Source organism: Wolffia australiana, chromosome 14 (assembly GCF_029677425.1).
Source record: "Wolffia australiana isolate 7733 chromosome 14, ASM2967742v1".
NCBI classification, from domain to species: domain Eukaryota; kingdom Viridiplantae; phylum Streptophyta; class Magnoliopsida; order Alismatales; family Araceae; genus Wolffia; species Wolffia australiana.
In genome coordinates, this window is record NC_135848.1 from 6,307,041 (window position 1) to 6,378,028 (window position 70,988).

General features: G+C 43.6%; 4 protein-coding genes across 9 annotated transcripts; 1 reads left to right on the plus strand and 3 right to left on the minus strand.

Annotated features, from left to right (window-relative positions):
- Positions 1-23,690: 23,690 nt before the first annotated feature.
- Positions 23,691-26,240, minus strand: LOC144711697 (uncharacterized). 2 transcript variants are annotated; one of them, XM_078585702.1, is made up of 6 exons: positions 25,794-26,240; positions 25,648-25,725; positions 25,479-25,560; positions 25,106-25,233; positions 24,200-24,415; positions 23,691-23,975 (listed from the first exon to the last, which is right to left on the minus strand). In XM_078585702.1, the coding sequence occupies exons 1-5, from the start codon at positions 26,043-26,045 to the stop codon at positions 24,200-24,202; spliced, it is 756 nt and encodes a 251-aa protein (XP_078441828.1). In that variant the 5' UTR covers positions 26,046-26,240; the 3' UTR covers positions 23,691-23,975. The 2 variants fall into 2 exon arrangements, with proteins under 2 accessions (XP_078441828.1, XP_078441827.1); XM_078585701.1 differs by lacking the exon at positions 23,691-23,975 and having other exon boundaries at positions 24,106-24,415.
- Positions 26,225-30,025, minus strand: ING1 (RING/FYVE/PHD zinc finger superfamily protein). Of its 4 annotated transcripts, none has more exons than XM_078585707.1 (8): positions 29,930-30,025; positions 29,617-29,736; positions 29,430-29,501; positions 29,139-29,326; positions 28,201-28,261; positions 27,728-27,818; positions 27,510-27,633; positions 26,225-26,477 (listed from the first exon to the last, which is right to left on the minus strand). In XM_078585707.1, exons 2-8 carry the CDS (start codon positions 29,666-29,668, stop codon positions 26,373-26,375), a joined length of 693 nt encoding a protein of 230 aa, XP_078441833.1. In that variant the 5' UTR covers positions 29,669-29,736; positions 29,930-30,025; the 3' UTR covers positions 26,225-26,372. The 4 variants fall into 4 exon arrangements, with proteins under 4 accessions (XP_078441833.1, XP_078441831.1, XP_078441832.1 ...); XM_078585705.1 differs by having other exon boundaries at positions 29,590-29,736; XM_078585706.1 differs by having other exon boundaries at positions 29,842-29,981.
- Positions 30,026-30,164: 139 nt separating this feature from the next.
- LOC144711696 (coiled-coil protein) lies at positions 30,165-33,499 on the plus strand. Of its 2 annotated transcripts, none has more exons than XM_078585699.1 (4): positions 30,165-30,305; positions 30,710-30,996; positions 31,092-31,271; positions 32,794-33,499. In XM_078585699.1, the coding sequence occupies exons 2-4, from the start codon at positions 30,751-30,753 to the stop codon at positions 33,316-33,318; spliced, it is 951 nt and encodes a 316-aa protein (XP_078441825.1). In that variant the 5' UTR covers positions 30,165-30,305; positions 30,710-30,750; the 3' UTR covers positions 33,319-33,499. The 2 variants fall into 2 exon arrangements, with proteins under 2 accessions (XP_078441825.1, XP_078441826.1); XM_078585700.1 differs by having other exon boundaries at positions 32,800-33,499.
- Positions 33,500-40,299: 6,800 nt separating this feature from the next.
- On the minus strand, positions 40,300-41,524 carry LOC144712316 (uncharacterized). The gene has a single exon (XM_078586553.1). The coding sequence runs from the start codon at positions 41,427-41,429 to the stop codon at positions 40,614-40,616; it is 816 nt and encodes a 271-aa protein (XP_078442679.1). The 5' UTR covers positions 41,430-41,524; the 3' UTR covers positions 40,300-40,613.
- Positions 41,525-70,988: the final 29,464 nt, after the last annotated feature.

Sequence of the window (70,988 nt, forward strand, 5' to 3'; positions counted from 1 at the left end):
CTCGACCTATCGATTGGGTTAAATGAATCTAACGTTAATTAATCTATATGATGATATAGTTAATTAATTTGGAAGACCAATAAAGGTTATTGGGCCACTAGAGTCGTTAACTAGACTGATACATGAGCCTAGAGGGTCACACACAAATGGTCCTTTGGATGTCAGAAGATATGCTTAAGTTTTGGGTGTTTTTATAAAAAATATCCACTTAGTATAAATAGGAGAAAGCCCTAAATGAAATTCACCCAGGCCAGAATTGTTTAGGGGCCTTCCCCTTCTTCTTCACTCTTCCCACACCCCCTTGATAACATGCAAATATGAGCTATTAAAGCATTAATTTCATCATATTTGAGGGCTTTTAACACTGAAGAACATTAATCTTAAATGCATGTTATTATGATTTTAGGTTAAAATAAGAGTTGTCTTAATTCACAATTAAAGCAATACTTTTGATAAATAATTAGGTCAAGTAACACATTTTCAATGTTTTTAAAGTGAACATTATATGAAATGAAAAATGTTCTTTTTTTACCGATAATAAAAAGAAATTAGTAATAAAACATGCTTGAGAAATCAATAGAGCATATGCATGCATTAATGAATTTGTTTTACACGTTATTTCATTTATTTTCCTTAAATTAAATTATTTTTTCTATGAAACTGGTCCTTATTGGGCCAGTTTAATTTCTAATTGACTGATAAGTACGCAAAAAATACACGAAGAGGCGCACGGGCCAATGAGAAGCAAGCTAGGAGCGCCGGTGCATTACATGCACGTACGCAACAACGTACATGGCGTGCACCTTGCGCGGGCCAATCAGAAGCCAGCTACGGGCACCGGTGCATGACATGCACGTATGCCACATCGTATATGGCATGCACCTTGCGTGGACCAATCAGAAGCAATTTAACTGGCTGCATGAGATGCAGCGAGTTAAACCTATGTGTGGCATGCGTGGACCAATCATGTTTCAGATCTAAAGGCGCACCGTGAGGTCCACGCATGTAAAGCATGTGTATGCATCTCCACACGAACGATGCTCGATGCTCCAAAGCACTGCATGGACCTATCATGGTGCTCCACTTCACCTGCATACAAAGTAAAGAAGATGAGTTACTAACATAATCGGAACAATTTGTTCTTCTGATTTTTCGATGATAAATTTGGGGGAAGATGAAATTAGAAGCCATTCTTGATTGTGAAGCGAGAGGAGAGATTGCCTAGCTCCCTCTCTGACTCAAGAGCACCCTGGAGAAAATTGGAGCCCCTTTTGGATCGTAATTCTGTCGATCCGATCCCGACGATTGCTCGTTGTTCGTTGTGCGGAATCCTTCCAAGTTGACTCCAAATCCACTCCCAGTATTCCTAGGCTTAGTTAGTATTCAATTTACAGTCATTTAGTTTTTTTTAATTGAGTCAATATCATAGATTAGACTTCAAATTTTCTCCTGAGGTTCTGATTTTAATTCCTTTAATTTTCGAATTTCTTGGGTTAATCAATCGTCTTAGGCTCATTAATGAATAATTAAGCATCTTTACATGAGTTAAAACCCTTATCAACACAAATTAAGACCACAAGGACCTTAAATAGAAAATCTTAAAGATTTGCTACGTAAGGTATTTACCGACATTTTCTTGATTAATTCAAATTTAAAAATATAAAAGAATATTAAGTTCTGATTAATTAATGACCAAGTAACACTTTGTGATAACCAAACAAGCATAAATCAGCAGAATGTAATCATTATATAAATAACCATACCAATTCATTCATAAATTGAAAAAACTTTATTCAATCCAACTAAGTTTTTTTTAATGAAATAACATTCTGGGTCGATTGTCTACTTCTTATGTAGACTTCATTTTTTTTCTAAAAAAAATACAAGTTAGTGATTAGAAGTTTTTAAATTTGCAAAAGTTTGAAAAAATCCACTCGACATATAATCAAATCAAGTTAGGCGTTTGCCCTGGCCGCCATCTCCTCAGAGCACTCTCCTCGAGAAGAGAACCCACACCTCTCCGCCTCTTCCATGGCGAGCGAGCTCAAGAGAACCCCCGCAGCCATGACGCCCTCATCGTCCACCCACGAGAAGAAGAAGCAGCGCAGAGCCTTCTCCCTTGTCTCCCAGCCCCCCCCCCCACACACCGGCCGGATCCCCCGACAAGAAGAAGAAGAAAAACAAGAAGACCCACAACGCGTGGGGCTCGGAGAACGCCTCGGCTTGCAAGCGGGGGAGGCGCGAGGGGGGTGCTTTCGAAGCGGGTCCGTGGAAGAAACCGACTTTCGATCGGGTCTGGTCAGAAGAGAACGAGATAAAGCTGCTGCGAGCTCTCCTCCGCCTCCGGAAAGAGGCCCGGGTCGACCCGGCTTGCTCCGTCGATCAGGTAGCCAGGCTCCTCCGCCTTTACCTGAACCTGCCCTTCAACCGGAACCAGGTGTGCGATAAGATCCGCAGGCTGAAGCGCTGGTGGGAGTCGGTCGGCGAGCATATGAAGAACACCCGCGTCGAGCTCTCCGACCTCCATGATACGGCCGTGTTCGAGCTGGCCCAGCAGATCTGGAAAAGCCCCCAAGCCTCCCCCGTCGGATTGGAACCTCCGAGGCATCTCCGAAAGGTTGTTGAACAACTGGAGGTTGAAAACGCCGATTCGGGGCCGAAAGGGTTCGTCTGGAAGGGATTCAAGCGGCTTCATCCTTTGCTGGCGCAGGAGCTTGATCAGAAGTGGAAGGCCCACTTGCTCCACGGGATTCAGTACTCCGTCCAGGAGAAGGCGCTCAAGGTCGAGATTCTGCGAGCCTGCGTGGAATCTCTCGGCAGCGGCGGACTCTGAGAAGTCCAGCTGAAGCTCTGAATGGGTTTTTGTCTTTTTTGGGCGTCGGAAGTGGGGTAATTTTTTGTGTAGTTAGCATAGCAGCCTGTCGTGTGGAAGGCAGACCCACCAGAACAGGAGCTTCCAGCCACTGACTGACTGACTGACTGACTGACTGACTGACTGACTGACTGACTAACTGACTGACCTTCCTCCCTTTTGAACTGCTCAGAGCTTCTTCTTCCCTTTTGGCGCTCAAACGGGAAGGGTATACTACTCTCCCTCTTCTTGTATTGTTTTTCGTCTGATGAAGAAACTATTTTGGTGCGCTGTCCTTGGGTTGTCTGAGCTTTGCAAATCGGTTCGTCTGTTTTCTCCCTAAAGTAATGTCTAATGATGTCTTGTGGGGTTCCGCGAACAAGTAGGAAATATGTTTAGTAGCATCGAACAAATGAATAGAGCCTTGGAACTGTTTGAAGATCTCCGTGAGCCCTTCTTCACTAGGTTCAATTCTTTTATGAGCCTTCCTGGAAGTCTTGTCTATGAGTGAAGCATATCAAGTTGCCGTCTTCCCAGCCAGTAACCTTTGTGTCTCCTTAGCTCTCTTTGTCATTGTTTACGTTGCCGTAGTAGTTGCATCATCTCCTTCTTCCTCTGAAAATAGGCCCTCTTTGTCATTGTATAGGAAGTACAAATGATTTCTTACCTATGAAGAGGCAGCATATGGATCTGTAGTATGCCTATCATTCGTTAGAAACAAAATGGATTCTACGCTCTCAACATTTTGAGACATAGATGCATGTGATGATATCTCGCCTTTCTCATATGCTTGATATCTGTGTTTGGAAAGAGGTAGCTCGGTAGCTGATCTTTCTCTTGGCAGTTTCCAACTTAATCTTGCCCATATGCTTACTAATCTGGAGTTTTATCCACCATCAACATAGAGAAGTTCTGATTCTGTACATCTGGCATCGTCCTCAAGACTTGTTGTATAGAATTTCCACCAGAATCAAACTGATTCCAACCTACAAAGATATGTCGGCTTAAGAGGTTGAGGCCGTGCTGGACAATGAGCATGTTGAGGCAACTTCGTACATTGAAACTGTTGTTGGGATACACAAGAGGACTCAAGCATGCATTCATGTTCTTCCAAGAGAGATTGGGACTAATCCATGGATAATCATTTAGAACCTTTGCATGATATAATTCATAATAAGAGGGTAATGTGAAATGATTTACCAACTTATCCAGTTTGTTCATCTCTTTTATTATCATTTGTAAGCAACACATAGTTGGCTGCGCTCCATGTGAAGGAGGTGATCAAATATCAAAATTAAGCCTTGAATAGCCTTCATTAACCTCATCTTCAACTCAGATTATTCTGAGTTCTGAACCTAGGGAAGTCATGCGGTGCCGTCCAAAAATTCACACATTTCTGTGATTTTTTTGGTCGCACCAAAACCTTCGTGCAATCTTCGCTGTGAATTTGTGCAGAAATTTGCATAATTTGCACAAATGATTGCGAGAGAGAGGGGGAGGGAGAGAGAGAAAAGCCAGCCAGAGAGAAAAATGGTGAAGAAAGAGAGAGGGAGACAGGACTGAGCTACGTATTTGAGAGGCAGGGAAGAGTGAGCAGGAGAGAGAAGAACGATAGAAAGAGAGGGAGAGAGAGGAGTGACAGAGGGCGAGAAAGAGGAAGAGAGAGACGGGTGACAGAGAGTGAGAGGGAGAGAGAAGAGCGATAGAGAGAGATAGAGGGAGAGAGCGGGGACAACGAGGGTGAGAGAGGTAGAGAGAAGATCGATAGAGAGAGAGAGAAAAAGGGCGAGAGAGGAGTGAGCGGGAGTGAGAGCAGAGCGAGAGAGAGAGCGAGAAAGGGGGAGAGAGAAGCGAGCGAAAGTGAGAGAAGAGTGCGAGAGGGAGAGAGAAGCGAGCGAAAGTGAGAGAAGAGTCCGAGAGGGAGAGAGAAGATCGATAGAGAGAGAGGGAGTGTGAGAGAGAAAGAGAAAGGAGAGAGTGGGAGAGAGAGAGAAAGGAGAGAGGAAGAGAGAAAGAGAAGAGCGAGCGGGAGAGAGAGAAAGGAGAGAGAGGGAGAGAGAGAAGAGTGTGAGAGAGAGAGGGAGAGAGAGAAGAGTGTGAGAGAGAAAGGAGAGAGAGGGAGAGAGAGAAGAGTGTGAGAGAGAGAGAGGGAGAGAGAGAAGAGTGTGAGAGAGAAAGGAGAGAGAGGGAGAGAGAGAAGGGGGGGAGAGAGAGAGAGGGAGAGAGAGAAGAGTGTGAGAGAGAAAGGAGAGAGAGGGAGAGAGAGAAGAGTGTGAGAGAGAAAGGAGAGAGAGGGAGAGAGAGGAGAGAGTGAGAGGGGAGGGAGAGGGAGAGAGGGGAGAGAGAGAGAGAGAAAGGAGAGAGAGGGAGAGAGAGAAGAGGGAGAGAGAGAAAGGGGAGAGAGGGAGGGAGAGAAGAGTGTGAGAGAGAGAGAGCGAGAGAGGGAAGAGAGAGAGAGAGAAGAGAGAGGGAGAGAGAGAAGAGTGTGAGAGAGAAAGGAGAGAGAGGGAGAGAGAGAAGAGTGTGAGAGAGAAAAGTGTGAGAGGAAAAGGGGAGAGAGGGAGAGAGAGAAGAGTGTGAGAGAGAAAGGAGAGAGAGGGAGAGAGAGAAAAGTGTGAGAGAGAAAGGAGAGAGAGGGAGGGAGAGAAGAGTGTGAGAGAGAGAGAGAAGAGAGAGAGAGAGAGAGAAAGAAGAGAGGGAGAGAGAGAAGAGTGTGAGAGAGAAAGAGAAGAGCGATAGAGAGAGAGAAAGGAGAGAGAGGGAGAGAGAGAAGAGTGTGAGAGAGAAAGAGCAGAGCGAGAGAGAGAGAGAAAGGAGAGAGAGGGAGAGAGAGAAGAGTGTGAGAGAGAAAGAGAAGAGCGATAGAGAGAGAAAGAAGAGAGAGGGAGAGAGAGAAGAGTGTGAGAGAGAAAGAGAAGAGCGATAGAGAGAGGGAGAGAGAAAGAGAAGAGCGATAGAGAGAGAAAGAAGAGTGTGAGAGAGAAAGAGAAGAGCGATAGAGAGAGAAAGAAGAGTGTGAGAGAGAAAGAGAAGAGCGATAGAGAAAGAGAAAGGAGAGAGAGAGAAGAGTGTGAGAGAGAAAGAGAAGAGCGATAGAGAAAGAGAAAGGAGAGAGAGAGAAGAGTGTGAGAGAGAAAGAGAAGAGCGATAGAGAGAAAGAAGAGTGTGAGAGAGAAAGAGAAGACCAATAGAGAGAGAGAGAAGTCGTCATGATCTAAGTTCTCTTTGATGAAGTGATGATCCAGCTCTATGTGCTTGGTGCGATCACATTACTTTTGGTCATGAGCAATATCGATGGCAGATTTTTTTATCACAAAAAAGATGAACAAGCTGGTCACTAGTTAACTTTATTTCCGCAAGTAGACTACAGAGCCACAACCCTTTGCAAATGCTCTAAGCTAGAGCCCAAAATTTGGCCTCAGCACTAGGAGAAACCATATCTTGCTGCACCAGGTGATGAGATTATTGTCAAGGAAACAACAATACCCGTTGGCCAGCTAATGATCAATGCGAGAATCACCATAATCTGCATCTATATAATATCTAGAGGTTGTCCAATTTGTCTTTTGAATACCAGACCAAGACCAACGGTGCCCTTGAGGTAACCCATAACACAATTAGCCGATTGCATGTGACACAAACATGGGGCATGCATAAATTAACTCAAAATACTGATGGCATAAGCAATATATGGATAAGTAGGAGTAAGATATAGGATTTTGTGGACAAGTCACTGGTACCACCTGTAATCAATAGAGTATGTATGGCATGCTAGAAAGAGGCAATGGTTTGCCTGAATGAGATAGGGAACCCATTGTGTATCTTCTTTTCCCAGCTCCTTGAGAAGATCAATAATATACCTGTTTTGACAGTGAATTATACCGGAAGTAGAGTAGGCCATCTCAATGCCTAAAAAGTACAGAAGTAGTCAAAGAGGTTTAATATGGAACTTGCTGGCAAGATGTCGAGTTAATTGAGTCGCCATATGAGAGTCACTCCCTGTAGTGATAATAATGTCATCAACATAAGCAAGAGGAAGAGTCACTCCCCCTAAAGGAAAATGATGAAAGTAACCATTAAGGGCTGTGAACTGTGTAAAGTGACCAAAACAAGCACAAGAAAACGTCTTCAAAAAATAGAATGTCTGCTTCAAATGGCACACCAAAGGAGGGGTCAATTAGGGAGCAATGTAGCCATGGGGAAAATACATATGGATTCCCTCATTAAGGTCACCATGAAGAAATATGTTCTTAACATCAAATTGTTCAAGAGACCAGTCATGGTGAGCCACAAGAGCAAGAAGGAGACGAACAATTTTCATCTTAGCAATGGGGGTAAAGGTATTACGATTTTTAAAAATTGCCGAGGACAGTCTTTAGCCAGAAGATGAGCCTTCTACCATTCAAGAGAGACATTGGACTTATACTTTTGACTGTGTCGATCCAATAGTAGCCAACCGCACACTGAACAGGTAGGGTTGGAGAACAGATGATAGCACTTGCCCTTTTTGCGAGAGAATTATCCCACAAAGACACAATGGATCGCTTTAGCATAAGATTTATCATAATGAGGCTGATAGGCAAACATGCTAGGAAACAGAAGGGTAGAAATGATTCAGGGTTACCAAGAGAGTAAGATGAACACAGACTCAAGAGGAAAGACAATTAATAAAATGAACTGCTGATAACACCCTAATTTCGGCCTTTATTTCAAGAAATTTAGCACACTTTCATGCATTTATTGAGATTAAAAAGGGATGTTGTCATATAATTACATGAAAATAATATTTTCAAGTGATTTCTGATTTTTCCCTAATTTTCTGTTAATATTATGAATTTTAAGGGATTTATTTCAGCTCGAAATTATTATTTTTAAATGAAAATTTCAGGTTTAAATTTTAATTTTTTATGTCAACTAATGTGGGAATGAATTTCTGATTTTCCTAGAATTCTCTCAAATTTTATTGGAATTTTGAGGATTTATTCAAGGAAGAAATGAATTTTAACTAGGAAAAGGATATATTTATATGGAAAATATGAGTTTTTAAGCAATTTCAAATGTAAAAGGAGTTTTTCTTAAAGTTTCATTGCAATTATGCCCTTAAAACAGCTCTCGGTTGTGGTTATAAGCAATTAAAATAGTTACAGGGTTTTATTGCAATTAATCAGAAATTTTTAATGGTTTTTGTGAGGAGGAGGAGGAGAGAGAAAGCAAAAAGGATATGTACACATAGTTTTTGAGCGGCGTCCATTTGCACACGTCCATTTTATAAGGGACTTTATTAATAAATTTCAGGCCAATCTCTCTCCAGGAGGTAAGCTCACCTCCCGTGCTGTGCATGCAAAGTGCATGCATGGGAGGTGACGTGGCGATCTGCGAGTGGTTACCGCTGTAAATAGAACGCACCTAAGGTGCATTGCAAATTATACCGCGTTTATTTTTCTCACCTTTTCTCTTTGTTTTTATTTTTCGCCAAGGGGTACGTGGCGCTCAGAGATCAAACCCAAAAATGAAAATTCAAAATGCGCACGCCAATGAGAGCACGACACATCATGGCGTGTTAAAAAATAAATGAATAAATAAATGAATTTAAATCCAATGGTTAAAATTGGTTTAAAATTCATTTATTAATAGCTTTTGATCCCGAAGTCTGATTGAGATGATTTGTTTATGGATTTGCTCGCCTTGATCCCCTCTTTCTATCTGTATAGTTAGATCATTCAGATCAGGCCTACATTCATGGATAAAAATCAATTACTAATTAGGGGTAAAATGGTAATTTTTACCATTTAACCTAAGCATAAAAGCTGAATTTTGAGAGGAGGGGGTCATTCTTGATGGTGCTCTATCACAGCTGCAAGACAGAGAGGAGCTACAGCTTGGATCAACCTATTTGGTACATTTTCCTTCTTTGTATTTGAATTGTTGGTGTATTTTGGATGATGTTAGTTTAATTTCTTGATTCTTCTTCTTGATTCTGGTCTTAACTTCTAAATTGCTTGTCTTGAGCGGCATGTACAAGCCTTACTAGGATTGAGAGGAGAAATTAAGAGATTTACCTAGCTATTCCAAGTGCACTTAAAAAAAACTATAAAAAAACTTCAATTTCTAGGACATTAAATTTCCGATTTTATTATCCAATAGAGTAGTTATTTTTTAATTATCAAGCCTACAGAAACAACCACAAAAAATCAAAATTTTCTCCTCTCAACCTCTCTAATTGAACCCTTTTACCCTTTTCTTTGGATCAAAGAAGCCAATTAAGAGCCCCATATTCGTCTATTCCTCTCATCTCTCCTACCTCCCTTTCTAAATTTCTCATTTAATTAGGGTGATTTGATCTTCATTTAAGATCAAATTAACTTTAATTAGTGTCACATTATTCAATTACATCATCAATTGAATAAACTTACAAGCTTCCCTTGGACGATACCTTTTAGTTATCACTACACATCTTAAGTAGGGTTTTATAAATTTTATTGTATAAGCTAAAATTTACAACGACAATGGATTAAATTTAGTAAAATTGACCCCCATTTTTGGCTCATCAACTGCAATTTGGGCAGCCTCACTCATAGAAAAGCTTTGGCATATTCATGTCAAGGTGGATGCTCTTGGCATTTGCAAAGATATGGCAGAATTGTGATTCAGTGACACCATTCTAAGTGTAGGCACAAAGTGTTTCATGAACAAGGCCACGAGAGTCATAGGAGGAAAGGGAAGAATTAATGTAATCTGTAATATCTGTGTTGAAGCATTGAAAGACCATCCCAAACTAATTTTGAATGAGAGCATAAAATTGATGGAAATATTTATATGTAGCAAGCCAATCACACATTCTATATCGTGTTCCACATTCATTAATAGAACATATTCATTATAGTGCACGTGTGACTTTAATAATGAAGTCCATGAATATATGATCGGACTTGGTAAATTTTGATGAGTGCGTAATACAAAGATGACTTGTCTTTAAGCATGTTTTCTAATTATTCCTACATGAAGGATACTCGAGAAGGACATCAAAGTATTGGAGTTCTCCGATGAATTTCAAATGCATTAGTACTAACTCAGATGCACAATTAGGGTTTGAGAGTTGACCATACCCTAAGTCATCCTAGGAGTATCAATGGGATGAGGGACTATACATACATGATAATCGATGATAAGCAGGTTCCATGTGTTAGTCGATACACAATGTGTTGTATCTTCTAGAGCATGAGGTGTAGCTTGGCACCCTAGGGGTTGGAGATACAACCTATTGATTAGATTAAATCAATCTGACATTAATTAATCTATATGATGATATAGTTAATTAATTTGGAAGGCCAATAAAGGTTATTGGGCAACTAGATTCCTTAACAAGACCGATACATGGGCCTAGAGGGTCACACAAAAATGGCCGTTTGGACGTTAGAAGATATACTTAAGTTTGGGGGTTTTTTTTAAAAATACCCACTTAGTATAAATAGGGGAAGATCTTGAAAAAAATTCAACCAAGACATAACTGTGTTAGAGCTTGAAGTTAAATGAAGACTCCACATATGATCAAAGTACTTAACGAAAATTTAGAAATGCTCCACAAATGTTCTTTCAGAACTGATGTAACACGTTATCCCCGGGATCACATGGTTCCAGTTACAAAACATGAGGTAAGAATTTATGAGTAAAAATGGTATGGATGCGTATTAGAAGATACATCTTGACAAACGAATACGGCAACTGTCAAGCTCCTCAGTCATAGGTGTTTGGATAATTTCACGGGTCGTTGGAGTTTAATTCTGACAAGTTTTCCCCGGCAGAAAGAACAAATAGCAGGAGACGGCACTGAAGGAGGCAATAATACTGACGGAGAAAAGGGGATTGGATAGAACCTAGTGTAGGAGATGGCGACCAAAGATCAATAACAATGATTGGTAAGGAACACGAGCACAGACGATTCACGTGATCCGCGAGGAGATGTGTTATGCAGACTCTAGTTGGTGCTTGGCGATGGAGCGGCCGAGGTGGCGCATGGAGCACGCAACAAGGGTGGCTTACGATGGTGCGCACGACGGCGTGCGGTGCACGTGCCATTTGGGCAGCGCGCGTGACTGCGTGCGGCGCACGAAGCTGCAATGTGCGCACGGGGAGTGATGTGCTCCACTGCGCACAATGCTCATGAACGTGCGCGCGACTACGTCAAGGTGCGCGGCAGTGCGCGGGCGCACGAGTGCGGATCATGCCCAGGGTGAGCAGGGCGCGCGGTGGAGTGACAGTATACGCAGCAACCGAGGAATGGCTGCTGCGGCAGTAAGCAGCTATGGTGGCGGCAACGTTGGTGATGTTGGAGGCGGCGGTGATGCCTTCAAGAATGTCAACAGGAATGCGGTTCTTGAAGATTCTTTATGGCAACCGTTCAAGAAATCAGATTCTTCATAGACTCCAAGAACCCAATACACAGAGAGATGGGGTGTCGTCGATGGTGGTTCTTCCACGGAGTGATCTCGATGTGGTGAAGCTGGGGCATGCAGCGAAGGATCCCCGATCTCAATTTGTTGTAGATCTACAACAGCTACTACTCGCTCTCTAAGAAGGGAACACAAATTCTAAGAACAAATATACTTTTTCAAATTTTAAATGACAACCTGAGCCGTCCTTGGACATACAATCCCTTTATATAGGGGAGGGAGGATGCCTAAGTGGGCTAACAAAGGGGAAAACCGTCGCAAGACGAGAATCCCTTTAACGTACAATGAAAAGGAAAATTAACGAAAACACCGTATAAGGCCCAAAACACGGTGGCCCAATTTCAAAAATATCCAGAAAATCAAAATACAAAAAATAAAATGCTATACTTACTAAGATCAGCTACGCTGAGTATTTGAAGTCGGGGTCGCGAACATCTGCTCGAGCTGCTCGGCATGGTTGTCGTCTTGTGTCAGGGTTGGCGCGATGGTCCCCCATCAAGAACCTTAATGTTTATGAGGTTCCGAAGGTTATCCACAAAGTGGATAAGTTGGACTACAAAGAACCATTCGGATCATGACAGTTGGTGTTTTCTTTGTTCTGATTGATGTTTTCTGATAAATTTCATGTTATTATGAAAAAATGATTAGGGCTACGTGCCTTCTTGGCAGGTTGTGATGTTATGCAATGTTACAAAGTAAAGGACGTTCTTATGTTTAGGATCACGTGGATACTTCTAGAGGCTGCGCACATGAGAATCTCCATGATAACACCCTAAATTCGATCTTTATTTCAAGAAATTAGCACAATTTTATGCATTTAAAGAGTTTAAAATAGGGTTGTTATCATACATTATATGTTAAATAATTTTCCCAAGTGAATCCTGCTTTTTTCCTAATTTTATTTAATTTTATGGATTTTATGGAATTTATTTAAGCTTGAAATAATTATTTTTAAATGAAAATAGCAGGTTTAAAACTTAATTTTGATGTGAATTAATGTGGGGGCAAATTACTGAATTTTCTTGAATTTTATGTAATTTTATTGGAATTTTTTGAATTTTTTTGGAATTTATTCGAGGAAGAAATGAATTTTTAACTAGGAAAAGGGTATTTATATGGAAAATATGAGTTTTTAAGCAATTTCTAAAGTAAAAGGTGTTTTTCTTAATGTTTTGTTGCAATTATGCCCTTAAACAGCTCTCGGTTGTGGTTGGAAACAATTAAAATAGTTACAAGGTGTTAGTGTAATAAATAGGATTTTTTTAATGCTTTTTATGAGAAATGGAGGAGAGAGAAAGAGAAAATGGCATATACATAAATACTTTTCAGGAGGTGTCCTTTTGCATGAGCACATTTAATGAGGGACTTTTCTGCAAACTTCCACGCAATTCTCTCTCGGGGAGGTAAGTTTACCTCCTGTGCATTGCATGCACAGCGCATGCACAGTTGATGACATGGCGACTGGCGATTGGGGCGCGTCCGAAGAAGCGTACACATACGTGGAAAGCGCTTTGTATAATGTGGTTTTTAATGCTTTTTTCTTTATTTTTATTCCAGGACATGGGGTACGTGGCTTGTCGAGAGTGAACCCGCCATTTGAAGTTCAAAATGCATCAGCCAATCAGATAACGACACGACATTGCGTGTAAAAGAAAATTCAAATTAAATAAATGAAAATTGATCCAACGGCTATGATTGGTCAATTTTCATTTATTAATAACTTTTGATTCTGAAGTCCGATTGAGGTGATTTTTTATGGATTTCCTCTTCTTAGCCTCCTCTTTCTATCTGTATGGTTGGATCGTTCAGATCAATCCTACATAGATGGATAAAAATTAATTACTTTATAGGGGTAAAATGGTAATTTGACCATTTAACCTAAGTATAAAAGCCGAATTTCGAGAGGAGGAGGTCATTGTGGATGGTGCTCTATCACAGCTGAAAGACAGAGAGGAGCTCCAGCTTGGATCAACCTATTTGGTACCTTTTTTCTTCTTTGTATTTGAACTTTTAGTGTATTTTGGATGATGTTTTAGTTAAATTACTTCTTCGTTCTTCTTGATCTTGGTCCGAACTTCTAAATTGCTAGGCTTGAGTGAAATGTATATGCCCTTACTGAGATTGAGAGGAGAGATTGAGAGATTTACCTAGCTATTCCAAGTGCACATTAAAAAAACTATTAAAAAACTTCAATTTCTAGGAGATTAAATTTCCCCTTTTATTATCTAATAGTGTAGTTACTTTTGAATTACCAATCTTCAAAAATCAACCAAACCAAATCAAAATTTTCCCCTCAACCTCTCTAATTGACCCCTTTGACCCATCTATTGGGACCAAAGAAGCCAATCTAGAGCCCCTAATTTCTGCTATTCCTCTCATCTCTTCTATCCCCTTTTCTAACTTCCTTGTCTAATTAGGTTGATTTGATCTTCATTGAATATCAAATTAACTCTAATTAGGGTCAAATTACTCGAACAGATCATCAAATTGGATTCCTTGCTAGCTTCCCTTGGACGATACCTTTACTAATCATTATACATCTTAAGGTTTTATAAATTTTATTGTATAAGCTAAAATCAACAACGACAAGGGGTTAAAAAAATTTGTAAAATTCACCCAGTTTTTGGCTTATCACTCCACATGACTCATTCGAGGATCGAAGGAATCGGGGATGTGATCCATGCAGAGGCAATTTTTTTCATGTTTTATTGATGTCGTTACAATTCTGTTAAAGTCTTTCGTTGTGGATCGTTTTCAGTTCTTCATTAAAATCCAGGCCTCTAGAATGGAAAAATTAATACGTATCATCTCCACAAGGAAAAATAATTAATGATTTAATATTCTTGAAATACAGATTGACGAGCTCAAGTGAGATACAGATTACGTGATAGTGAGATATGAAATAATGTGAGGCAAGGAGGTGATAATTATATATAATACTCTGATAATTTGTATAGATCATAGTAGATATGATATAGTGATATGAGTGATATAATAAGAATGAGCAAGATTGAGGATGAAGTAACAATAATGAGATAAGAAGATAAATGGATAGATAGGCAGTATGTGATCATATAACTTTTACGTAAGTGGGATGACAGTAAGATGATGAAAATAGGATGATATGAAAAGTGTAAGATGGGATAGAAATGTGTAAGCATGAGATGTGATAGTAAGTTGCTATGATAATATGAATACGAGCTAACAATGATGGTGAAAATAAACGATCTAACTGTAGATGAATACGTTCTGCTAGTATCATGGTGATTTTTGAGTTTAGGTTAAGCTCCCCCTTTTCCTTGTTGCCTCTCATCAAACATATAGGACACCAGGAATAAGCTTGATGGATCTGAGAAACTCACGCTCTTTAATCAGCCCAAAAATCTAGGAAGCAAGATTAAGGATTACTTGGAAAGATATACATGCTTCAAATTACAAGTCTGAGATGTGTGTGGAAAGAAGGAGGAAAGGCAAAGCTACCCTAATAATTTCAGCTCAATCAACCGTCTGGATTGTCATATATCAATCCTTGAAATTGGAGAAATTATGGGGGTTCATTTGATTAAATCTTATATCTCCTCATCAGCCACAATGTCACTTAATCTTTTTTCTTTGGCAGTTGAAGATCCCCAAATTAGTGATTGGCATGTTTTTTTATTGTCTCACATGAGGGAAAAATTTGAGAGTGACTTATGTCCTGCGAGAAAAAGGAAAAAAATGAAGGTAAAGTAATATAATTATTACTTTTGACGTGGTGATAGGTTGCCACGTGCCAAGTTAATGCATTTCATTCTTCAATAATAACATCCAGATGTGTATGACTGATGAGATAAAAAATTTTAGACAATCATTGGAATAATGAAGTGACGAATTGCAGTGCCACATCGACTCATCTTTTCACTTTGTACTAGTCATGTAACACATTGCAAGCACGCCACCTTTTTGTACTTTTCAACTTCTAAGAACACATAAAATGATGTTTTTTCCTCAGACTCTGCCAACACATTTATTGCAATTTTGATCATTTTTTTACGTTGGTCCACATAACCCTACGTATTAATAAAACAAAAGGCTTCAAATAACCATTGGTCATTATGGTATCATAGTTTGAGAGGCCATAATGGCATATTTTTCAATGATAAGCTGTGCAAATTATTTCCAAAAACTGTGTTTGATCACCATTCAATTAAATCACATATGAATGCATAGCAGGATGGGTTTTATACCAAAAAAATATTAATAATGTTGATTTAAATAAAGTGTAAGACAAAAAATTTATTGAATGTAGTTTCTGACTTAGAAAACTAATATTGTCTTCAATATAATGTAAATAAAAATCATAAAAAATATTTTTCAACTCAATATTTTTTTTTGTAAAGAATATGATATTGGAAAATTCCTTAAAATGACAATAGATCCACAAAAATTTAAATATTCTTTTAGAATTATATTTAATCATTTTACGTTTAATAACAAGTATTCATACCTACTTTAATGCATAGCTTATGAAAAACTTTATGGTATTAACCTAACAATCCCTTTCATATCAATGGAAAAGTCTGAAGTGATGTCAGAAAATACTTGTACTATCGTACGCTGGTCATTTCACTTGGGTGATTTTTCTCATATGTTTGGCGTGACAAATTTTATATTGGTATCTAAAATCCCTGAGAAGTGTAAATTTCTTAACTGTTCGGGATTTTTGGCTTAAACATGTAATCAGTATCCACATGGATGAATTATTATCTATATGTTACAATCTCGTCACCATTATGGTGTAATGCTCTTCATTGTAATGAATCAGTTTGAAAAAAAAACCCTATGCAGATTATCTTGGGTTCTAATGCAATAGATCAGTGCCTTCAAAACATTTTTCATTTGAATGAAAGACAATAATTATTCCAAATCGATGATAAATCAAATCAAAGTTTTGGTGCCGTATCGAAAAATCTTTCTACCCTCTACCTGCTCCCTTTAAAACTGTTCTAAAGCCGTCTCCAACCTCTAGAAGTATCCATGTGATTAAGGTGCTCTTGGATCTTCACTTCTTCTCCTACTCTTCTCGAAGCTCGTATAGACCTTCTCGCCATGAAGACACTCGTCTTGGTTGATAGGAGAAAATGAGAAGGAAGAAAGGGGGACCCTAGCTCTGGCTGGCATGAGTTCCTAAAATAGGTGGCCCTTCCATATTTATAATTTACATAATTTTTTTTCACAAAAAAATTAAGTATATCCACCAATGCCCATATAATCTTATGTGTGCGATCCTCTAGGCCCATGTATCATTCTAATTAATAACTTTAATGACCCAATAAAAATTATTTTCCAGCCTTATTAATTTACTATATGAGCAAATAAATTAATTTAGGATTTATTGAACCCAAATAAAAGGTTAAGTTTCCAATCCTTGGGGTGAAAAGCTACACTTAATGCTCTAGAAGAAACATATTATGAAATGGACTCTCTCATGGAATACTTACGCTCATCAATTACCACATATGTATAATCCTTTGCCTGGGAGAGACTCCCAAACAATTTAGTGAATGTTTAATCGTCAAACTCTAATTTATCATTCACGTAGTATTGATACCTAATTGGAATCAATGGATAATGCCTTCCCCAATGTCCTCAATTTTACCATGGCCAACAATTTAACTACATTCTCTTCCTTGAGTCAATCTCCTTGACATATTCGATTTGATGCATGCAATTTAACACTTTCAAGGGTATATGATGGCGATATGATGTAATTAACATACCTGTTTCATGATATATAATGAATAAATTCTATTTCATGCATCAATTCACATATTATATTAACTTTCCTATTTTTATCAATTGCATAGATATTAAGATCATTTTACTGCGGGTCAAAAGAATAAAATCACAGAGGAGGCTAATTCTATGCTTCACATTTACCCAGCCCAAAGTTTGTGTCGGAACAAACTTTTTCTTAAAGCCTATGTTATAATATTGATCGTTGATCTTCTATAAGAAGATTGAATGGTCAAGTTAAATTTCTGTTTTTTTAAATATCTCTTTCTCTTTATTTTAGGTGATGACTCATCGACGGGCAGTGATGCAGATGAATGAAGAAGGGCCAACTGGAGATAAAAGCTAACTGGACCCTGATTAGGACGCAGACCACTGAAACTTAAGAGAAACCACCGCAGATTGAACCCTCCAAGACATGCATCCAACAGCCCAAGGGCAAGCATGTCTTCTTTTACCCCTCGCCGTCGTCTCTATCGCCGGTGACCAATTCTGGCAACAAGAAGGCGAATCTCCACTCAGTCATCATCAAAAAAAATGGGGAGTGATCCCATATCAACTCGGGGTGTCTTTGGAGCATTTTCGTCCTATAAAGCCTTATTTTCTTGCCCAGAACATCATCTTTCTCACCAAATTTGAATCTTGCTATTGAAATATAAAACATGGGAATATTTGCCTTTTTATTTTCATTTTTCTCTGGGTTTTTTCGGTCAGGGGTGGTGACAGGGTCGTGACCTGAAGGGAGATTTGTGAGAGAGTGATAGAAGAAGAGGGAGTGACGTGACAAACCTGGAAGACAGCGCCACCAATTGGTTGAGGTCTGAAGTCAACGAGGACCACTCCACACAGCGGCAAGTTCTGGTAAGTCACGAATCACATTCATATAATTATTACACAAATCTAAAACAAAGGAACATATAAAAAAATAGTTACTAAAAATCATGTAAAAATATTTTGGTCTTTTAGGCATTTCCTGAAACAATTGGTCTGTGTGTTTTCCCAAACGAATTTTAATAGAATTTTGTTATTATTTCAAATCCAATTAAAATCTCAAAATACCTAAAAACTACAGAAAATTACATGTTTTATTCTGTTTATTTCCTTGTTATTAAAACACGAAACACATTTGTGTTCTGAATCAAAAATCAGAATATAATTTCCCTCTTTCAGTCTGTCATTTCATCGAACACTTCATATCTATTTCATTTTCAAAAGTTTATTCAGAATTATCTACTATAAATCGACTTCTAAAAATTTAATAAAAATTACATTAATTCTCTAATCTACATATACCCTTATAATAAAATTTTGAGCTACGAATTAAATCAGTTTATAAAATTATCTCAATAAAAAGTTATAAGTTCACACTTTATACTGTTCATTTCTACAAACACCTAGCAGTGTTTCATATCATCTTCAATTGCAATGTTGATTTTATTATCATGGAAATTCTTATCCCTGTCTTCTAACTCATTAGTTAATTCTATTTCTATGAGTCAATCCCTAAGGACACAACATTACTCTCTGCTATACATCTTTCAGTAAGAATAAAAATTCAAAAATATGATTTGATATAAGAAAAATTCATAACAATGACACTAGTTTACCCATTTTTGCTCTATCACTCCTCTTATACTAAGGGAAAATGATCTCATCTTGACCACTCAATCATCATTATGTACTTCTTGCTACAGTAAAGCAAATACTGATTTAAATCCCATGATTAAAGACTCATTAGCTGTAGTCAAAATGTAGTTGTTCATCCACGAGATGTCCATATTAAAGCCATGACATGAATTAACCTGATTGACGTCTTTGAATAATACCATTCAGGCACCCCTACACATCAATTCAATGAGCTCTCTCCCTCTCTCTCTAAAGAGTACCCATAGTTTGTCTTTAGCGTCGACACTAACGGCCACAAGAATAGCCATAGGTATCATATAAGTTGGATCAAATAGTGATATTTTATCCGTATAATTTGATGTCCATCTAGGTTATACATCGAATACGAATATTCATAATATATATTTAAGACTAATAATCACTATATTATGATCTCATCATAATTTATTGGGTCCTTTCATATACCAAGGGACTTCATTGTAAACATCACACATGAATAATAATGAATAAACACTTATTCAATGAAATAAAAAAAACATTATAGTGCGATTGGTTTGACAGCCACATAATATCCATCATAATAAACTCTACTCAACAGAGTGAAAAATAATGATCTAAAAGAGCATGTAAATATTAACAACTAGCTTAATTTTGAGGATAAATGTAGAACCACAAGAGCAAGGAACAAGCAAATGAATAGTCAACATAAAAAATTATAGGAAAATGGCCCAGTCATTGTAATTTCCAATATAGTGAGAGAATGATAATGCACATTAAAAAGTGTGAACAATAGAAGCAGTTTTAAAAAAAGAATCTCTGAATCATACATGTCGCTCGACAGAAAATTGAATTTTTTTAGGAATATATACTTAAATTAGGAACTTCACAAAAAACATGATAGTTATAGAGAAAAGCATCACAACTAGATTTTATTTTGACGTCATATTGTCATACTGATACGAAAACATGGAAATAAGCATGTATGAGCCACATACAATAAATCAGGATATTGAATCAATTTTGTGTGACAAACCTCTTCTATTGGCCGCTTGCAGCTCGCTTCATGCTGATAACATGATAACTTAATGGATATTTAGATACATTTTAAATGATTATGGTATTATTAATTCATAATTTATCATGTTATTTTTAGAATCAACTAAATATTTATGCATAAACTATAAATTATAATTTTTGCACATTATGGTTATTTTATACTAAACTCCTTGACTTCTTTGAAGTCAAGCAGTTTTAGTACCGATGAGTATTCTATAGTTTCACATGTGCAGAAATTCACAGGAATAAGAAGATACAATTCTTCAAGAGTTGGAGAATTTTTGAGAGTTAAGTGATTCTCAAAATGGGGCTTGATAGGAGAAAAAGGGTGATGGGGCCTTCAAATGAGAAATCAGAGGAAGATGGCTACTACCTGACCTGTCCATTGGGCTCTCAAAAGCCTTCCAAAGAAAGAAGTTGAAGATTGGAAAATCTCAACCCATGGAGAAAAAAAGGCAAAAAGGGCAAGAAAAGAAAATAGAAAATACCCAAAGGGGTATTTTAGTAATTCTTCCCATTTATAAATACTCTTTCTCCCTCGTTTTCCCTCATTCTGGATGCGCTCTAGCAAGTGGCTGGCCAGCAGGACAAGGCATATTTGAGGATCAAGGTTGTTCAACTTGCTTAATGTAAGTTTGTTGAAGTTTCCATTCAATCTCATCTCTTGTTTGCATTCAAAAACGCCTGATCCTGGTGAAATATAAGGATCCAAACTTGAGAGGAAGCATTGAGGGCTCACCAGTCTTGTACTGAGGTTTTAGGAACTTAGGTTTCCATTTTCACATCATCATCTATCCGTTTACCCTTAAAATCCATCATTTTCTCACTCTAAACATTCAATTTTCCCTTCTTTCTCTCTCTATAATTTTTTCGTTCTCTACATAGATCTTCACACATATCCCTAGTTCATCCTCTCGAAATTTCATAAAAAGTATCATTCATTTTCACCTTCAAATTCCATCTCAAACTTCTTCTACATTCTCTCTTCATTTTCTCTCTCTATCTCTTCATTTCAGTCCTTTTCTCTCTCTAAAACCATTTATTTCTCTCTCTAAAATCCATTCCAGTCTCTCTCTAGATCATCCTTTACTCTTCCTTTAAAAATTCAAAAAAAACTCGTGTTTGAATTCCATCATTTCGAGCAAAAAAAGTGGAGTGGAGGACAGTCAAATTGACAAAGTCCTAACCATATTGGGTCAAGCCCATTAGGGCTTAGCCCATTTGGCTAAGTCTTGACTTAGCCTAATTGGGCTGAACCTTAGTGGGCTTACCCACTAAGTGTTGGGTTCTTGAGGCCTTGAGATGGATGAACAATACAAAACCGATGCGCATTGGAAGACTTTTGCGAATCGAAGGGCATCAACGAAAAACCATTAAAACGAAGTACCTTTGCACAAATCACATTCGTGATTTCTTTGATCCTGGAGCGAGACGAGTCGAGCTGCTCAAGTGTGCAGCCTCTAGACGTATCCACGCGTTTCTCGACGCATCGGATCTCCTCCTTCTCGTTGACGAGCCCCATTCTTTCTCCGTCGGCGTCGTTACGTCGTCCCGATCACATCAGGGATGGAGAGGGGTTGTGGGGAGAGTGGAGAAGAAGGGGAAAGGCCCCTGAACAATTCTGGCCTGGGTGAATTTTGTTCAGGACCTTCCCCTATTTGTACTAAGTGGATATTTTTCATAAAAACCCCCAAAACTTAAGTATATCTTCCAACGTCCAAAAGACCATTTGCGTGTGACCCTCTAGGCCCATGTATCAGTCTAGTTAACGACTCCAGCGGCCCAATAACCTTTATTGGCCTTCCAAATTAATCAACTATATCATCATATAGATTAATTAACGTCGGATCGATTTAACCCAATGGATAGGTCGAGTCTCCGACACGTGAGGTGCCAAGCTACACCTCGTGTCCTAGAAGATACAAAGGAGTGTGTATCGACTCACTCATGGAACCTGTTCCTCATCGGTTACCGTGTATGTATAATCCCTCATCAACTTGATGCTCCCTGGACGACTTAGGGTATGGTCAACTGTCAAACCCTAATCGGTCATCCGAGTTAGTACTAATGCATTCGGAAATCATCGGAGAACTCTTCTCCGATATTTCACTGCCTTGGCCAAGGACTTCATTGCATCGTCTTCCTTGAGCTTTCACCTCTTATACCGAGGGTGGATGATCCCATCTTGACCACTCAATCGCCTTCGTGTACTTCTTGATGCACCCGAACTAAGACCGTTTAGAATCCCATGACTAGAGACTCGTTGGCCATAGCCAAAGTACAACCGTCCGTCCACAAGACGTCTTTGGTGTCTCAGGTCTAAGGACCACTTACACAACCGTGACATGAATCAACCTGATTGACAGTTCGGTATAATACCATTCAGGGATTCGTACGGATCAATTTAGTGAACTCTTTCCACTAAAGAGCACCCACTGTATATCCTTAGTGTCGCCACACTAATGGCTACGGAACCGGCCATACTCATCATAGGAGTGAGGCTAGATAGTGTTATTCTATATGGATACTTCGATGTCCTTCTCGCGTATCCTTCGAATAAGAATGTTTAGAACACATGCTTAAAGACTAGGTCCGATCATGTATTCATGGACTTCATTATACGCATCACACGTGCACTATAATGAATATATTCTATTAATGAATATGGAACGAGATGTGGAATGTGTGATTGGCTTGTCGGCCACATTTATTTCCATCACTAAGGCCAGCCCTAATGGGCCACACAACAACCACCGGCTCATCTGGTCCGTCGTCGCCGCCGCCGCCGCCGCCGCCATTGTTGATAGCCGGAAAAGGTCTTTTTCTTATTTTATATATTTAAAAATTCCAAAAAAATCAAAAAAATCCATGAAATTAAGTATAATCAATATTTAATATCTTTAACGTCTACAAAAATTCCAAAAAAATATTTAACTCTCATTTTTAATATTTCTAGTATTTTGGTGTTCATTAAATTCAAAAAATTTCAAAAAAATATTTATTTCCTATTTCTAGTGTAAATTAAAATTTTAAAAATTATTTAAAAATATTTTTAGTATTTTTCTTTGTAATTCTGATTTTATTTAGATCATAGGAATTTATATAAATTGACTAAATATCCATAAAAATCTTAGAAATTATATATCTCACTTTTAAACTCACTTCCTTCATTCCAAGCTTGAAAAAAGTTCTGAAATTAAATTTTTACATCTATGTGGATCGACCCATTACTTGCCCTATATTAATTATAGAGTATTTAAGTGGAAATTTTTCATAAAAATTGTTGGTTAAGTCTAAATCAAAACAATGACATAAAACCCCTAAATTTGGACTTATCACACGAGTCTCACAATTGTCTCACACTACTTTCCCCTTGCCTCATGTTCTCAGCTCGACTCAAACTGCTCGTCACTTGCCGTGCACTGCTCACCATTTGTTTGCCTTGCGCTGCTGCTGTGGCCTATCACCTCACCCTGCCAGCACATTCTAGCTGCTCTCCTCTGTTCGCCGTCCCCTCGCCTCACGCCAGTGGAATCATTGTTCATTGCCTTATGCCTCTCGCCACATGCTCATTGTTCACGGCTCACTCCACTCATCTCATGCCGCTGGTTGCTGCTGCCATCACCCATTTCCTATCACATTACTGCCACTCCATTTGCATGTTGCCTCACTGCTGCTACCTTTGCCCATCACCTCACCACAGTCGCCATCACTCTGTGGATCTAATCTATAGTTAGGGGCAATAAATACCAAGAGCTTCGAAGATCGTAAAGTCACACATAGCCCATCATTTTTTCTCATATACTCTGCACCTAAAAACACTATTTTTAACCTAACCCTAGGTTTTTTCCCAAATATAACCAGCCCTATCTTTTTACTAATCGAATTCATTTCTTAATATATTTTGAGATCAGATATTTGTTTCAGATATCGGATATAGAAACATTAAAATTATCTAAATAAATGAAGCAACGACAAATAAAGGATCCACCAACAGATAGCCCACATAAATTTCCCCCACCCCTTATCAATACTCGACATCAGGTACCAACAACAGATTCCCAGATACCAAACAAAGTGTGAACAAAACCCTTATCGATATTGACATCAGCTATTCTATTTCGGATCAGATACCTGAACGGTGGCACCCTACCCCACACCACTGTACTTTCGTTGACCCATGTAGAGACCCAGGCCAACCCAAGCCCACATCTTATAACCTAAAAGCAAAGAGATAGATTAAAACTTGTTAGAATTTGCTGTATCTTCAGTATAACTGTGATTAAATCTCCTAACTGCTCTATTGCTCTGTTTCTACCGTCATGGGGGAGATAGAAAGCATCGGTCAGAGAAGGGAAACTGATCAAATCTTATACTCGGTGTGGTAACATACATGAGCCAGTCTAAATTTTTTACACCAAAGAGAGGTTTTGGAGAGACAGACTCATTTGTCGCCAGAGTGAGAGAGCTTGGAGAGGAGTAATAGGCCACAGGAGGAGATGAGGATGGACGCGCTGAGGCAGAGAAGATCGGCGGGGGTGGCGATGGCCACCTTCTGGATCTTGTCAAAAAGGCCCACCAGCAGCGCCATCACGATGACATGCCCAAGCTTCGTCTTCAGGCTGTTGACCGACTTTATCTCCAGCCATTTCGGCCTCTCCTGTGTCCAGTTTCAACCCCACTTAGATCAGATCGTCTCGATTAAAACACAATTATAAGTAGATTTATCTTGAATCCATAGTTTTTGAATCTCCAAAAATGTTATTCGGTATCAGGGCCCAAAAGAAGTAATAGCAAGGGCACTACTTTTCATCTTTAAGCAGGATGTTGTACTTCTAGAATCAGAAAAAGAGGCACCTTAACCACCTTTCAGGAGGGGGATGAAATATTGCTACAGTTGGGACTTGGGATTCAAGAATTTGAGCACAATCATAAATAATTTACCAAGGACTTTTACTTTTTCAAGTTGTAACGAAAGATATGTTTCAAATACTTACTGGGAGGACTCAATTGAATGTGTGGGAACAAAAGAACAGGATTAGCAGGTTTCAGATACCAATAGTTTATTACCTCAGAAAATAAAACAAAAAATCTGCAACAGGTTATTAGCCGAAGATTAGGAGGCAACAGTCTCTATTAATTATGAGGCTTGATCTTGTTGGACGACTAACATTCAACATAATCATAAATAATTTTCTAGGACTTTGTTTCAAGGATTAGAAAGTTTAACACTCTGGGATCAAAAAATGTAGAGACCGCATATCTTGAGGCATTGACGCAAGTTGATTTTTTCTACAGAAGTCTACGCTTAAAGAAAACAACAAAGGATGATCGGCGAGAATTCACTTGCCTGAAGGGTGAAAAGCCCCAGCAGATTCGATCTCTTCGAGGAAATGTTTGCCATGTCGAGGTTACTGATGAATAGCTCGTAGATCCCCATGCCAAAAACCAGCATCACCGTCCCTATCAGGTATATATCTTCGAGTTCCAAGAAAAACCATCGTCAAGATCACGCTCTGTCCGGTACTTGGTTTTTTTTCTTTCAGAGAAGATACTAATAACACTAAAAATCACGGGTCTTCACTGGACTGGAGAAATTGTATAATTTTTTTGCCGACAATGATTAGAGAAAATTCGCGGTTATCCCCATGACTAAACTTTGATCAGAGTTGCTCTTCATCAAAATCATCATCATGGGAAGAGAGTTAGGGGATGATGCTCACCGATGGCCTCAATGATGGCGGACATGGCCTTGGGCCTTGAGGTCGGGTACTCCAGGAAGGCGGTGACGATGAACACACAACCCTGCGACCATGTCGGCGAGAAACTTCAGAGAAGAAGCGGAAAACTTTCATTTAATTCTCAAGATCAGACCCCAAAGAGCAAGCCCACCTTGAAGAAGCAGAGCACGGATCCCACCAAGGCGCCGGTGACACCGAGCAGCGCGAAGAACCGGCAGCAGTAAACAGCCTGGAGATGATCGATTCGCCATGAAATTTCAAACCCACGAGAAGATTAAAGAGAGGGAAAGAGTAGACCTTCTCGATGAGGGCTTCTGCGCAATAAATATCCAGGTCGGGAGCAGGCTCGCCGGCGACGGCGTCGGAGGCGGAGGCCCCCGGCGGCGAAGAAGAAGCCGGAGAAGAGCAGAAGGCGACGGCGGGCGAAGAGTAGATCCGGGCATCGCCAAACTTCAGCGTTCTCGCCGGCGGCCATCGCCGGTGCTCCGCCGCGAAGATTCTCCGCCTCGCTCCGACGAGCGACGATCGGAGCACGCCAACTGTGCTCATGGCTTGTAGCTCGCCTTCTAGATCACCCCGGTGAGCTGCAACTGCGCCATTTTCAAGCTCTGGTCTTCTCCTCCACACAGTACCTGATGAGGAACTCAAAAAAAAAAAGGACTACCCAGAGAGAAAGAGAGACCGTGGGGGGGTCCCATGACTCTTGCTCCCCCTGAAACGCGTGTATATGGCGCAAAAGACAAAATTGATGAAGACCCAGAAAAGAAAGATGGAATCTTGGGGGGTTAGTTTTGAGCAAACATCTCGGGCAAACGATACCCATTGGGCGGCCATGATATAGTCTACCAGTTCTAGCGTCACAAAAGGCCGGTATGGTCAGCGGCGGCGCCGCTTGAGAGCGGAGCATTCGGGGCAGAACCACTTCCCCTTGGGCTGCTCCTTCAGGCCAACGCAGCCAAAGTGGAACCACTCGATCTTGCACTGATGAGAAGACAGAAAAATTCAGCCAAGATAAGAGTTCTCTAGAGGAAACAAGAGTCCCAAGTCGGAGATGGAAAGAAAGAGGCAAAGAGTGAAGAGGGAGGGAGAGAAAGAAGGTAAGGGCCCGCAGAAGCGGAGAAAGGAATCCAGAGAAACACGAATGCCCCCTACGAGTTGAACCGCAAGAGAGATAAATGGCGGTCTAGAGGCAAATAAACAAGGAAAGAGGAAGGAATCGCCATGGAGGAGGAAGTGGGAGAAACATGAGCACCCACAAAGAGTGGGACAGAAATGGAGAACGGGAGACAGAACATCGACAAACAGAGGAAGAAAAAGGAATGACCCCTGAGAAAGGAGAGGAGAAGAAACAAGAACTACCAACGACTGGGGATTGGAGGAAGAGGACACTAAGTAGAGTGTGAAAAAAAGACCTCCATTGAGAGAATTACAGAAATACAGAGAGAGAGAGAGAGAGAGAGAGAGAGAGAGAGAGAAGAAAGTCCACCAAAGGGAGAGAGAGGATGGGCAGTTAAAAAGAACGACTATAAGGGATCGCTCGCATACAAGGAGAAGCAGAGAAGGAGACGAAGGTAGAGCGGCAGAGACAGACGGTGAAAAAGAGAAATGTCCAAATACGTAGAAAAAGAAGGCGAATCAACTGTGATTGCCCACTAACGCCTTCGACTAAGGGAGACAGGGGATAAAGAGACAAACAGGAGAGATAAACGAATGACCTGTTGAGGGGGGGGGCAGGTGGAGGGAGACACACACGAATACCAAGCAGGAGACAAAAACAGAGACAACTAGTCATGAACGCCCAGTTAATGTGGGATACAAAGAGAAGATTAAAAGTCAATATAATAATAAGTTTTCAAAGAGAGTGGCCACTGAGATTGGAGACAAAGAGGAAGAGAAAAAACAGGAATTCTCAATGATGGGTTGGTTTGGGGAGAGAAGAAGGGGCAAGCGAGTGCAAGAAGAAGAAGAGGTAAAAATAAAGAAGAAGGAAAAGAAAGGTGGTGAGGGACTTACGCTGGGGTTGTCACAGGCAACCATCTGGCCGTAGCTAACTTGATTGCAGATACAGTAGGTGGGCTCGTTGGGGTCAACGGGGATCTCCAGATCAATGCAGGGAGGCTCCACAGCGGGGGCAGACCTAAGAAGAACAGAGTAGACCAGAGCATCAATGGCTTCTGGGCAATGGCTTCTGAGAAGGGAATTGGGTTAAGTGATGGAAGAAGAGACAACACTTTTTCCTCCCTGCCTTGCCGCTGCCACTCCCTCGTCCTGATCGCAGGCGGCTGTCCATGGCAGCGCCCTCCGGAGTCCTTGCCATCTCCTCTGCGCCAAAGCCACCATTGTAAGCAATTGTGAAAGTCAACGGGGAGACAGAGAAGAACAGAGAGAGAGAGCACAAGCGAGAAAGGATGCAGACGAGAGAGAGAGAGAGAGAGAGAATAGGATAGAATGGAGAGGCAGAGAGAAAGGATGAAGGAAAGACAGTGAGAGAGCACCAAAGGAAGAACATCAACACAATAAGAGTAAAGGTTCTCAGAACTGGATGAAGCTAAGTTGATAAAACTAGGAAACAAGATGGGAAAAGGGGCGAAGAGAATAGGATGAGAGAGGATAGTAGGAAGTCAGAGGGAGAGAGAGGGGGGGAAGGGAGGAATGGAGACTGCCACAAAGAACAGATAGAGAGAAAGAGAGAGAGAGAGAGGACCTTGTTTAACTTCCTCTAGTTTCCTCAAATATTGATCAAGCTGCTGGATTTGCGTATCCACCTGGGTGAAAAAAAATTAACAAAATAGACGCAACGTTTTTCAGGACGAAATGATGAATAGCTGCAAGCTGATTTCAGCAAGAAAGTTGATTACGAGAAATCGGAAAAACAGAGCTGTTCTCATTTTCAGGGTGAATAAAGAACAGCTGCAAGCCGATTTCAGACAGAAAGTTGATTACGAGAAATCAGAAAAACAGAGCTGTTCGCATTTTCAGGATGAAATAAACAACAGGTTCAAGCCGATTTCAGATAGAAAGCTGATTATGAGAAATCAGGAAAACAGAGCTGTTCTCAGTTTCAGGATGAAATAAACGACAGGTTCAAGCCGATTTCAGCACGAAAGTTGATTATGAGAAATCAGCAAGAAAGCTGATCATGAGAAATCAGGAAAGCAGAGCTGTTCTCATTTTCAGGATGAAATAAACAACAGCTGCAACCCGATTTCAGCACGAAAGTTGATTATGAGAAATCAGCAAGAAAGCCGATTGTGAGAAATCAGGAAAACAGAGCCGTTCTCATTTTCAGGATGAAATAGAGAACAGCTGCAACCCGATTTCAGCAAGAAAGCTGATTATGAGAAATCAGCAAGAAAGTTGATTATGAGAAATCAGAAAAACAGAGCTGTTCTCAGTTTCAGGATGAAATAAACAACAGGTTCAAGCCGATTTCAGATAGAAAGCTGATTATGAGAAATCAGGAAAACAGAGCTGTTCTCAGTTTCAGGATGAAATAAACAACAGGTTCAAGCCGATTTCATCAAGAAAGCCGATTATGAGAAATCAGAAAAACAGAGCTGTCCTCTGCAGGACGGCGCCTGACAAGATATTCAAGGAAGAAATTAAGCAGAAAGAATCGTTCACGATTTTCTCAACAGCTACCATTTCGTAAGCTTGACCCGCTAACGCGACTTTCTCTTCGGCGATTCTGACGCAATGTTTCTGTTCGTCAAGAGCCTCATCAGAGAATCTGAGAGCCGTCTTCGAAGTCGAAGTTGCTGATGCAGCAAGACCACGCCTAATTTCCTCAATCTCTTCCTCGCATCTCTTGTCGTTCTGCTGCTGCAGCGCTACAGAAAAGTTAAGAAGATGAAATCTTCTACAGCAAGAGCGCGCCAGCGATAATCCGAAATTGAAGCCTTTTTTTTCAAGAAAACATGGATCAATCGATACCTTGTAGACTTCGATCTAGTTCGCGCATCGTTGCATAGGTGTGGCGAAGCATCGACGGCAACGACTCCAGATCTGGTGATAAAAAACGTTTTGATCGATCCAGAGACGGAGGAAATTGGATACACGAGTTTGAAAATCGAAGAAAAGATTCATAACGGACCAGCTTCGAGCTGAGAAGTTAACAGACCGCAGAGAGGAAGAGGTGGGAAACTCGGACTTCCCTCGGAATCTTTGTCCATGGATTTTCGGCATGTAACTCCGTCCGATCGCCGAGGAGTTCTTCGCAGATTGGCCGTGCGAATACTTCCTGAAATCTCCGAATCAAACGGCACACGAAATGCAAGATCAAGCTTGAGAAAAATAATAAATCGACGAAACAAGAAATTTTCGCCGGCCGCGCGAGCTCCCTCACCGCGCTAGGGTTTTTCTCGCAGACTGTAAGACGAGAAATCATCCAAGGAGAAGCAGGAAATCGAGAAATAGAAGAGGCAGATTCTTAAAATGTAAATTAATCTCCAAGAACTAAGGAGATCCTTCCTGGGAAGAAAATCCTTCGCTGTTCACGTCCTTCTCCGACGTCGCGGGCTCGACGAAAACCCTGAAGATAACAATATCTCATTAAATACCGAATGATCTATCAATCTTCCTCGGAATTAGTTCTATAGATCGACAGATCTCTCTTTTCTCTCTCTCATCGTTTCTTAGGCTAAGAACGCAGGAAACGCCCACACGCGTCGCGGCGACGTGTCGCGGTAGCCCCGCCGACGGCGATGAAGACGGATAAGAAGAGTGCTCATCCCGTCTACTGCAAGATGGGGAGAGCGAGATCCGAAGGAAATTGCGAGATCCGTAGATGATCCGTCCACCAAGGAGCGGGTAATCTTCTTCTTTCTCCCCGAAACTTACATGATGGATGTTGATTTTTGCAGATCTGTCTTTCTTTCTCCACAAGGTATTGATTCCATGTTCCAAGAACTGGGAAGAACTCATCAGATTAGGTTACTTACCGCAGTTTTTCTTCCTAATTTCGCATGGAATGTGGAGAGAAATCTTTCAGAAACACTTGAAATCATGGTTTAAATCCACCTGAGCTTGATTCATCTGGTAATCTCTTGAACAGACGTGAGATTACAAACCATTAGACAAACTTTGCAAATTTTGAAACTAATCTACAAAGATTACTGCTGATGACGGGAAACAACGACAAATCTGAGATCTCATCCGATTTGCTTCGAACCTGAAAAACGATCATTGTTGATCTAACATTCGGTGTATTACAGGCCACTGACTCCGATTTTGATGCTGCCAAGATAATCTAAACATGATTGGGCTGCTTCTCGAATTAGTTACAAATTCAGTCATTCTGGTCATCAGATCTTTCCTGTTCTTCAAGCTTCTTTGCGCGGCCGGCGTGCAAGTTCTCAATTCCGCCATTTCAACATGGTGGATTTTGATGAAATCTTTGGCCATTGCGCCGATCGATCTGTGCCGGAGTATCATAAGATGGGCATATAACATTTCATCATTTCCTCTCAGGATCATGACGGCATTACGCAGGGAAAAATTGGTTTGTTCGTGCCACTTCTCTTAAATCCATACCTTTTTACTGCTTAATATGATCGATTGATTGGTTTTTTTTCCGGTTCTTTGATGTTTATTCAGATGGAGATGAACTTGCATAGGTTGGAAACTCAGCTGGGAAATTTGACCTCGGAAAATAAACAACTTGTGTATTGTTTGGATGCTTCATTCGATGAATGCCGGGCCATTGAGTCAGTTCTTGCCAAAATGGAGCAGGAGCAAGACAAAGCTTTAGAGAAAATTGACCTTCTTGAGAACGAGGTAATATATATCTCTCTCTCACTAATTGACCATCTATCTCTCTACGAAACGATACTGTATCTCTCTTCTGCCATTCAATGTTTCTCTCTCTCACACTAATCCCCACTTATCTGTTTATTTACTCTCTCTCTCTCATTAAACCCCATTCCTCTCTCACTAATCCCTGCGACTCTCTATACATAGATCTCTCTCGATCTATGCATTTATCTTTTATCCATCTTATTTACCATTCTATGTCTCTACTACTTATCACTGTCTCTCTTTCTATCTCACTGATCCCTATCCTTTCATCTCTCTATTCATAGATCTCTCTATCTATTTATCTCATCCTTCATTCATTGTCTCTCTACATATCACTGTCTCTCTCTTTCGATCCACCAATCCCTACTCTTTTATCTCTCTATGTATAGATCACTCTCTATCTATCTATCTTCTTATCTAATCTTATTCACCACTCTAAATCTCTCTACCTAATACAGTCATCTCACTATCTATCTCGCTGATCCCTACTCTTTCATTTACTTCTCTATATCTCTCTACCTATCACTGTCTCTCTCTTTCTACGTCATTAATCCCTGCTCTCTCATCTCTCTATTTAAAGATCTCGCTCTATACATCTATCCATCTGTCTCACCCACCATTCTATATCCCTCTATCTATCACTGTCTCTCTCTTCCTATCTCACTGATCCTCACTCTTTCATCTCTCTTTCTATCTCAAAGACATCTTTCTATGTATCTCATCTACCATTCTATATCCCTCTGCCTATCTCTGTCTCTCTCTTTCTACGTCCGCTCTCTCATCTATCCATTTATAGATCTTGCTCTATATATCCCTCTATCTATCACTGTCTCTCTCCTTCTATCTCACTGATCCCCAATATTTCATCTCTCTTTCTATCTCAAAGACATATACCTTTCTATCCATCTCATCTACCATTCTATATTTCTCTACCTATCACTGTCTCTCTCTTTCTACGGCACTAATCCCAGCTCTCTCATCTATCTATTTATAGATCTCGCACTATACATCCCTCAATCTATCACTGTCTCCCTCCTTCTATCTCACTGACCCTTACTCGTTCCTTTCTGTCTCAAAGACATATCTTTCTATCTATCTCCTCTACCATTCTCTATCTCATTTTTCTACGTCACTAATCCCTGCTCTCTCATCTCTCTATTTATACATCTCGCTCTATATATCCCTCTATCTATCGCAGACTCTCTCCTTCTAACTCACTGATCCCTATTCTTTCATCTCTCTTTCTATCTCAAAGACATATCTTTCTCTCTATCTCCTCTACCATTCTATATCTCATCTTTCTACGTCACTAATCCCTGCTCTCTCATCTCTCCATATCTAGATCTCTCTCTCTATCTCTCTCATCCACTATTCCATATCCCTCTACGTATCAATGCCTCTCTCTTTCCATCTCTCTGCATGTATACAAATCATATACACGTAGATAGAGAGAGAAAGAGGGATTTCTCACTGTGATTATTAATCTTTTCGGTGCGTTCAGCTGCAGGACGCGAGACAGAAACTACGGGAGAGCAAGTATGAGTACCGAGGGAAAGGCGGATGGGACTATCAAACGAAAGGCGAGGAGGAGGACGACGACGACGACGAGGCGGAGGAACAGAGAGCAGCCGCGGCGGCGGAGGTTTCGATCGGTCCGGCCAAGGAGGAGACTTCTCCGGCGGCGCTGGAGAAGCAGAGGTACGTGGCGCTCTACCGGAGCACCTTCAGCGTGGTTCTCTCCGTCGTGGTGGGGATGATCGCGTGGGAGGCGGACGACCCGTGCGTGCCGCTGGTCGCCGCGCTGTTCACCGTGGTGGGCTTGTCGCTGGCCAGCGTGATTCAGTTCTTCTCCGCGATTCGCAACAGGCCGGCCGCCGACGCTGTGGCGCTGCTCAGCTTCAACTGGTTCGTGCTCGGCGCGCTCACCTCGCCCTCGCTGCCCCGCCTGGTCCGCGCCACGGCGCCCCACGCGGTGAAGCTCGCGCGCCGCCTGCTGCGGAGGTTTGGCCTCTCCTCCTGGCCTTAGCCGCAGTGCAACGACAGCGTTCGTTGCTGACAGCGTTTGGCCGAGGTTCTTGTGTGAATTTTACGTCAACAGTGTTCGTTGATGTCTCTTCTTGTACATGTTTCCCGCTGATGTTTTCAACTGCAAGTATATCTTCTTTTTTGGAGCTTTTAACTTATTTTTCGCCCCATATTTGTTCCCAGTTCAATTTTAGCTTTTTTCTGTCTAGATATTCAACATCTTCTGTCGATGGGGAACGGGTTGCGGCCCATCTACTTAGTTTTTCTTTTTTTAATGTTTTTTTTTATTTTGTTTCCTCTGAAAAAGGGGGGGGAACGTCACCGGGAGGCTATATAAGTCCCTTCCCATGACTCCCACACAAGAGAAGAAGTTTTTTGTGATAAGAAAAAGGGTTAAATAGCACGAAATGTCCCAAACTTTTTCAAAAATCTGAGATATATTCCAAACTATTTTTTTGGCACGCTATATCCCAAACTCTCTAAGTAGACTCCAACATATCCCGGTTATGACGTGGAATCCGCCGTGGCTGCCAGGTGGATTTCCGGCCAGATTTTGACCTGGGCGGAATCCACCTGGCAGCCACGACGGATTCCACGTCATAACCGGGATTAACCCTTTTCTCTCTCTATCCTCAATCAAACCTAGTTGAGAGAGAGAGAGAGCGAGAGAGCGAGAGAGAGAGGCATTCTAGAGAGAGAGAGCAAGAGAGAGAGAGGCGTTCTAGAGAGAGAGACATTCTAGAGAGAGAGAGCAAGAGAGAGAGAGACATTCTAGAGAGAGAGAGAGGCGTTCAATGTCGATATTTTTTTTCGATACGAGAAAGAGAGAGGCATTCTAGAGAGAGAGAGAGAGAGAACGTCTCTCTCTAGAACATCTCTCTCTCTCTAGAACGCCTCTCTCTCGCTCTCTCGCTCTCTCTAGAACGTCTCTCTCTCCAGAACGCCTCTCTCTCTCATATCAAAAAAATATATCGACATTGAACGCCTCTCTCTCTCTAGAACGTCTCTCTCTCTAGAACGCCTCTCTCTCTCGCTCTCTCGCTCTCTCTCTCTCGCTCTCAACTAGGTTTTTTCGAGGATTGAGAGAGAAATGGGTTAACCCTGGTTATGACGTGGAATCCATCGTGCCTGCCAGGTGGGTTCCGCCCAGGTCAAAATCTGGCCGGAAATCCACCTGGCAGCCGCGACGGATTGTACGTCATAACCGGGATATGTCAGAGTCTACTTAGAGAGTTTGGGATATACCATGCCAAAAAAATAGTTTGGGATATATCTCAGATTTTTGAAACAGTTTGGGACATTTCATGCTATTAACCCTAAGAAAAATCAGTTACAAAAAGGAAGTACTGTCAAGTTATCTCATGGTAACACTAGCCTGTAGCTCGTGCGTTGTCTTTGAGATCGCCCTCGTCACCATCACACCTTGTCTGTGCGGACTTCCCCGTCCCTGCCACCACTCACTGCCGTCCGTCCTGCATCATTTATCTATCTAGGTCACTGTTTCTGATGATCCCATCTAATTTAAGGATACACCCTCTGGCAGCTTTTCTTGGAAAAAAAGATTCCAGTTTGCTTACTTCCCTAAGCTACTTTCATGCTACATGCTCTCGGACGCTGGGAAAAAAAAGGGTACTGTGAAGGGCTATAGATGTTTTGAAGATTGGCCTATGTTTTCATTTATTCTACTTCGAATATTTAACTGGAGAACAAATACTCTAGTGGGATATAGATATAATATATAAGTCTTTAGCTTATTTGGAGTGCTTATGATTCATTGGGATATATGATCTCCCGATTAAAGTATTGGATCCCAAAGAAGGATTGAAGAATTGAAGTCTAGCACGGACATTGAGGTTTATGGCCGTCTCAGAAGTGTTCTTCAGCACTTGGTTTTGGGTTCTCCTAATTGACTTGTGCCCAAGAGAAGGTCAATTTGTTGTATTCCATATTAATTGACTTTTTTCTTTCTTTGGAATGAATCCATTAATTGTTTCATAATGATTATCTAATAAGTGATAATGCAACAAATAGAGGATGAAGTAAATCATATTTCCTTCCTAAATTGCTTTTTTTAGTAATGTGAATATAATTTTATTAAGCTCTTCAACAAGTAACATTGTAGTCAAAGCATTTTATATATTATTTTACTCATAAAAATTCTATGAAAATTATAATCAATGACATGTTTTCTTTAATTAGCACTAAAGAAACACCATCCCAATCCTCCAAACTACCATGATGTTTTTAAACAAATGAGATAAAATTGGCGAACTTCCAGCCCCTCTATCACCTAAATACTTTTAGCCTATGTCAGTTTGAACACGGTTGCACATTCTGTTAACATCAATAATGTGCCCATAATGCCATGCATTTGATCTGATTTGGTTATTAGATTATCATATATTGGATTTATCATATTATTAATTAGATTATCTGAAAAAAAATTTGGATTTCTTAGTAATGTCATTTATTGACTATTTCGGACTTCTAACTAGCATTTATTGGCATCAATGTTCAAGCATAAATTTAGGAATTAAATGTGATGAACAGTAGTGAGCAAAGGCATTCCATTTGATTTTTAAAGTCTTTTGGGTATTGGCCAGATTGCAGCATTTTCAATTTTGGGCTTCAAAAAAACTGGTGGAGAGGTGTGGATGACATATTGGATCTCTCTAGTTGGGAAAATCACATCTAGGATATGAGGGGACGGATGTCTATGTTGACAGACAAAATCATGATGTCTGTTTGCCATGTCTTATGTCCTGTCTCCCCCCTAAGTTTTGAGAAAATCCATCACACTTGTGCCACATGTCACGGGCCATAGTGTCCCATCCTTACGTCATTCTGGACGGTGTCCCGTTGCACAGGATGTTCGATTATATGAACAATTGCTTTTACAGGTTATATGAACAATCTCTCTCTCTCTTCTCTCTTTCTCTCTCTCTCTCTTTCTCTCTTTCTCTCTCTCTCTCTCTCTCTCTCTCTCTCTCTCTCTCTCTCTCTCTCTCTCTCTCTGTCTCCTTTCTGACTCTCAGACTCATCCATGTAAGTGCCCGTGCCAGTGAGATCTAGCCCCCCCCATCATCGTCGAGTGAGACTTGATGGTTGGAAGATCAACTAGATCTTCGAGGAGGATTGAAGAAGTTTGAGGAGATCCATCATCGCAACGATTGTGTGTAATTGTCCTCAGAGGCACATGAATGCCTTAAAAGGTACTATTCGATGGAGAAAATTGAGAGTGGAATCAAAATTATGTTATTTAGTTAAATTCAGTTTCAATGGTTTCTACTCCACATATCATTTTCAGACAATCAATCAAGCCCACAACTCAAAACATTTTATATGAAATTTATTTGTACATTTAAACATATCATATTGCATTAACCAATATATGACCGCCCAGTTTAAGAGTTTTAGAAAGAGGCTAACTTGAATGTTCATGAAACACTCAGGCCTTACACTTTGATACTGATTTTCTTGATTATGATACGTTATCAGGCATTCATAGACCTTGTATACCTTGGCTTCTTCACTAGGGAGGACATTTTCATGGAATGAGATTAAGTTTCACCTTCTTCATTTTTTTTATATCTTCTATTCCTTCGCTTCCTTCTCCCCCAATCCCAATTTTTTATTTTTTATTGAACATTTCCCAGAAACATTATTTCTTAAACAAAACCTTTGGCACTTCTCATACTTATATTTGGTTGGATGTAAACCTCACTCCCTATATTATTCCCGATCATAAGAATATATAAACATACTGTAAAAAAGGAAAAAATGTCCACTTTTAACGCGTGGACATTTTTTCCTTTTTACAGTATTCATATGAATTCGTTTATGCATTTTCATATCTTCTCTATCAATTTCGGCAAGTTATGATGAAATTAAATTAAAATGGAAAAGAGGGAATTTCCACTTTGCACTTGTAACTTTCTATCATGCGACAAAACTTTCATCATCCAATGGCTCAGATAGAGCCACATCACCATCAAATAGTTACAAGTAGGGTTTGACGGTCCCAGTCTGGTCAGATTTTTAGCAAAGATCTAAACCTTACCTCATGTTTGGTCTCATTCCAGTCCATTCTTGTCCATTCCCGGTATTGGTCCTGATCTGTACCATTCCTGTTATGGTTAGGTTGATTAGTCATTTCAAAAAAAGTAAAATTTTTTTGTTGATGGTTATGTTGAATATCCACATTCTGATCTTTAGAACTGTCGGTAATGAATGCCCCTTTGCCTCCCTTCCCTACTTTACCCCATCTCAATATCTTTCTCTACATCTTTCTCTCTCCACACATCCCTTTCTTCACGGAGAACTATCAGGGTGAATAGAGAAGGACAAAAATTCCAACAGAGAACTAGGTTTTAATGAGTTCGTCCATCCCGCCTTTGAATACGAGCACCTCTGCATCAAGTGGGTGCCCATATATGGTCAAATATATGACGGCTACACTTAGCTCAACACAAAATTCTCAGATGAGTTGGGTTTAATTTTTTTAGAATTTTTAAAAATATATATTTAATAATTTATATCCAGTTTGACACTTGGACTTAAACCTGCTGGACTAACCAGTCCATCTTCAAATGGAGTACATACGGCTAGGGTTTGAATGTCCCTGTCTGGTCTGTGTTTTTAGCAAGGACCAAAACTTAACCTAAAGTTTGGTCCATATCCGATTCGGTCTTGTCTGGTCCTGGTCTGGTTCCAGTCCGGTCCCAGTCCTATCATGTTGACCAGTCCAGGTCGAAGAGAAGTAAAAAAAATGGCATGGACTTCCAAAGAGGAAAAATGTATTGCAAACGAAACTGTAAAGTCCATCTGATAAGATAAAAAGAATAATAAAATAAAAAGAGAAGAAGAAAGGAAGAATAAAAGAACAATAGAAAAAAAAGGAAGAACTAAAGAAGAAGAAGAAGAAGAAAGAAAGATGAAAAAGAAGGAAGAGAAAAAAGATAATGAGAAATAGGAAAACCAGGAGAAAGCGAAAGAAAGATGAAAAAGAAGGAAGAGAAAAAATATAATGAGTAATAGGAAAACAAGGAGAAAGAGAAAGAAGGAAAGAACAGTGGAAACAAGGACACCAAGAAGAAAAAGAAAAAGGAAGAGAAAAAAAGAAGAAGAGAAGAAGAGAAGAAGAAGAAGAAGAAGAAGAGGAGGAAGAAGAAGAAGAAAATAAAATAAGAAGGGAAGAAGAGTAAAAGAGGAATAAAATAAGAAGAGAAGAAGAATAAAATAAGGAATAAAAAAGGAGAAGAAGAAAAGAAAAAGAAGAGTGAAAAAGAGGAGATGAAGAAAAGAAAAAGAAGAATGGAATATGAAAAGAAGAAGAAAAAAGAGGAGACGAAGAAAAGACAAAGAAGAAGAACGGAAGATGAAAAGAAGAATTAAAAAGAGGAGACGGAGAGAGAAAAATAAGAACGGAAGATGAAAGAAGAATTAAAAAGAGGATACGGAGAGAGAAAAATAAGAACGGAAGATGAAAGAAGAATTAAAAAGAGGATACGGAGAGAGAAAAATAAGAACGGAAGATGAAAAGATGAATAAAAAAAGCGGAGACTAAGAAAAGAAAAAGAAGAGTTAAAGAAAAGGAGGAGAAGAAGAATAAGAGAAAAATAATAAGAAGAAAAGAAGAAGAGGGCGAATAAATAAATGAATGAAGAAAAAAATTATTTATTTATTAAGAATATCCGGTTCAGGTCCCCGGTCCAAAATGTCAAACCCTACATACGGTGAAACCAGTCCTCGGTCCTAAATGTCCAACACTATATAAGACGACATGATAAGACCCGTAGAATTGTGGACTGAATTTCTTATAGGGCCACAGAGCGAGCAATTTCATGCGTTATGGTCTCGTGTTAAAGTACACCAAATACCCACTTTAAATTCTTTTTGTCTCTTGGTTTTGTTCATTCACGGCTTCATCTGATCCTGCACTTAGAGGAGCTGATCCTTCAGCTAACAAATTATCTGATCATGCTCTTCCAGGTACTTATCATGCGCCTAGTGGGGCATTTTAGACATTATAAGAACCGACTGTAGGATCATCAATGGTGGGAGAAGTGACACCTGGAGAATGAACATCACAGAGGTGAGAGATACAGGATCAAAAAAACTCTTCAATTACTTCTTGCCTGGCCTTCAAGAGGGATTCCTGCCCTCTTTCAAGTGGAATACATGCAAGCTGGACCACCCACAGCCATTGTTTAGCGCAAACCGAAACCGAGCCCACAGTCTGGGTCATTATTAAAATCATAATCTGCAGATTTTCTTGAGAGTGTTCGGTTTATGGCATTTCTTTGTTCAAAATTTTCCAATTTCAGCTTGGTACTTATTAAACTGGAAATACTGTTCTTTTTTTTAATTTTTTTGAAAGTGAAAAGGAAGACCAAGTTATAAGTCTTTGGTCTCCGTTTTATGAAATGGATTTTCTGCACCTTTATTCAACTTCGGCAGTGTAAGATCTAGGCCTATGTTGTAGCATGCCTTTGATTCTCAAAAATCTTGGATCTGTACAAATCCACGATTACCCTATTGCTGATTGGGCGGATGTTTTTATCCTTAAACAAGTTGTAATCTGATTCCAACTTTCAGTACTCCCAGCTAGAACTAGAAGTCACATGTCAACTACAGCAAAGGAGTTATTTTAAAAATGAGTTATTTCAAACACTACAAACTAGATCTTTGACCAAATCTTTTTTCTCTACTCCGCCTCGAACTGGTCCGTATGGATTGATCCCTTAACCCCACAAGTTACTCCGCATTTTTTTATGAAAAAACTAAAACAAAATCATGAACTCGGTGGGCCGATCAGATCCGCTAGGCAGAATCGATCGATGGACTCCCTACCTGAACATCAACACGGTATATCAGATAATCAATTGAGCTCTTCGACCGGCCTCTATACTTGCCCTGCAGATTAGGATCTAAATTCCTAACATTACTGTCATTTGAAGACGAAGTGTTACTCAGTGCGGAGTTAGAAAAGCGACAAACCAAATTGCAACGTTCAGAGAATAAAAAGAAAGCGCTCCAGAAGAGTTCATTACACAGAGAAGTGCACCCTTCTTGTTTTGAGCGCCTAAAAAGAAGAAGCTCTGTAGCTGCGGAATTAAGAAAGCCTGGACAGGCCAAAAAAGAGGAAGAAAGGAGGTCAGTCAGTCGGTCGGTCGCTAGAAGCTACTGTTCTGGTGGGTCTGCCTTCCACACGACAGACCGCTAACTACACAAAAAATTACCACACCTCCGACACCCACAAAAGACAAACCGCAGTTAGAGCTTCAGCTGAACTCCTCAGTGCTCGCCGAGATCGAGAGACTCCACACAAGCCCGCAGAATGTCTCTCTTGATCGCCTTCTCCTGCAGCGAATACTTCATTCCTTGGATCAAGTGGGCTTTCCAGGTTTGATCAAGCTCCTGCAGCTTGGTAGGACTCAGCCGCTTGAATCCCATCAAAACGAGCCCGCTCGGCTCCGAACTCTCGTTCTCTTTCGCCAGTTCTTCGACGAGCCTTTGGAGGTGGCGATACCCCCCAGATTCTGACTTCACAGGAGCGGGGTCAGGGGTTTTCCAGATCTGCCGCGACAGCTCAAACACGGCCTTGTCGTGGGCCTTGGCGGGCTCGCGGCGGTTGTTCTTGAGCTTGGAGTAGGCGAACTCCCACCTGCGCTTCAGCCTGCGGACCTTGTCGTAGACTTGGTTCCGGTTGAAGGGCAGGTTCAGGTTATCGCGGAAGAGCTCGTCTACCAGGTCGACGGAGGAGCCCGGGTCGACGCCGCGCTCTTTCCGGCATCGGATGAGGGCTTCCAGCAGCTTGATCTCGTTGCCTTCCGACCAGATCCGATCGAAAGTCGGTTTCTTCTCCGGATTTGCTTCGATCGGAGCCGCCTCGCGATCCTCCGCGCTTCTCGCTTCCTCGTCGGTCTTCTCCGATCCCAACGCTTTGTCGGGCTTCTTCTCCTTCTTTTTCTTCTTCTTCTTGTCGTCGGGGGCTCCGACTGGCGTGATCGGGGGCGGGGAGACGAGAGGGGGCGATCTGCGTCGCTTCTTCTTCTCTCGAGTCGACGACGAAGGCGCCTCCGCTGGAGTTTTCTTAACCTCGTTCGCCATGGAAGCGCCGGAGAGATGGAGCTCGGTGGGCGTCGCGATCGTCGAGATCAGCTCGGAGAAAGAGACTAGAGCAAAATTGGGTCCGCCGCGCCCCTATTTGAACCTCTTTTCGAGCCGCCTCCCAAACTACTATTTAATTTCGGATTGTACAGATACGACCGTCTAATTTCCTTGAACAATTCTAATCTCTGTACTTGGGAGAGTTATCAGTGGATTTGATTACTCTCAAGGAGACCGTATTGAACCCCAAAATCAAAATCTTGATTATTCAGAGAAGTTTATTAGTGATAAATGCATTGGGAGAATGAAAAGACGTGGAAAAAGTTCGGTCAGATGTAAAGGAATCATGAGACATGGACCCTTAGTCTGTACGGAGGAATGGGCCCTTACTCTGTACGGAGGGAAGTAATAAATGGATTTGACTGCTCTCAAGGAGACCGTTTGAAACCCTAAATTCAAAGTCGCGGTAAATCAATGTAAAGAGAAGTTTGGTTGTGATAAATGAACCAAGAGAATGAAGTTTTAATTTTGTAAATGAAAAGTTATAGAAAAAGTTCAGATGTGAAGTAATTATAAGACTGCAGTTATCTCGTCTGAGATGTATTATTTCTTAACTTTATTTTTAGAAATTCAAAGTCGCGGTAAAGCATCGTAAAGAGAACTTCAGTAATGATAAATAAACCAAGGGAATGAAGTTTTAATTTTGCGAACGAAAAATTTTAGAAAACGTTCAGATTTGAAGGAATCATAAGACTGCAGCTATTTCATCTGAGATGTATTTTTTCGTTACTATATTTTTAGAACACTATATGGTCAAATAGGTTCCACCAGTGTTCCTATCGTCCTCAGAATATCAGAAATATGGAGAATATTGGAAGAAGCATTGAGGAGAGAAGAAATGGAAGAACTGAACAGGTAGCTCAAGAAGGTGTCAGATCGATGCATTCTCCTTGATCAGAATGGTCTCCCAAACCATTGATGGCCTTATGGATTAGAAAAAGATTCAATCTGATCTCTTCAATGCCTAATCTTTTGGCCTATTCGTAGCATAGGGTGAAGCTAGCAGCAAGACCCAATTAACAAATCTGAAGTTCCATTTAGATTTTTGACAGAAACGCTTATATTTTCCAATTCCTTGATCAGTATAAAGTTTCTGCCTGTTGGGGTGCACCGCACTTGTCAGCTACTTCTAATTATTCATCTTTTTATGAGAAGGGAACCATTTCTGGTGAGATCCATGGAATTTGATCCTGCGGCAACACATAATGTTAACACAGGCGTAACAAATTATTGTCTATAGTGGAAGTACTGAGATCAACTCCAGAATCAGAAAGAACTGACTAAGCAGATGCCCCCAAATAATTTAAAGGAGTAAGCAAATATTAGGTTTTTGTCGACTAGATGGAGCTTCTGATGATATACCTGGTTTGTGCTTCTACGTTTAACTTAAGAGATGAACAGGTGATAGGATTGGCCATTCAAGAGATGAGAGCAAATCCAGTTCACATCAGTAAAACAACATATAAAATTCGGATGAATACACTGATAAGTACAACATCTAGAGGGCGAGGATCCTTCTATTGCATGGGATCAAGAAAATGACATCGAAATGTGAACAAATACCCATAAAAGTCTGCATTCTCCATTTGTGAGAAACTAGAAAAGTAAGATGCTTCCTAACTGTAGATCTGCAGTTTATTCCAAGGAACAACCACCGTCAAGGTGGCAGACATCAAGGTTTCACAGTCTGTTTTGCTTACTACCTGTAAGAGTAATATAATCAACAAGAATGATCCTGACCTGAGACACCGCACCCTCTCAATGACCAATTAATTTGTAATTATGACCTACAATCTTTAACCATGAAATTAAAATCTGTTTTAGTTTGGACACAACAAGAAACCTATGATAATGATTACATGGTTAAGATAAGATCATCCAACATTTGTAGAAGAGGATATCAGCTCAAGGATTATGTAATTAAATATCTTGCCGCAGTATGAGAAATATTAGAGAAGGCGTTCTCTGATTATTGTCGCCACACATTAATATTAACCATAATCACTTATTGGAGTTTATAGTTAATTATAACCAAAATTACTTCGGAGTCTCACTGGTGGCGACGACGTCAACGCATCGACTCCAACCGCGTCACCACCGTCATCTAAAGTCAACACAACCGCTGAAGACATGCCGCCATCGTCACCGGATCAGGTCAACACGCCAACATCAAGCACGTCACCGGATCAAGTCAACATGCCAGCATCAGGCACGTCTCCACCCACGCACGCCCCTTCACGCGTCCTGACACGTCGCCAAAGGCAGATCCAGAACTGCCCCCTAACGTGACGCCAAACTACGCCGTTCGTATGTCACTCGTCTTTATTTTATTTCTTTTAACTGTAATTTCTCTTTCCTCCAAGGCCTATATGTATAGGCCAATATTTCAAGAAACAGTTAGGCAGTCATTATTCAAAAATTGAGTTTTTTTTTACTCTTCTTGGAGGACTGCCCATCCTCCCCTATCCCGTCTCCACCCCAACCCCCGTCGTCGCCGCCGCCATAGTCGTTGTCGTCGGCCTTCTTCCCACTCTTCCTTCCTCTTCCTTCTTCCTCTCTGTCTCTCTGTCTCTCCCCCTCCCCTCTTCCTCTCTTCGTCGTGATCTGTCCGCCTGAGTCCGGCGCCAGGGGTGCCCACCTTCGGTGCCCTAGCGCCGACCACCCGCGCTGACAGCCCATGCGGGCGCCCGCGCAGGTGCAAGCTCCACCCGCGAAGGCAGCTAACGCGATCGCCCGCGTAGGCACAAGCCCCGCCCCTGCAGGCAACCCTCGCGGCCGCCCGCGCAGGCGCAAGCCCTGCCCCCCCAGGCACCCCTCGTGGCCACCTGCGCAGGCACCCCTCGTGGCCGCCCGCGCAGGCGCAAACCTCGCCCGCGCAGGCAACCAACGCGGCCGCATGCGCAGGCAACAGTCGTGCCTGCGTAAGCAGCCAACGCCGCCGCCCACGCAGGCGACAGCCTTGCCCATGCAAGCTGCCAAGGCGGTCGCCCGTGTAGAAGACTGCCTCACCCGCGCATGCAACCAATGCGACCGCCTGCACCGACGATGCCTGGCCGCGCCCGTCCATCAACGTTCCTCACTCATCTGTCACGCTCCTTGCCAGGGCCTCTCAACGCCCGGAACGCCCAGATCTCTCGTCCAGTGGGCCATACAACACCCAGAAGGCCCAGTTACTTCACGACCAGAATTTTCCGCATCCTCAACACGCATTATGGTGCTGAGGTACTCCTGAACTCCTTTAGTGTCATGTGTTCTTCGTCTAGTGTTCCACAAGGATTCTTCCACCGCCGTCAGATTTGATTGGAATTTCTCTGTCCTTCCACAAAAATTTCTTCCTCTAGTGAGATTTCCCGCGACGTGAATTCGAGTATTGGATTTGGTGCTTTGGCATCGTCGCAGTGGTTGAAGACAGTACTCCCACCCTCGATGAGGAACGGGGATGCACCGCCATCATTTCATCGGTTTTAGGTTTTCGAATTCGATCCTGTGAACTTTGTGGCCTGTTTTATCCTTCTACTCAAACCCGTCTAGCATCCTCCACCGTCATTGTCATACCCGTCTCCCTAGTTGTTTCTCCCCTGGTTGTTCTACGTCATCCACCCCTCGTCGTCATTCTCGTCTCCCTTAGTTGTCCTGCATCACTCACACAATGGACTATATATGCATGAAAGCAAATAACAATGAGGTACTTTGAGAGAGTTGATCAATGTTGTATCGTTTCATCTACAAGGTGTGGTTTGGCATCCGACGGGCTGCCAGCTATTTCTATTAATTGGGTTGAATCCATCCTAAGTCAATTTATGTGTTAGATATATATAATTAACTATGTTATCCAATAAAATGTTATTTTACTTCTATAGTTATTAACTAGACTTGATTGATTATTTCATGTTCAGAATATTTTAATAATTTTGATCGGAGCCTAATATTTTTTTACACAATTTGCTCCGTTGAAATCACATAAATAAAAAATCAATTAATAGGTGACACATGATTTTAAACATGTACCAATTGTTGGATGTGGCCCAAAGATTAGGACTTTTATGGGTCTAATTGTACCATAAATATAGGTAAACATAGGGAATGTAATTTAAAAGAGGCAAGCCAAAACTAAAATATGCTGATGGGAAGGGTGATAAACTTTCATGCTGATGGAAAATTTCAATTATAAAATCCAGAAACACACACATTGAACAAAAATATGAAGACATCACAAGACAAAAAAATGGACAATCCAATTACCCGAAAAGGCCGAACAGGAAAAAATGGTCTGAGAAAGAGTTCTCTTCTCTTGCTTGTGTAACTTCCTCTACGAGAAGTGAAAAATAATGTTTTATACAATTCATACCTCTCCCCAAAAGTGGTTGGCCTAGATGAACACAACAAGCTGTTGCGGTACAAAACCTTGAATTTCTTTGATGAACTTGTAAGATCTTCTTACTTCGTTGCTATGTTCCTTGTTTTTTGCCAAAGAACCAAGAAAGGGTTGAATGTACATGCTCTAGGAGAAGTGATTAGTAAGAGCATCACATTCATTTAAGGCCGCAAATAATTTAAGAGATTAATAGTGAATAGTAGACTTAATAGTTTGTTTAATATACTTAAAAAACATTCTTATTTTCTGTATTCTCTTTATGATCTCCTTGAGCTTTCTACTCAAAACATTACCTCCTTAAAACCCTCTTCTCCTCTACCACTGCTAACATCACATTTCATATTATTGGACTACCTTGTCCCTATGGATCAACCCATTTCTCACTCTATACTTATCATATTAAGGAAAAAATTGAAGTATCCTTGCACAATTCTAAACATAGTGACATGTTAGTAGAAAATAAAGGCATCATTTTGTACTTATTGACGTGCAAGATATAATTGGAGATCTACCCTTCTAGTGAGACTGGATGTTGAGAAGATCCCTCAGGATTTCAAGTAGTGTTGTCAATAGAATGTCAAGGAGATTTAATATTCCAAAGATTAAATGGATATGTCTAGAGGTGAGACATGTGAATGATTTATTGAGACTCATCCAATGAACCAGGGAATAGTGGAATTTGTTCCATGCAAGGAGATGATATCATCTCATCATTGGTTTGAAGCTGTTTTCTTTTCTGTTGCATGATCCCTTTTGGATCATCAATATAGTATAACAAACCTACTAGAGTGGTCATTTAGAAGGGTATTAGACATGGAGAAGTCACAAAGGAGTCTCCAATTCCAAATGTCCAGTAGTTAGTGAAAAGGCATAACGAGGATTGGGCAAAGTGTAGTTCACATAAGGGTAAACAGATATGTGACCTTGATCGTACAGAAATGTCATGCAACATCAGTCCACAGAGATTCACGTAACAAAGTTGATGGTGTCGTTGGAGAGGTGACCCTCGAGCATGCGATAGAGGCACGTAAGGAGAACATCCAATAGTGGCACCATAAAGAGGCTACCTTGGAAAGGGTTGAACAAGTTGTAGGGACACACAATTAGAGTGCACAAGGACAGTAGGAGAATGGGCCACCATAGAGAAAGTGTTAGACGTGCCAGAAAGGAGCAAAATTGATGTGATACTCTTACAAGAGAATAAACCTGAATATATATCATAAATGAATGAACCTAAATATTGTAACTCTTCTAATATTTGTATTGAATTTCATGATAGTTACAATGACTAAGTGAATTATAATGAGATCCAAATATGATGATCTACACTCCTAAAAAATGTACTTAAAAAATATTCATATTCAAATGATACTTGAGATAGACATAAAAAATCATGACATGACAGCATTGTTGGATGATGAGTATTGTGAATCTTGTGGTCATTAGCGTGGGCACATAGAGGATGGAACGTGGGTACTCTTAAAGAAAAGAGTTCACTAAATTGATCTGTATGAATCCCCGAACGGTATCATTTGAACAGTGTTGAATGGTATTATCCCTGAATGGTATTAAATAATGCGAATCATAATGGAGCTTGAAAACTAAACCAAAATTTGCTTAGAACATATCATTTTTTCCAAAATTAAATCCATGATCTTTTGGTTCCTTGAATGAGTCCTCAGGAGATGCATGAGTCTCCAGTCTCTAAATTTTTCCATATGATCCTCATCATGTCGAACATACTCACCTTCTCCTCAAAAAATATGGCCATTTCACCAAAATGGTATTCTCCCCGTTTAAGTCATCAAAAATGGAAGAGTACCCAAGTAGAGAAGAAAAATGAGATGAGCTCACAGAATGACTGACATGGACATATTTGCCTTGAGGTTGTCTTTTTTTTACTAGTTTTGTGATTTCCCGTATGAATATTTGCATGCATTGGTAATTTAAATGAATCTAAATGGATTAGAATTGGAAACACTGGATGATCTAATCGCCTTATGCAGAGTTTAATCCACTATCAATAATAATTTGGGCACGTCCATTTTTTACTAGTTTTGTGATTACCGGTATGACTATTCGCATGCATTGGAAATTTATATGAGTCTAAGCGGACATTAAATTTGGAAACATTGAATGATTTAATCACCTTATGCAGATTTTGATCCACTATCAAGTAATCCCTTGGGATCGTCTTTTTTTTACTAGTTTTGTGATTACCAGTATGAATAATTTCATGCATAGGAAATTTAAATGAATTTACATGTACATTAAAATTGGAAACATTGGATGATTTAATCACCCTATGCAGAGTTTGATCCACTATCAAATAACCCTTTGGGATTGTCTTTTTTTTTACTTGTTCTGTGATTTCCAGTATGGATATTTCCATGCAAAGGATTTTTTAATGAATTTAAATTAACATTAAAATTTGAAACATTCAATGATTTAATCACCTTATGCAGAATTTGATCTACTATCTCATAATCCTTTGGGATTGTCTTCTTTAACTACTTTTGTGATTATCATTATGAATATTTGCATGCATTGGAAATTTAAATGAATTTAAAGGGATATTAAAATTGGAACATTGGATGATCTAACCACCTTGTACAGAGTTTAATCCACTACCAAATAATTCTTTGATAGGCCAAATATCCTCTGCTTCTCAACCAGAGATTCATACAGATATTTGATTCGGTTGAGTGCTCAAATAATCCTTGCACGGATGAAAGTTGATTTGGTAGAAATTTTTTATAAAAATATCTTCTGTCATGACATGAATGCCTACTCCTCATGCACAAAATTATATTAAATGAAAAAAAACAATTTAGGATTATTTATGAAAAATAATTGTAAAGTGTCAATATGATTAATCCCCGGAAAAAATTTGCATGGGCAAGAATTCTTTAGGCCCAATATGTTAACTGTAAAACAAGGATGATAGCCTAACAAGGATGAAGAGGATGTGATATGAATGGTGTGGGATATGTCTAGAGGCTGAACATTTGAAACATCCAACACAACTAGTTTGAGGAACTAAGAAAGTGTGGATTTGATCGTAGAGCCATTTTTTTGTAAGCATCCTTCATTGACTCCCAATATTAATATTGTTGGCCAGATCAATGGGGTATTTTTTTTGAAGCATTCTTTTTTGACCAAGCCTCAGATTCACAGCCTAGCCCAATGCCTAAAAATTGACCTACCGATGATGGAAAATTGTGATGTTTATTTACTGTCGTCACAATTTTGTTTTGCCTAAATAAAATAAATTTGTTAAAATAGAAAATTCACTCATGTTGTGTAGAATGGGAGTTAAGTTGTCTCCACAAGGGCTGGCTTTTAGAAGTGAATTTAATGCTTAAGTTTGGTTGCTGCAGAATTTAGGATTAGAATAAGGATAATGAAAATAATTAGTTATAACAGTAAAAGAAGTAATAATAATGATAAAGATAGTTAAAGGTGAAGAATAGAAAGTAATAAAAGGTAGTTAGGGAAGTGGAGAAATCAGTATTAGATATGATAAGTAATAACAAGCACTGAGAGAAAATAGTAGTACAATGAAGATATGAGATAATTATAAGTAGGATGTTAATTATATCATTTTGCTCTACGCTCACCTACTTTGAGCTTGCATGAATGCTGTTGTGCCTAGTGACCTACCTTGGCCGCGTAGAATAATTTTCTTCTTTACTTATGTATATATGTGTTTCTTATTATTCTTCTCTCTTCTTTTATTCACGTATTTCTCTTTAGCCCTGCAGAAGGTGTAATAACCACTATATGGAGAATTTAACCGACTGCAATTACTAATGTTAAAACCTATTTTGTATGAAATAATTGACATGTAATTAATACAAAAATTAAGTTAAAATGTAGGGTTGTAACAAAATGCTACTTTTAATGCATGAGATGAAAGTTTATATAAAGATGAAGATAATATTAGTAGAATGATGCCAAAATGGCTTAAAATTATGTATAATTTCATGCCTCATTTTGGGTTCATCACCTACCCTAGTTGGCTTACTTGTAGCAGTCATGTTTTTTGCCAATTGGCTGACCTGACTATTTTCGTTAGCCCAGCCCGTAATGCCTTTCCTATCATTGGCCTGCTGGCCATCGGCTTGACCACTACTATTCGGTTTGGTGTGCTAACCAGTGTGCCATAGTCACCTGTGCAGCCACTCGCCTATTCTTCACCGGTTGATCTGTCGTCCAATTGGCCTACCATTGACCGACCTGATGGATATTATGTGCCCATTAAGCCAATCACATCACCATGTTTTATTTAAGTTTATTGAAAGAAACATTAACTTGTTATTATTCATGTGTGATTTGCCTCAAACTAGATCTTCCCCTCCTTTGTCCGTTTTTCCACACATTCCACAAATACTTCTTGATAGTGAGGAGATCCACAAGGTCTTCAAGAATATTTGGTGGAGGAGGATAGGAGATCCATCATTCTTCTAGTAGCGTGGATACTTCTACAGTCTAGAGCAAGTGAAAGACTTGAAGAAGGCCTCCCATGAAGCAAGTCAAGGGTGGAAAAAGTTCCCCATAAGTTACACTACGTATGGTTTGTTTTAGAGATTAATTTTGAATTGATCTTTAGCTTCCATCGCATTGTATTTGTTTTCATGCACCAAACCATAGCTCAATAACCCAATGTAACTTGCTTGCTAATCTCTGGCAATCCTATCTCGCCTGACCTAGTGATGAATGTAAATTACGTACTTAATTTCTTGTCATTGTAATTCAAATTTGCCAAAATCAAATAAATTTGATAATAATAAAAAACGCACTCAAATGTATAGGAGTGAGGTCCTCTTCATAGGGACTGGCCTTTAGAGGTGAATTTAATAATTGAGTTAGGGTAATGGAGAATTTAATATGATAATAATGGTAGTTAAAGAAACTAGTTACAGTCGAGTAATAGAAGTAATAATAGTACATAAAATGGTGGAATAGTTGACAATAAGTAATTAATAGTTGGGAGGTAGTATCTAATGGATAAGAGAATTAAGATAATGCTTAGTAGTAATGAATAGTAAATGAAAAAAACTAGACAAAGTGAGAGAGAATATAATATATTATTTATATCTTTCATAGAAACTAGAGATAAGAAATGATGTCGAACGTCGTCTAAGAGGTCGTCCGGTGGACATCGAATATGATGGTTCAGTGCCCATAAAGGATGATGGTATCGAACATCGACGGTGTCATCGTCCGACGGGTAACCCTAATGGGTCGATGTAACTACGACGCAATTATGAATGTCCTATGTGTCGTACGTGCAGGCACTGACTTGAGGGAGGCGCCAAGCTCCAAGCTTGGACGGGGTCGTCGGGTGACGGCGACGGTGGCCTCTCGAACCTCGTCAGAGTGACGAAGGCGTCCATGGTCGAACATATTCTATCCGTAGGGTTCGCACGTAATGGACATACTCGTCCGTACCGGTAAGACACTCAAATGTCGTAGTTTTCTCTCAAACCTCTCTCACCTACCTAGTCTAAGCGCGGTGGAGTCAAGACAAAAGTCGACTGCACAAGGTAATTGAACGAGCGACAGGAGAGGATGACATACCTCGTCGACGGGCTTGAGTGCAAGATCTATTGACGGTCGATGACGTTCGGAGCGGGTGTGGCAGAGAGGTGCTGGAGAGTGACGGTGGCTCGACGAGCAACGTTGTTGCTGGAGCTCAATGTAAAGGTCAGAGGTAGAGAGAGTCAGGGATCACCGATGGTGGCGCAGCGCTAGCGAACGCCTGGGGCTGGCGGAGACGTCAGACAGTGGATCAGCACGCGCGGATTTAGACAGTGGTTGCGAGTAAGACGCTGGCAGCCGTTCGGTGCCCACGAGCATCCAGTACGATAGGATAAGAAACACTTGACCGAGAAGCTGGGGTGCAGTGTATGTTGTAAATATATGTGGTCGACAAGCCAATCACACATTTCACATCTCATTCCATATTCATTAATAGAATGGTGGCGACGACGTCAACGCGCCGGCAGCGTCATCTGAGACGCCTCACATCCTAACCCGTCATCAACGTCAACTAAAGAACCGCCATGATGACGACAACATCAACGCACCGACAACGTATGCGCCTCCACTTACGCAGGACATATCCCGCATCATGACACGTCGCCAACGACAACTGCAGAACCATTTGTGACGTGACGAGTCAACACGTCGCCTCGTCCTTGACGGCTATTTTATTTGTTATTTTCTCTTTCCTCCAAGGCCTATATGTAGGCCAATGTTGCAAAAGAACACTTAGCGATTTTATTTCAAGAGTTGAGTTTTTCTCTCCTTGGAAGGCTCGCCCTATCTTCCCCCATCCCGTTCCTTTCGCAGCCACCGTCAACCACCACCGCCGCTGATCGCCGCAGTGCGCTGTGTCCTTGGCCACCACCCTGCGCCCCGGCGACCCACGCCCAGCGCCCTGGCCACCCGCTCCCTATTCCTTGGCCCTGCGTCCTGGCCGCCCTGTGCCCTAGGCGCCAGCCCCCACAGGCGCTCGCCTCGCGCAGGCACTCGTCCGCACAGGCACCTGCCTTGCGCATGCCACCCGTGCCGGCTGCACGATCGGCCGCCAGCGCCCGCCACGCGCCCAGCCGCCAGTGCCACCCGCGCCCCATCCGCCTGTGCCCACAACGTCCCCGGTCGCCAGGCCGTGATCGCCATGTCCCCGGACGCCCTCGCGGCCACTTGTCGACGTACATACCGTTTCGGTGTCGGGGCACTGCCCCGCATCTCACAAGGGGGCGACTCCCCCCTTGACCCCCTGCCAACTAACCACACAGTTGGATCTGCGACACCTATCAAAGCGCACGTCAATCGTCCGCCAAAGACGCGTTAAGAATTCCCCGCAACCTCTTCACACACTATTGAGTGTTGAGGTACTCTTAGACTCTTTGGTGCCGTGTTCTTCGTCCAGTATTCTTTGTGTGTTCATCCACCGCCGTCGGATTATATTTGGATATTGAGTCTTCTAAGCGAATCACCAGTTCGAAGTTATTGATTTTGGTGCTTTTGCATCACCGCGGTGGTTGTAAGACAGTACTCCCGCCCTCGACGAGGAAAGGGGTTGCACCATTAGTATTTTCACCGGACTTAATTTTCAAACTCGATCATGTGATTTGTGGTCTATTTTATCCCATCACCCCTAGTCGTCCTAGGATCCAGTTCTCGTCATCATCTAGCATCATAGGAATACATGTGCGCTTCTGGCATCTGATTGGCTGATAGAGTGAGAGAGAAGAGAGAGAGTGAGAGATAAGAGAGATGCATAATACTTGAAATACTTGAAACACCTATGATGTCGGACGTCGTCTAGGACGTCATCCGGTCGACACCGAATATGATGGTTCGGTGCCAATAAATGATGAAGTATCGGATAACGGCGATGTCGACGTCAAACAGTTAACCCTAATGGATTATGTAACTACAAGATGATGAATGACCTACATATCGTATGTGCATGCTTCGACTTGAGAAAGCCGTCAAGCTCTGAGCTGGGACAGGAGTTGTCGAGTGGCGGCGATGGTGGCCTCTCGAACCTCGTCGGAGTGACGTGGACGTCTACGGCCGAACGGATTCAATTTGTTGGGCTCGCACATAACAGACGTACTCGTCCGTACCGGTAAGCCACTCAAAGATGTAGTTTCTCTCGGTTAACCTCATTCACCTACCTAGCCCAAGCGCGGTGGAGTCGGAACAAAAATACACTACAAGGAGTAAATAAACGAGCGACGGGGAGTACGGTGTACCTCGACGGCGTGGCTCGTAGTGTAGTGATTCGTCGACGGTCGGCGGTCGGAGCGGGTTTGATGAAGGGCGCTGGAGAGATCACGGCAGCTCGACGTGCAGCGAATGGTGCCGGAGCCTCTTGTAAAGTTCGTTCGTAGAGGAGGATGGTGGTTCGGCAGGGCGCGCAGCTCCACGCACGGCCGACCGAATTCTATGGACCGGAGCAAGCGAGACAAGTCCGGGACTGATATGTTCATCGGTCGACTTGACCGGGTTGAGCTGGTCGGCCGATCGGCCGGATTGGGTTGGCCGGGCTGCTCGACAAGGTCGGATCAGTTGGATTGGTTGGATCAACTGTTCAACCTGATCACTTGGATGAGGGTCGGTCGGCCTGGCTGTTCGGTCAATTGATCTGGTCGGGTCGGCCCGATCGGTCGGGTTGGGTCGACTCGAGCGGGTTGACCGTTTGGTCAGATCGGATCGACTACCCCGTTCAGGTCGGGTGGTCGTCCGACTCGTCAAGTGGGTCGTCGGCGTTCATCAGCGACAGTCGGCGTGGTGGTGTCGGGCTCGTCTTTTTTTTTTGTTTTCACAATGTTGGCACGTGCGTGGGTTGGCGCGAGGGCACCGGCCAGCGAATGCGGCGGCAGCTAGTGAAGTCGCGCGAGGCGCGCGTCGGCGAGGGCGACGGTGACCTTGGCCGCGGCGCAGCGAGGTCAGGCAGCACGACGGCGGTGTCCTTCTTCTCCCCCTTCCTATTCCTTCTTCCCTCTTCTTCGTCCTTCTCTTTGTTCTCTTCTCAAACGAGGAAGGAGAGACCACCACCTGTTTGATGAAATGTCTCTTAGAAGTTCATGGTCTCTAAAGACTTAGGGCGCCCATCTCCTCCCTTATATGGAGGGGGGGGGGGGAATGGACCCTAAGTGGACCTTAACTGGTCCATTTGGGGAACCCTTAAAACTGGGCTCCCCTTTACAAACAAGGACAAAAACAAAGGGGAATAAAGGGGAAAATAAGGGACGGCAAGGGAAGAGGATCCTAGAACCCCCCCCCCCCCCCTTGACAACCAAACGTGGACGGATGAACGATGTCGCGAGCGCGACAAAACATGACAAAAATGGGACGAACAAAACCAGAAAAAGACAAAGAACGCAAAGGAGAGAGACGAGAAAACCAAAGGGTAACTCAAGCAGCTTCACCCTGTTTTCAACGTTGAGGACGCGAGCGGCGCGGATGACGTCGATGACATCTCTTGATGGCGTGCGCCTTCAGCCTATTTGGCACCCCTTCGACTATAACTGCCAAGTCGGCGAAAAGTTTCTAGGTGTGGCGATTGCTCCAATCTTTGTTTTCTTCCGAAGTTTTGATTTGCGCGTGGTAGGATCTTCGATCGTAGCCGATTTCTTCTCTTGATCCTTTTTTTGTTTTTTCATGAATTTTTATCGCTTATCTACAGCGTTGATCATGTTAGACGATTGAGGAATGTCATCCTCAACTGCTGCCATCGCTGCCAATTCGGCGCTTAGTGTATTGGACACCAATTTGAAGTCAAATCCTAGAAAAAAGGTTCTGGAGAAGAAATTGACTGTCAAAACAGTTGTTGACGGAGAAAATCTCGCCAAAGACGGTAAAGATTTGCGTTTGGCAGGTGATAACTATTCAACGCCAAAACTTTCTCCCAAGCTCAAGAAATTGACTTCAAAGATTAGAAAACCGAGGTTGAAGAAAATCCCAGTATTACGTTCAAGAACGGTCTTCTTCTCGCTGCTCTTTTCCTTCTGAGATGGATACTTTGGAAACAGGATGATCGTCGCAGCCATGGAAATCAACCTTTATTCACTACTCCTGATATGGTAGAGCAGATCAGTGATGTCATTAAGACTACAGAGATCTTACAAGCCCAATTACAGGTCATAGAAGGGAAGAGTGAGAAGGAGATTGCCTCTGTGAAGGAGGAATTGGGGTTATTAAACAGAATAGTGACAATCTTGAGAAGAAACTCGAGGAAATATTAAGTTCCAGAGGAGACGGAGTGGAGGCTTCCTTGGTTGAATTAAGCGATGCAAGTTTCCTCTCCAAGGGAGAACTTCCCAGAATCTTGGACAAATTGAAGATAAGTTCAAGCCCAGGTGATGATTCTCGAAGAACAAATTTCGATGAAATTAGAAAGCAAGCTATGAAATTAGAAAGCAGCTGAAAAATAGTTCTGGACTTTGATTGGCTGACAAGAGAGAGAGTGAGAGAGAAGCATTTCTTTAGGAGGTTACATCGTGCACAAGAGAGAGAAAGCATTTTATCTTTTTTGATGCAAGAGGGCTGTTTAGTTGAGAAAACACTTGCAAGTATTGATGGGGCATCGGGGATCGAGTCTAATGGGATCTTTAGAAATTTGAGAAAGTTTCGATCGAACAAAAGTCAATTGGATCCGAACGGCTTGAATTCTTGGATCAATCAAGGAATTGGCTCGATTCTTAATACATGATCGTGCACGTGTGAGGCATATAATGAAGTCATTGAATACATGATCGGACTTAGTGAATTATGATGAGATTGTAATACGAAGATCACTAGTGCATGTGCAAGGAATTCATATTCATTATAGTGCACGTGTGATGCGTATAATGAGGTCCATGAATACATGATCTGACTTAGTGAATTATGATGATATCGTAATACGGACATCACTAGTCTTTAAGCATGTGTTCTAAACATTCCTATTCAAAGGATACACGAGAAGGACATCAAAGTATCCTGATAGAATAGCACTATCTAGCCTCACTCATATGATGAGTATAGCCGGTCCTGTAGCCATTAGTGTGGCAACACTAAGGATAGATAGTGGGTGCTCTTTAGCGGAAAGAGTTCACTGAATTGATCCATACGAATCCCTGAATGGTGTTATACCGAACTGTCAATCAGGTTGATTCACGTCATGGTTGTGTAAGTTGTCCTTAGACTTGAGACACCAAAGACGTCTTGTGGACGGAGGGTTGTACTTTGGCGATGACCAATGAGTCTCAAATCATGGGATTCTAAATGGTCTTAGTTCAGGTACATCAAGAAGTTCACAAAGACGATTGAGTGGTCAAGATGGGTTCGTCCACCCTCGGTATGAGATGTGGCAGATCGAGGAAGATGATGCGATGAAGTCCTTGACCAAGGCAGTGAAATATCATAGAAGAGTTCTTTGATGATTTCCGAATGCATCAGTACTAACTCGTATGATCGATTAGGGTTTGACAGTTGACCATACCCTAAGTCGTCCAAGGAGCATCAAGTGGATGAGGGATTATACATACATGGTAACCAATGATGAACAGGTTCCATGAGTGAGTCGATACACACTCCTTTGTATCTTCCAGGACACGAGGTGTAGCGTGGCACCCCACGTGTCAGAGTCTCGACCTATCGATTGGGTTAAATAGATCCGACATTAATTAATCTATATGATGATATAGTTAATTAATTTGGGAGGCCAATAAAGTTTATTGGGTTGCTGGACTCGCTAACTAGATTGGTACATGGGCCTAGAGGGTCACACGCAAATGATCTTTTGGACGTTGGAAGATATACTTAAGTTTTGGGGGTTTTTATGAAAAATACCTACTTAGTATAAATAGGGGAAGGCCCTGAACGAAATTCACCCAGGCCAGAATTGTTCAGGGGCCTTTCCCCTTTTTCTCCCTTCTCCTCACACCCCCTCTCCATCCCCGATGCAATCGAGACGACGTAATGTCGATGACGGAGAAAGAACGGGGCTTGTCAATGAGAAGGAGGAGATCCGACGTGCCGAGGACCGCATGGATACGTCTAGAGGCTGCACACATGAGCAGCTTGACTCGGCTCACTTCGGGATCCAAGAAATCATGGATGTGATCCGCGGAAAGGTACTTCGTTTAATGTTTTTTGTTGATGTCGTTCAATTCTTTCAAGGATTTCACTACGAATTGTTTCCATTTGTTCATCCATGATCCAGGCCTCTAGAACCCAACAGTGTAATGGGTCCGTCCGGGGAGTGGGTGCACAGAACGGAAACCACGATGGTCGTCCTGTCAGATCCCAAAATGGGAGGGTAGTCACGCCAAGACTCGGGTGCGATCGAATCTAGTAGACCACTAAAAATTTCACATCCCAAGTGGTGTAGGCGACGTCCGTCGCCACCTGGAAGGCAACTGCAGATCCGTAGAAGGGATCGACCAGCCACTACGGAGGGTGGATCAGAATTCCACCGTGATGTCCGGTCAGTCGTTGTTCGGTTACCCTTGATATTGACACTTGTGGTGAGAACAAATCTGAGTTGACCCCACGTAAATTAAGGGTATGTGCAGACAAGGCGGTAGCAGTTACACAAGGTTGTCCAACGGTTCAGCACGGTCGAACCGGTTGTAGGGCGTTCACTGGGGGTCCCTGTGTGATACCTTGTTTTGGTCACTTACCGACGAGTGTCAGGAATTGCATCCCACAGTAGACAGGCCACCAATGCAACCAAATCCCACAGACGGCTATTTGCCGACGCCGTCGTATTCTCGTTCGGCTATGAAGGGGGGAAAAAAAGCGCTGGCGGGGAGGGGGGAGGAGTCCTAGGACTCCTCTTCCTTCTTCACAGCGCTATTTTGTGAGCCCCTTCACGTCTTCCGTCATTCTCCTTCTTTCGTCCTGCTTCTCTATTTCTCTCTCGTACTCCTTTCTTTCTCTCAAGTGGGGAGACCAAGAAACACACAAAAAAAATACTTCCGGATATGATTCCTGGTCTGAAAAATTAGGACCCCCCCCTCTTCCCTTATAAAGGGGGAAGAGGTCAATGGGCCACCTTAAGTGGGTCAACAGGAGAAAGGGGTCCATTAGGTGGCCTTTATATAATGGGCCCCCCATTACAAAGACAAAGGGGAGATTGAAACTATAAAAGAAAAGGGAAAGGGGAATGGACTAGGGGCCCCTTCCCATGACGACAAAGATGTACATAAGTGACGCATCGTGAATGTGATGAAAACAAACCGACGAGAACGATAAAAGACAAAACACGAGAAAAGAACGATGAAAACAAAAGTGATAATCGAGCTATTTCACCTGACCTTCGACGACGGTGTCGGGCGGCGCGGACGACGTCGTCGGTGATCCTTGATGGCGTACGCCATCAAGGAAGAAGTAAGGTATTTGAAATTAATTAATGATATAATAATTATGGGTGGCATTAACGAAGATTAAGTTTTAAGGGCATTTTAGCACAATATTTTAATGTGTGTTTTGATGAATGTTCAAAGTAATGCCTCCCTTGATAAGGGTTGTGATCAAAGCACAATAGATCCTCAGTCAACTAGTTGACTGATTATAAGTGAAGATAAAATAAGAGCCTTAATTACATTAAGAGGCTACTTAGTTTGACTATGAGGGGAACAAGTCAAATCATGTATTTAGGACTTGTATTTTCTATGACATATAGATAAACATATTTTCTAACATATTTCAAATATTTGTCTGAATTGGACTCCATTTTGTCTGTTTAATAACTTATCTAAATTTGTAGTTACTACCTTGAAGTATTTAAGGCTGAATTTACTAAAGATTTAATGAAAAATAATTACACGAAGATATTAATTCCCAATGGTGATAAATTGATTAAAATGTTGTGGTAAACAACCTAAAAGTTTAAGATTATTTTAAAGCTGAAATCCTTGGCATAATGGCTAGTTTTTGCTCTTAACTATTGAAAGGTATTTTGAACTTGTGGCACAATCATAAATATAAAAATTCAAAATTCAAATGATTACTATTTTATATTGCTTAATAATAATCAATACATAAGACTGTTGGAATTTTAATAAATTACCATCATTCCCCTTTGGATTTCGAAGTCCATGTATACAGTTTTGAGCCCTAATTTCAAACCCCATTCTCATTGCCCTTTGAGAAAATCGTAGTCCAAAAGATAGAGAGATCTTTTAATCCCTACAGCAATTTTCATGCAGTTTTTGAGCATTCTTTGAAAATATCATTTGTTTCTAACATAAATCCAAGTGTAAAGAACTTGGAATAATAGTTTTTGGTGCAATGTGTTTCAATATTCAAAGGAAATAAGGCTGGCCTCCGAAATCTGCACATCCTCAACCTTATGATAAGTTTAAGAGCTTTAGCATAACTTTTTTACTGATTTTGAGATTTTGTTCCAGATATGAAATGTTTCTAGCATCCATAAAAAACTAAAGAACTTAGAATCACATTATTTGGTTGAGTTTTAATAGAGTTAGTGGGGTTTGAAGTCGGGTGCAAAGGAATCAAATAGTAAAGTAAGAATGTGGAAAGAGTGATCTCTGGAGATTTATTTGATTTGATTTTGAACACTTTATGTGAGATAAATTTGTGCAAAATTGTGTTGAAAAACTGTTCCAAGTAAAAAAATTGTATTTGGTTCGAGAATCAAATAGATATGTTAGTTTTAAGCACCAAAGGAAAAATACAATTCAAGGAATTTTATGTGAAGAAAAATGTGGAGGAAAAGAGGACTTGAGCAAAGAATTACCACAAATAGGGAGATATTACTGCAGGAAACTCAAAGTTACATTTATGAATTTTTATCTCTGAATTAATAAAATTCTGATCTAAAAATATTCGTCTTGAAATACATGAAATTGGTCCTTGTCTTAAATACTATTTAAGGAGTTGCCATACTAAGTGTTGTTGAGGGGAAGATATTGTTCAGAAATATATTTCTCTTGGTAGATCTTTGTGGTGAGTCAGGTTAAAGCTTTAAGGGCTATAAGAAGAAGGCTTTGGGTGCCAAGTTGAAGTAGATCAAGCAACGTTGTTTTGTGGAAGCCTTTTGGGGTTGAGGACGGCAAAGCTTCATCGAATTTCCTTTTTTTGGTATCTTTGTTCAACCCTATTTCCAAGTGATTTGTTTGGGGAGGATTCATACAAACATGGTTAGGGCACATCATCACTTCGGGACAGATACCCCTAAACAACATTAAAGATTAGCCTAAGCTTTATAAAAAATAAGTGTCTCCCATTTCCTCTACCTCATTTCGTTGGTAAAAAAATAGTAGGTTACTTAAAAATAAAATATAAGTAATATAGATCTCGAACCTAATTCACCCCCCTCTTAGGTTATTCCTTAGCCACTAAAACTAACACCAGAAGATCACGATGAGGGGGTCATGGGTATGCCACGAGGCTCCCAATGACCCAGACACCCCAGTAAATATCCATGGTGTGAGCACGGCTATTACCGCTAGTGATGGAAGCAAAGAAAGTGCAATGGGGTAAGGCAAGTGCACCTGCAGACGGATGCCCGATCAGTGGTGACAATAGTAATGGTGTCCATTAGCAACAGAGGCGGCGGCAAGTTGGCGGCGTTGACGGTCGCGGTGCGAATGGTGCACATGTGGCACACAATGGCGCATGCAGCTTAGATGGTTGATGCGCGGAGGCCGTATGTGGGCGGAGGCGGCGTGCAGGCAAAGGCAGTCTGTGGAAGGAGGTGACCAGGTAGAGGCAGCGCGCGCGCAAAGGCAGTGCGCATGTATAGGCAGCGCGTGTGCAGATGCCGTAGGGAGTGTTGGGTTCTAGGGGCCTTGACTTGGATGAATAAATCTAAAACGATGCGCAACGGAAGTCTTTTGCGAATCGAACGGCATCAACAAAAACATTGAAACAGCGTACCTTGCACGAATCTCATTCGTGATTTCTTCGATCCCAGAGCGAGACGAGTCAAGCTGCTCAAGTGTGCAGCCTCTAGACGTATCCATGCGGTCCTCGGCATGTCGGATCTCCTCCTTCTCATTGACAAGCCCCGTTCTTTCTCCGTCATCGACATTACGTCGTCCCGATCACATCGGGGATGGAGAGGGGGTGTGGGGAGAGTGGAGAAGAAGGGGAAAGGACCCTAAATAATTATGGCCTGGGTGAATTTTGTTCAGGGCCTTCCCCTATTTATACTAAGTAGGTATTTTTCATAAAAACCCCCAAAACTTAAGTATATCTTCCAACGTCCAAAAGATCATTTGCGTGTGACCCTCTAGGCCCATGTACCAATCAAGTTAGCGAGTCCAGCAACCCAATAAACTTTATTGGCCTTCCAAATTAATTAACTATATCATCATATAGATTAATTAATGTCGGATCGATTTAACCCAATCGATAGGTCGAGACTCCGACACGTGGGGTGCCAAGCTACACCTCGTGTCCTAGAAGATACAAAGGAGTGTGTATCGACTCACTCATGGAACCTGTTCGTCATCGGTTACCGTGTATGTATAATCCCTCATCCACTTGACGCTCCTTGGACGACTTAGGGTATGGTCAACTGTCAAACCCTAATCGATCATCCGAGTTAGTACAAATGCATTCAAAAATCATCGGAGAACTCTTCTCCGATATTTCACTGCCTTGGCCAAGGACTTCCTCGCATCATCTTCCTTGAGCTGTCACCTCTTATACCGAGGGTGGACGATCCCATCTTGATCACTCAATCGCCTACGTGTACTTCTTGATGGACCCGAACTAAGACCGTTTAGAATCCCATGATTAGAGACTCGTTGGCCATAGCCAAAGTACAACCGTCCGTCCACAAGACGTCTTTGGTGTCTCATGTCTAAGGACTACTTACATAACCGTGACATGAATCAACCTGATTGACGGTTAGGTGTAATACCATTCAGGGATTCGTACAGATCAATTTAGTGAACTCTTTCCACTAAAGAGCACCCACTATCTATCCTTAGTGTCTCGACACTAATGGCTAGGGGAACAGCCATACTCATCATATGAATTAGGCTAGATAATGCAATTCTATCCGGATACTTCGATGTCCTTCTCACATATCCTTTTAATAGGAATGTTTAGAACACATGCTTAAAGACTTGTGATCTCCGTATTACGATCTCATCATAATTCACTAAGTCCGATCATGTATTCATGGACTTCATTATATGCATCACACGTGCACTATAATGAATATGTTCTATTAATGAATATGGAACGAGATGTGGAATGTGTGATTGGCTTGCTGATGGCGCGTCACCACCGGTCGTCATCGAGCCGGCAGAAGAGGAGCAGCAGGACTTCCCCGACTCAGCACCCGAGGAGCCGGCACTACCTAGCTCGCCACCGAGACGAGTCCAGCTACCACGACGAGCCGCCGCAGCAACACAGGATCCCACATTCCGTTACTCGGCATGACGCGGACGCCGACCACCAGAGCACACCGTTATAGTCGGTTACTTTATCTTATAGTTTTTCCCTTTATTCGTATTGTCGTGTAGCGGGGGAAGGGCCCATAGGCGGAACCCTTTTCCCCCTTTTTCTTTTATGTTGGGCCTGACAAGCCCGTCTCCTATTTTCTTGCTTATTTTCTCTCCTTTTTCTTTTGTGTTATTGGACTAAGGAAGGGCCATCTCACCCATATATAAGGGGAAGAGGTGGGCGCTTCCCTTACCTTGACCTAATTTTTGAAGAATTGCACTTTGAGAAAGAAGGGTCAGGTCGTGGAGAAGAAGAGAAGAAAGAAGAAGAGGAGAAAAAAGAAGAAGAAGAGGAGAAAGAAGAAGAAGAAGAGAGGAAGAAGAGAAGGGAGAGGAAGGAAAGGGAAGAAGAAGGAAAGGGAGAGGAAGGAGGAAGGGGAGCCGCCGCCGCCGCCGCCGTCGCGCGCCGCCCCCACACGCCGCCGCCGTTCGCACGCCGCCCTGAGCGCCACCCGCCGTTCGCGCGCGCGCGCGCCGCGCTGCGCCCGCCGCCCGCGCGCGTCGCGCACCCGCCGAGCGACCGCGCGCGCCGCGCCCGCGCGCGCCGCGCGCCCGCCGCCCGTGCCGACCCGCGCGCCCGCCGCGCGCCAGCGCCACCGCCCGTGCCGTCGCGCTGCCGCCCGTGCCGTCCTCGCCCCCGCCGGCGCCGCCGGTCTAGCAGCACTTCGCCAGCTGCGCCTGCTGGTGTCTTTGTGCGACACCGCGGCAGCGTGGCAACAGCAGCGCCCGGTGCATCGTCGCGCCGTCTGCAGCGCCGCTGGCGTGCTCACCGGTGCCTTATCGCCTGGCCGTGTGCCACTGTCCTCGCGGCGTGCCCGCCGTCCGTGGTCGCGCGGCGCTGGGGTTCCCGTTCCGCTCACACCGGCGCGCCGCCCCTCCGCACCAGTCAACCTCCGGCGCCCCGACAACTCCCTCCTCCGGAACCAGTTGATGCGAAGATCCGTCGCCAGCGCGGCGAAGGTACTCTGCTTCACTCTCCCCTTTCGTCATTTATTTCCTTCAGTATTCTTTCGTATTGCCTCCACGCGCTCGGGTTAGATAGGTGAGTGAGACAGATTGAGATGCAGCGAAACAAAGGCGGCGTCTTACCTGTCGTGCAGTCGGGGCGCCCGGCAGCGTGTGAGCATTCGATGGGAGTTACCCCATTCGGCGGCGTCGCGCCCTCGACCCGCCTCGGGCGACTTGGAGGCTGGTTCAACCTAGCTAAGCGACCCGTCCCGCTCGGATTGGCTCTCATAGCTTGTCGGCGCATTGCACGTACCATAGTCGGACCATCATCCTCGTTATCGCCATACATGCATTTCTGTTCTCCGCATATCCATCGGTTGGCGTCGTGGGCGTAAATCGATTAGTTAGTGATACGACACGAGTTCCTACCCTCGGTGGCGGTCGACGCCGTTGAGACGGCGTCCGGCATCAAATTGTATCGAGCCGGCTGTGGTCGCCCCGCGGCCGTCTCGACTTCGCATCGCATCGCATCGCATCTAGTGCATCGCATCCATCGATTTTACGTGCATTCATATCGGTACCCAGGAATGGCGTGAGAGACGCGATCCGCACGGATGGCGCAACGCGGAGGTTCTACCTCCCCGCGACGAGTCGAACCGTCGCGAGACGAGAGAGGCAACGAGATTGCCCTCTCGGGACCTCAACCGGCCTCGGCAGTTGCGGATCCTACCTTACCCCATATCGAGGACACGCCGGTCCCACCCGACGTCACGGGGGCTCCAGTCGCATCGAGATCACCGGCATCACCCGGTGGTTCACGCCCGATCCCAGCACTCCCCACGCGGCACACGCGCGTCCTCGAAGACTCCCGATCGAGTGAATAAGAAGACCGGGATCCCAAGAGGCGACGACCACACGGGAAATCTCCCGTCGTCGAGTACTCCCCCAGCGCGCCCCCTGCACGGGGTAGAGGACGAGGACGACGAAGCGCCACTCGCCAGTACCCGCCAAGAGAAGAACTTCCGGAAGACCAAGGAGCTCAACGCGGCGCGCCGGCAGCTAGGACGGAGCACTTGGAGCGGATGCTCGCCGACACCCGAGTGTCCGAGCACGGAGTTGAGGCGGGACCGGTTGCACGAGGCCCCCTCGCCCCCTTACGGGCTGGTAGACCCGAATACCGTGGTCACCCGACCCGGACCTTGCTGATGATTACGAGGTCCTGATCGCCCATTTTACGGCGCACGCCACCGTACGCCTAGCTAGGAGCCCGTCGTGACCCACAGGATGTCGCGCTTGGGACATGCATCGCCAGCGGGGCGACTACGCCCGTGGCTACGACGGGGTCCTTATGCTCGACCTGATCTCCTATACGTCAAGACGGCGCGACCGAGCCGTGACTATCCGGCTCGTCGGTTCGACCCGTTCCTCCCGTGGTCCGCGGTTCGGCGAGCCACCGCACGACGCGAGACTACCCACGCCGCCACCCCGCCATATTACGGGGCTGACGGTGCATGCCCACCACCACATCCCGGTGCCTTTGGACCGAGCACGCGCGGATGGTCATCCCTACCACGGGGGCGACCGCGGACACGACCCAGTCCCGCCCCGTCGCCCCAGGGACCAGCGACGAGGGGACTACCCCGTGCCCGAGCGGCACTATGATGACGACGAGCGTCGGCGCGAGGAGCATCGTGCGCGCATCCAGAGGAGCGTGCGGCGCCCGGCGCACTCCGTCTCACGAGGCTCGAGGAAGCCCAAGGAGTTCATTGACTGGGAATCAAAATGAACTCGTATTTCAGGTGGTACAGGATGGATGGCGACCTTTGCGTTGAGTACGCGGAGACGCGGCAGCGGACAAGCCAAGATCTTCTGGGAGAATGAGCAATTCTCGGCGACAGCGAGGACAGCCCATCATGTCGTGGGCAGAAATGGCGCGGAAGCTAAGGAACAAGTACGTTCCTCGTCGTACCAGATGACAATCTTCCTCGTGGCTCGACCTTAAGCAAGGTCGACTCCCGGTGTCGGAGTACATCGAGGCTTTCGAGGAATGCCGGATGCGTTGCCGTTTCGTGGAGGACCCCCGCATCATCATCGGCCTCTTCGCCCACGGCCTTCGGCCCGCCTTGCGCAGCAAGGTCCTCGACTGCCAACCGGCAGAGGCATACCACCTAGTGGAACACATGGATCCGCCTGTCGAAGACGTCCCGGCGCCCAACGCGCACACCACGCCGCGAGTTCCGACGGTTCGGCTTGCACCCGCTCGTTCCACCCTACCCGCGACCACTCGGGTCGCACCGTCACGAGGGCCAAGGAACGACCCCAACCACCTCGGTGGGGTCTACCCGCAAGCCCGGGCCTCGACCGGCGATGCCCGGCCCGTAGCGCTGCACCAAGTCAAGCACACATCACGTGCTACAAATGCCAGGGCGAGGGCACCGTGCACACCAATGCCCATCTACACTTTTGATTGATGTCGGGGAAACCGAACAGGATTATTGCGATGGAGCCGACGTACCCCAGGAGGACCACTATCACGGGAACGAGGAATGCGCCCTTGAGTACGAGGAGCCCGATGGACAGATAGGATTCATCTAGATCATCGAGGCGCGGGGAGCCCCACCTGACAGGCCGCGGCGTCCGTCCCGCCGTTAGCCAACATCGCTGTCGAAACACCCGGCAGCAGTAGAGATAGGATATCACCGCGGGTTGACAACTCCGCTGGACTTCCACGGGCTGCTCAACAGCCGACACCGTTCGTTGATGCGGCCACCCGTACATCGATCTTCTACACGTACATCAAGATCAACGGCAAGGCATGCAAGGTGATCGTGGATAGCGGTAGTTGCATCAACGCGATCTCAGATACTATGGTCAGCGGCTTAGGGTTGACTTCGATAGAGCACCCCACGCCGTACGATGTTTCATGGATCGACGCTTCATCACTATCTGTGAAGCGTCAGTGCCGCGTCCCCCTGAAGGTGAACACATACGCCGAGGACGTACTCTGTGATGTACTACCCATGAAGGTGGGTAGCATCATCCTCGGTCGGCCATGGTTATATGATCACGACGTCACCTTAGTAGGGCGCATGAACACCTGCTCCTTTATGCACCAGGGGCGACGAGTTACGTGGCACCCGTACACCTGGCCGGCCAGCAAGCCGGCCGCGACCCGACCAGTAGGGTTAGTGATAGTCCGAGGACCCTTATTCACTCGCGACCTTGGCCGTGAGGGTGACGATACACCTATGTGTCTGGCCGTCACCCTTGACGTCCCTGCTGACGGTCACGGTGACCCCTCGCACCCCAGAGGTTGAGGCTCTCCTATCGGAGTTCGGAGATGTCTTCCCGGAAGAGCTACCAAGCGGATTACCCCCGATGAGGAACATACAGCATGCCATCGACTTGGTGCCCGGCGCGTCGCTCCCGAACCTACCGCATTACCGCATGGAGCCGCCGAAGTACGAGGAGCTGCTACGGCAAGTGAGGGATCTTTTGGGGAAGGGCCTCATTCAGGAGAGCATGAGCCCCTGCGCAGTACCCGCTCTCCTAGCGCCGAAGAAGGATGGCACGTGGCGCATGTGTTGCGATAGCCGTGCCATCAACAAGATAACGGTCAAGTACCGTTTTCCCATTCCGCGTGTGCAGGATCTATTCGACATGATGGCAGGATCCACTATCTTCTCCAAGATAGACTTGAGGAGTGGATACCATCAAGTACGGATCCGTCCTGGCGACGAATGGAAGACCGCCTTTAAGATAAAGGACGGTTTATATGAGTGGAGGGTTATGCCTTTCGGCCTCTCCAACGCGCCCAGTACCTTCCAACGTCTCATGAACGAGGTACTGCGCGCCTTCATAGGGAAGTTCGTGGTCGTCTACTTCGACGACATCCTCGTCTACAGCAGATCCAGAGACGAGCATGCGGACCCCCTTCGGCAGGTCTGCACCATCCTACGGCAGAGCAGCTCCGCCCACCCCAAGAAGTGTAGCTTCCTTGCGTCCGAGGTTGCCTTCTTAGGGTTCATCGTGTCCGCCCAGGGCGTTGCCGCCGACCCGGAGAAGGTCCGGGCCATCACGTCGTGGCCGACCCCGGCAAGCATGCACGACGTTAGGAGTTTCATAGGACTGGCGACTTTCTATAGACGATTCATACGGAATTTCAGTTCCGTTACGGCCCCCATCACCGACTGCCTCAAGGAGGACTCGTTCGCCTGGACACGGCAGCAGAGAGAGCTTTCCAGCAGATAAAGCTCATGATGACACAGCGCAGTACTACGGCTTCCCAACCGGGAAAGTGTTCGAGGTTACATGCGATGCCTCGGTATCGGCATCGGGCGTCCTCGGCCGGAGGGCCACCCCGTCGAGTTCTTCAGCGAGAAGCTTAATGATGCAAAGCTTTGATACTCCACGTACGACAAGGAGTTCTACGCGGTCATCCAAGCCTTACGGCATTGGAGACACTACCTCCTATCATCGGAGTTCGTGCTCTTCTCGGATCACGAGGCGCTCAAGTACCTGCACTCGCAGAAACTGAGCGATCGGCACGCCAGGTGGGTCGAGTACCTACAGGACTACACCTTCGTCATCAAGCACAAGAAGGGCAAGGACAACGTTGTAGCCGACGCCCTCAGCCAGAGAATTCACGTGCTCAACGTCATGAAGGTGACAGTCGTGGGGGTCGAGACCATCCGAGATGGGGACGATAACTGCCCTGATTTCGCCCCATCATCGCGGAAGTCCGGCGAGGACCATCCCAGGATTACAAGGACTATGTCCTTACTGGCGGATACCTGTTCTTTAAGAACAGATTGTGCGTACCCGCACATCACTACGTGACTTCCTCACTTGGGAATGTCACGCCGAGGCCTTAGCGGTCATTTTGGCGCGCGACCAGACGATCGCCGCCATGGAAGGCCAATCCTACTGGCCTTCCCTAAAGCGCGATGTTGGCAACATAGTTTCCCAGTGCCGTGTATGTGCCTTGGCCAAGCAGGTCAAGAAGAGCGCCGGACTTTATACCGCATTGCCGACGCCCGAGGCGTCCACGACGGCGTGAGCATGGACTTCGTCTTGGGACTGCCCGCACCGCGAGGCACTCGACTCCATCATGGTAGTCGTGGATAGGTTTTCGAAGATGGCCGCACTTCGCCTGCGCGAAGGCGTCGACGCCGTGAAGGTCGCCCAGATCTTCTTCCGAGAGATCGCGCGCCTCCATGGCCTGCCATCCTCGATCGTGTCCGATCGTGACGTGCGCTTCACGAGTTACTTCGAGGACCTGTGGAGCCTCTTGGGCACGGCTCAAGTTCTCGACGGCCTACCATCCGCAGACCGGCGGTCAAGCGGAGGTGGTCAATCGTAGCTTGGGCAACCTACTATGTTCCTCGTGGCGAACACCTCGCGTCTTGGGATCTTGTCATACCACGCGCTGAGTTCGCATACAACTCCTCGGTGAACAGAACCACCGGGTTGAGCCCTTTGAGATCGCCACGGCCAGGCACCCCGTCGACCCCTAGACCTAGCTCCCATAGATCCTCATGTTAGGGTTTCCGAGGACGCACTTGCATTTGCCCAGCATGTCTCTGCATTACATCATCGCATTCATGATAGGATCACGCAGCAAAATGCATTGTACAAGCAAGCCGCCGACTTGCATCGCCGACCCAGAGCATTTGACGTGGGAGACCTAGTGATGGTCAGACTCAGGCCGGAGAGATACTCTCCCGGGACGGCAACGAAGCTGCATGCTCGCAGCGCCGGCCCGTTCCGGATCCTCCGTAGAGTGGGCGACAACGCGTATGTCGTCGAAATTCCTCCTACGTGGGGAATAGGCTCTACATTCAATGTGGCGGACCTAGCTCAGTACCGGGCCCCTTCTTCCTCCCCACTCCCAGCCTCTCTAGACCCCTTCAGCGTGAGTGAGTTTGCCGACACCACTCCCCCAATTGTTTCACCCGATAGGCACGAGGCAATCGATTGTGTACTGCAGGAGGTAATTGACCACCGGGGTGGGGAAGCATCGAGGAGATTCCTAGTACGTTGGGCGGGCCACACCTGCGCGGACGACACGTGGATTGCAGAACAGGAGCTCCGACGCCTCCGTCCCGACCTCCTTCCACCGTCGCCGATCCTCCACCCTGACTCGCCGGAGTCGAGTCCTTCCCACCCCGGGAGGGTTGATGGCGCGTCACCACCGGTCGTCATCGAGCCAGCAGAAGAGGAGCAGCAGGACTTCCCCGACTCAGCACCCGAGGAGCCGGCACTACCCAGCTCGCCACCGAGACGAGTCCAGCCACCACGACGAGCCGCCACAGCAACACAGGATCCCGCATTCCGTTACTCGGCATGACGCGGACGCCGACCACCGGAGCACACCGTTACAGTCGGTTACTTTATCTTATAGTTTTTCCCTTTATTCGTATTGTCGTGTAGCGGGGAAGGGCCCATAGGCGAACCCTTTTCCCCTTTTTCTTTTATGTCGGGCCTGACAAGCCCGTCTCCTATTTTCTTGCTTATTTTCTCTCCTTTTTCTTTTGTGTTATTGGACTAAGGAAGGGCCATCTCACCCATATATAAGGGGAAGAGGTGGGCGCTTCCCTTACCTTGACCTAATTTTTGAAGAATTGCACTTTGAAAAAGAAGAGACAGGACGTGGAGAAGAAAAAAAGAAAGAAGAAGAAGAGGAGAAAAAAAAAGAAGAAGAGGAGAAAGAAGAAGAAGAAGAAAGGAAGAAGGGAAGGGAGAGGAAGAAAAGGGAAGAAGAAGGAAAGGAGAGGAAGGAGGAAGGGAGCCGCGCCGCCGCCGTCGCGCGCCGCGCCGCCGCGCGCGCGCGCGCCGCCGCCGCGCGCCGCCGCGCGCGCGCCGCGCGCGCCGCGCGCTTCGCGCCAAGCGCCGCGCGCGCACTCCGCCGCCGAGCCCGCCGCGCGCCCGCCAAGCCGCGCGCCGCGCGCGCCGCCGCCGGCACGCGCGCCGCGCCGCGCGCCAGCGCCACCGCCGTGCCCGCTGCCGCTGCCGCCTGCGTCCTCGCCGCCGGCGCCGCCGCCCTAGCAGCATTTCGCCAGCTGCGCTGCTGGTGTGCTGTGCGACACCAGCGACGCGTGGCAACAGCGCGCGGTGCATCGTCGCGCCGTCTGCAGCGCCGCTGGCCGTGCTCACCGGTGCCTTATGCGCCTGGCCGTGTGCCAC

What these genes read in the sequence shown, in the direction of transcription:
- LOC144711697 (XM_078585702.1), bottom strand. Translation starts at nt 26,045, where the DNA reads ATGAGCACAGTTGGCGTGCTCCGATCGTCGCTCGTCGGAGCGAGGCGG. An exon ending in CAGAAGCCCTCATCGAGAAG is followed by an intron (nt 25,726 to 25,793) that starts GTCTACTCTTTC and finishes GATCATCTCCAG; the next exon opens with GCTGTTTACTGCTGCCGGTT. An exon ending in CCGTGCTCTGCTTCTTCAAG is followed by an intron (nt 25,561 to 25,647) that starts GTGGGCTTGCTC and finishes ACATGGTCGCAG; the next exon opens with GGTTGTGTGTTCATCGTCAC.
- ING1 (XM_078585705.1), bottom strand. Translation starts at nt 29,668, where the DNA reads ATGGACAAAGATTCCGAGGGAAGTCCGAGTTTCCCACCTCTTCCTCTC. An exon ending in AACTTCTCAGCTCGAAGCTG is followed by an intron (nt 29,502 to 29,589) that starts GTCCGTTATGAA and finishes TTTTATCACCAG; the next exon opens with ATCTGGAGTCGTTGCCGTCG. An exon ending in GGCAAGGCAGGGAGGAAAAA is followed by an intron (nt 27,634 to 27,727) that starts GTGTTGTCTCTT and finishes TGTTCTTCTTAG; the next exon opens with GTCTGCCCCCGCTGTGGAGC.
- LOC144711696 (XM_078585699.1), top strand. Translation starts at nt 30,751, where the DNA reads ATGATTGGGCTGCTTCTCGAATTAGTTACAAATTCAGTCATTCTGGTC. An exon ending in CATTACGCAGGGAAAAATTG is followed by an intron (nt 30,997 to 31,091) that starts GTTTGTTCGTGC and finishes ATGTTTATTCAG; the next exon opens with ATGGAGATGAACTTGCATAG. An exon ending in TTGACCTTCTTGAGAACGAG is followed by an intron (nt 31,272 to 32,793) that starts GTAATATATATC and finishes CGGTGCGTTCAG; the next exon opens with CTGCAGGACGCGAGACAGAA.
- LOC144712316 (XM_078586553.1), bottom strand. Translation starts at nt 41,429, where the DNA reads ATGGCGAACGAGGTTAAGAAAACTCCAGCGGAGGCGCCTTCGTCGTCG.